General features: G+C 38.5%; 1 protein-coding gene across 5 annotated transcripts; it reads left to right on the top strand.

Annotated features, from left to right (window-relative positions):
* The first annotated feature begins 23,946 nt into the window (after positions 1-23,946).
* Positions 23,947-55,411, top strand: LOC113618367 (sterile alpha motif domain-containing protein 9-like). 5 transcript variants are annotated; one of them, XM_027102460.1, is made up of 6 exons: positions 23,977-24,133; positions 27,695-27,771; positions 29,217-29,349; positions 38,587-38,676; positions 41,001-41,232; positions 49,332-55,411. In XM_027102460.1, the coding sequence occupies exon 6, from the start codon at positions 49,340-49,342 to the stop codon at positions 54,089-54,091; it is 4,752 nt and encodes a 1,583-aa protein (XP_026958261.1). In that variant the 5' UTR covers positions 23,977-24,133; positions 27,695-27,771; positions 29,217-29,349; positions 38,587-38,676; positions 41,001-41,232; positions 49,332-49,339; the 3' UTR covers positions 54,092-55,411. The 5 variants fall into 5 exon arrangements, 4 of the variants coding, with proteins under 4 accessions (XP_026958261.1, XP_026958262.1, XP_026958263.1 ...); XM_027102461.1 differs by having other exon boundaries at positions 41,001-41,278; XR_003431987.1 differs by lacking the exons at positions 38,587-38,676; positions 41,001-41,232; positions 49,332-55,411 and adding an exon at positions 29,538-30,947 and having other exon boundaries at positions 23,947-24,133.
* The last annotated feature ends 16,678 nt before the right edge of the window (positions 55,412-72,089 follow it).

Raw genomic sequence — 72,089 nt, 5'->3', positions numbered from 1 at the left:
TTTTTCTCTTTTTTATGGTTTCCTTGCTGTGCAAAAGCTTTTAAGTTTAATTAAGTCCCATATGTTTATTTTTGTTTTTATTTCCGTTACTCTAGCAGGTGAGTCAAAAAAAGATCTTGCTGTGGCTTATGTCAAAGAATGTTTTTCCTATGTTTTCCTCTAAGAGTTTTATACTGTCTGGTCTTACAATTAGGTCCTTAATCCATTGGGAGTTTATTTTTGTGTATGGTGTTAGGTAGTGTTCTAATTTCATTCTTTTACATGTAGCTGTCCAGTTTTCCCAGTACCACTTATTGAAGAGGCTGCCTTTCTCCATTGTATGTTCTTGCCTCCTTTGTCGTAAATTAGGTGCCCATATGTGCATGGGTTTATCTCTGGGCTTTCTATCCCGTACCATTGATCTATATTTCTGTTTTTGTGCCACTACCATACTGTCTTGATTACTGTAACTTTGTGGTATACTTTGAAGTTAGGGAGCCTGATTCCTGCAACTCCGTTTTTCTTTCTCAAGTTGGGGTCTTTTGTGTTTCCATACGAATTGTAAGATTTTTTGTTCTAATTCTGTGAAGAATGCCATTGGTAGTTTGATAGGGATTGCACTGAATCTGTAGATTGCTTTGGGTTGTATATTTATTTTCACAATATTGATTCTTCTAATCCAAGAACATGGTATATTTCTCCACTGTTTATGTCATCTTTGATTTCTTTCATCAGTGTTTTACAGTTTTCTGAGTACAAGTCTTTTGCCTCCTTAGGCAGGTTTATTCCTACATATTTAATTCTTTTTGTTGCAATGGTAAATGGGAGTATTGCCTTAATTTCTGTTTCTGAATTTTCATTGTTGGTGTATAGGAATGCCAGAGATTTCTGTGCATTAATTTTGTGTCCTGCAACCTTACCAAATTCACTGATTAGCTCTAGTAGTTTTCTGGTGGCATCTTAGGATTTTCTATGTATGGTATCATGTGATTGGCAAACGGTGACAGTTTTATTTCTTCTTTTCCAATTTGGATTCCTTTTAGTTCTTTTTCTTCTCTGATTGCTGTAGCTGGGAGTTCCAAAACTATGTTGAATATCAGTGGCAAGAGTGGACATCCTTGTCTTGTTCCTGATCCTAGAGGAAATGCTTTCAGTTTTTCACCATTGAGTATGATGCTTGCTGTGGGTTTGTCATATATAGCCTTTATTATGTTGAGGTAGGTTCCCTCTATGCCCAATTTCTGGAGAGTTATTACCATAAATGGTGTTGGATTTTGTCAAAAGCTTTTTCTGCATCCACTGAGATGATCATACGGTTTTTATTCCTTAATTTGTTAATGTGGTGTATCACATTGATTGATTTGCGTATATTGAAGAATCCTTGCACTCCGTGGATATATCACACTTGATCATGGTGTATGATCCTTTTAATGTGCTGTTGGATTCTGTTTGCTAGTATTTTGTTCACAATTTTTTCATCTATGTTCATCAGTGATATTGGTCTATAATTTTCTTTTTCTGTGATCTCTTTTTCTGGTTTTGGAATCAGGGTGATGGTGGCTTTGTAGAATTAATTTGGGAGTGTTTCTTCCTCTGCAATATTTTGGAAGAGTTTGTGAAGGAACGGTGTTAGCTCTTCTCTAAATGTTTGAGAGAATTTGCCTGTGAAGCCGTCTGGTTCTGGACTTTTGTTTGTTGGAAGATTTTTAATTATGGTTTCCATTTCATTACTTGTGATAGTTCTGCTTATATTTTCTAATTCTTCCTGGTTTAGTCTTAGAAAATTGTACCTTTCCAAGAATGTGTCCATTCCTTCATGGTTGTCCTTTTTTTTTTTTTTTTTTTTCAGTACGCGGGCCTCTCACTGTTGTGGCCTCTTCCGTTGCAGAGCACAGGCTCCGGACGTGCAGGCTCAGCAGCCATGGCTCACGGGCCCAGCCGCTCCGCGGCATGTGGGATCCTCCCAGACCGGGGCACGAACCCATGTCCCCTGCATCGGCAGGCGGACTCGCAACCACTGCACCACCAGGGAAGCCCCTATGGTTGTCCATTTTATTGGCATATAGTTGTTTGTAATAGACTTTAATCCTTTGTGTTTCTGCAGTGTCAGTTGTGATTTCTCCTTTTTAATTTCTAATTTTATTGATTTGCGTCTTCTCCCTTTTTTTCTTGATGACCCTGGATAAGTATTTATCAATTTTGTTTATCTTTTCAAAGAACCAGCTTTTATTTTTTTATTTATTTATTTTTTTTGCAATACACGGGCCTCTCACTGCTGCGGCCCCTACTGCCATGGAACACAGGCCCTGGATGCACCGGCTCAGCGGCCATGGCCCACGGGCCCAGCTGCTCCACAGCATGCGGGATCCTCCGGACCGGGGCACAAACCCATGTCCCCTGCATTGGCAGGCGGACCCTCAACCACTGCACCACCAGGGAAGCCCCCAGCTTTTATTTTTATTGAACTTTGCTATTGTTTTCTTCATTTCTATTTCATTTATTTCTTCTCTGATCTTTATGATTTCTTTCCTTCTACTGACTTTGGGCTTTCTTTGCTCCTCTTTCTCTAGTTGTTTTAAGTGTAGGGTTAGATTGTTTATTTGAGATTTTTCTTGTTTCTTGAGGTGAGATTGTATTGCTATAAACTTCTCTCTTAGAACTGCTTTTGCTGCAACCCATAGGTTTTGGGTCATAGTGTTTTTGTTGTCATTTATTTCTATGTTTTTTAAATTTCTTCTTTGATTTCTTCAGTGATCTCTTGGTTATTTAGTGGTGCACTGTTTAGCCTCCATGTATTTGTGTTTTTTACATTTTTTTTCCTGTTATTGATTTCCAATCTCATTACACTGTTGTCAGAAAAGATGCTTGATACAATTTCAATTTTCTTAAATTTTCCGAGGCTTGATTTGTGACCCAAGATGTGATCTATACTGGAGAATGTTCCATGTGCACTTGAGAAGAAAGTGTATTCTGCCACTTTTGTATGGAATGTTCTATAAATATCAATTAGATCTATCAGGTCTATTGTGTCATTTAAAGCTTGTGTGTCCTTATTTATTTTCTGTTTGGATGATCTGCCCATTGGTGTAAATGGGGTGTTAAAGCTCCCTACTACTATTGTGTTATTGTTGATTTCTCCTTTCATGGTTGTTAGCATTTGCCTTATGTCTTGAAGTACTCCTATGTTGGGTGCATAAACATTTAAAATTGTTATATCTTCTTCTTGGATTGATCCTTTGATCATTATGTAGTGTCCCTCCTTATCTCTTGTAGCAGTCTTTATTTTAAAGTCTGTTCTAGGGAGGAGCTTCAAGATGGCGCAAGTGTAAGACATGGAGATCACCTTCCCCCCCATAGATACTTCAGACATACATCTACTTGTGGAACAACTCCTACAGAACACCTACTGAACGCTGGCAGAAGACCTCAGACCTCCCCAAAGGCAAGAAACTCCCCACATACCTGGGTAGGGCAAAAGAAAAAAGAAAAAACAGAGACAAAAGAATAGGGATGGGACCTGCACCAGTGGGAGGGAGCTGTGAAGGAGGAAAGGTTTCCACACACTAGAAAGCCCCTTCGTGGGCAGAGACTGCGGGTGACGGAGGGGGAAAGCTTCGGAGCCGTGGAGGAGAGCACAGCAACAGGCGTGCGGAGGGCAAAGCGGAGAGATTCCCACACAGAGGATCGGTGCCGAGCAGCACTCACCAGCCCAAGAGGCTTGTCTGCTCACCCACCGGGATGTGTGGGGGCTGGGAGCTGAGGCTCCGGCTTCAGTCGTATCCCAGGGAGAGGATGGGAGTTGGCTGCATGAACACAGCCTGAAGGGGGCTAGTGCACCACAGCTAGCCAGGAAGGAGTCCGGGAAAAGGTCTGGAACTGCCGAAGAGGCAAGAGACTTTTGCTTGCCTCTTTGTTTTCTGGTGCGCGAGGAGAGGGGATTAAGAGCGCTGCTTAAAAGAGCTCCAGAGACGGGCGCGAGCCACGGCTATCAGCGCGGACCCCAGAGACGGGCATGAGACGCTAAGTCTGCTGCTGCAGCCACTAAGAAGCCTGTGTGCAAGCACAGAGCACTATCCACACCTCCCCTCCCGGGAGCCTGTGCAGCCCGCCACTCCCAGGGTCCTGTGATCCAGGGACAGCTTCCCCAAGAGAACACATGGCGCCTCAGGCTGGTGCAACACCACACTGGCCTCTGCCGCTGCAGGCTCGCCCTGCACTCCGTACCCCTCCCTCCCCAAGCCTGAGTGAGCCAGAACCCCCGAAGCAGCTGCTCCTTTAACCCCATCCTGTCTGAGCAAAGAATGGACACCCTCAGGTGACCTACACGCAGAGGCAGGGCCAAATCCAAAGCTGAATCCCAGGAGCTGTACGAACAAAGAAGAGAAAGGGAAATCTCTGCCAGCATCTTTAGGAGCAGCAGATTAAATCTCCACAGTCAACTTGATATACCCTGCATCTGTGGAATACCTGAATAGACAACGAATCATACCAAATTGAGGAGGTGGACTTTGGGAACAATGATATATATTTTTTTCCCTTTTTCTCTTTTTGTGAGTGTGTATGCGTATGCTGCTGTGCATGATTTTGTCTGTACAGCTTTGCTTTTACCATTTGTCCTAGGGTTCTGTCTGTCCGTTTCTTTCTGGGTTTTTTTTGTTTTTTTTTTTTTTAGTATAATTTTCAGTGCTTGTTATCATTGGTGTATATCTTTTTTGGTTTGGTTGTTCTCTTCTTCCTTTCCTTTTTTTTAATTACTTAAAAATTTTTTTAATAATTATTTTTTACTTTTTATTTTAATAACTTATTTTATCTTCTTTCTTTTTTTCTCCCTTTTATTCTGAGCCATGTGGATAACAGGCTCTTGGTGCTCCAGCCAGGCGTCAGGGCTGTGCCTCTGAGGTGGAGAGCCAAGTTCAGGACACTGGTCCACAAGAGACCTCACAGCCCCATGTAATATTAAACAGCAAAAATCTCCCAGAGATCTCCATCTCAAAGCCAAGACCCAGCCCCACTCAACGACCAACAAGGTACAGTGCTGGACATCCTATGCCAAACAACTAGCAAGACAGGAACACAACCCCACCCATTAGCAGAGAGGCTGCCTAAAATCATAATAAGGTCACAGGCACCCCAAAACACACCAGCAGATGTGGACCTGCCCACCAGAAAGACAAGATCCAGCCTCATCCACCAGAACACAGGCACTAGTCCCCTCCACCAGGAAGCCTACACAACCCACTGAACCAACCTTAGCCATTGGGGACAGGCACCAAAAACAACGGGAACTACGAACCTGCAGCCTGTGAAAAGGAGACCCCAAACACAGTAAGTTAAGCAAAATGAGAAGACACGGAAACACACAGAAGATGAAGGAGCAAGGGAAAAACCCACTAGACCTAATAAATGAAGAGGAAATAGGCAGTCTAACTGAAAAAGAATTCAGAGTAATGATAGTAAAGATGATCCAAAATCTTGGAAATAGAATGTAGAAAACACAAGACATGATTAACAAGAACCTAGAAGAAATAAAGAGCAAACAAACAATCATGAACAACACAATAAATGAAATTAAAAATTCTCTAGAAGGGATCAATAGCAGAATAACTGAGGCAGAAGAATGGATAAGTGACCTGGAAGATGAAATAGTGGACATAACTACTGCAGAGCATAATAAAGATAAAAGAATGAAAAGAATTGAGGACAGTCTCAGAGGCCTCTGGGACAATATTAAACGCACCAATATTCAAATTATAGGGGTCCCAGAAGAAGAAGAGGAAAAGAAAGGGGCTGAGAAAATGTTTGAAGAGATTATAGTTGAAAACTTCCCTAATATGGGTAAGGAAATAGGTAATCAAGTCCAGAGACTCTCATACAGGATAAATCCAAGGAGAAACGTGCCAAGACACATATTAATCAAACTATCAAAAATTAAATACAAAGAAAAAATATTAAAAGCAGCAAGGGAAAAACAACAAATAACACACAAGGGAATCCCCATAAGGTTAACAGCTGATCGTTCAGCAGAAACTCTGCAAGCCAGAAGGGAGTGGCAGGACATATTTAAAGTAATGAAAGGGAAAAACCTACAACCAAGATTACTCTATGCAGCAAGGATCTCATTCAGATTTGACGGAGAAATTAAAAACTTTACAGAGAAGCAAAAGCTAAGAGAATTCAGCAAAACCAAACCAACTTTACAACAAATGCTAAAGTAACTTTTCTAGGCAGGAAGCACAAGAGAAGGAAAAGACCTACAATAACAAACCCAAAACAATTAAGAAAATGGTAATAGGAACATACATATCAATAATTACCTTAAATATAAATGGATTAAATGCTCCAACCAAAAGACATAGACTGGCTGAATAGATACAAAAACAAGACCCGTATATATGCTGTCTACAAGAGACCCACTTCAGACCTAGGGACACATACAGACTGAAAGTGAGGGGAAGGAAAAAGATATTCCATGCAAATGGAAAACAAAAGAAACCTGGAGTAGCAATTCTCATATCAGACAAAATAGACTTTAAAATAAAGACTATTAGAAGAGACAAAGAAGGACACTACATAATGATCAAGGGATCAATCCAAGAAGAAGATATAACAATTGTAAATATTTATGCACCCAACATAGGAGCACCTCAATACATAAGGCAAATACTAACAGCCATAAAATCAACAGTAACACAATCATAGTATGGGACATTAACACCCCACTTTCACCAATGGACAGATCATCCAAAATGAAAATAAATAAGGAAACACAAGCTTTAAATGATACATTAAACAAGATGGACTTAATTGACATTTATAGGACATTCCATCCATAAACAACAGAATACACTTTCTTCTAAAATGCTCATGGAACATTCTACAGGATAGATCATATCTTGGGCCACAAGTCAAGCCTTGGTAAATTTAAGAAAATTGAAATCATATCAAGTATCTTTTCTGACCACAACGCAACGAGACTAGATATCAGTTACAGGAAAAAATCTGTAAAAAATACAAACACATGGAGGCTAAACAATACATTACTTAATAAGCAAGAGATCACTGAAGAAAACAAAGAGGAATTCAAAAAATACCTAGAAAAAAATGACAATGAAAACACGATGAACCACAACTTATGGGATTCAGCAAAAGCAGTTCTAAGAGGGAAGATTATAGCAATACAATCCTACCTGAAGAAACAAGAAACATCTGAAATAAACAACCTAACCTTACACCTAAAGCAATTAGAGAAAAAAGAACAAAAAACCCCCAAAATTAGCAGAAGGAAAGAAATCATAGAGATCAGATCAGAAATAAATGAAAAAGAAATGAAGGAAACGATAGCAAAGATCAATAAAACTAAAAGCTTGTTCTTTGAGAAGATAAACAAAATAGATAAACCATTAGCCAGACTCATCAAGTAAAAAAGGGAGAAGACTCAAATCAATAGAATTAGAACTGAAAAGGGAGAAGTAACAACTGACACTGCAGAAATACAAAGGATCATGAGAGATTACTACAAGCAACTCTATGCCATAAAATGGGCAACCTGGAAGAAATGGACAAATTCTTAAAAATGCACAACCTTCCAAGACTGAACCAGGAAGAAATAGAAAATAGGAACAGACCAATCACAAGCACTGAAATTGAAACTGTGATTAAAATTTTTCCAACAAACAAAAGGCCAGGACCAGATGGCTTCACAGGTGAATTCTATCAAACATTTAGAGAAGATATAACACCTGTCATTCTCAAACTCTTCCAAAATATAGCAGAGGAAGGAACACTCCCAAACTCATTCTACGAGGCCACCATCACCCTGATACCAAAACCAGACAAGGATGTCACAAAGAAAGAAAACTACAGGCCAATATCACTGATGAACATAGATGCAAAAATCCTCAACAAAATAATAGCACACAGAATCCAACAGCACATTAAAAGGATCATACACCATGATCAAATGGAGTTTATCCCAGGAATGCAAGGATTCTTCAGTATATGCAAGTCAATCAATGTGATGAACTGTATTAACAAATTGAAGGAGAAAAACCATCTCAGTACATCTCAATAAATGCAGAAAAAGCTTTTGACAAAATTCAAAACCCATTTATGATAAAAACCCACCAGAAAGTAGGCATAGAGGAAACTTACCTCAACATAATAAAGGCCATATGTGACAAACCCACAGCCAACATCATTCTCAATGGTGAAAAACTGAAACCATTTTCTCTAAGCTCAGGAACAAGACAAGGTTGCCCACTCTCACCACTATTATTCAACATAGTTCTGGAAGTTTTAGCCACAGCAATCAGAGAAGAAAAAGAAATAAAGGAATCCAAATCGGAAAAGAAGAAGTAAAGCTGTCACTGTTTGCAGGTGACATGATACTATATATAGACAATCCTAAAGATGCTACCAGAAAACTACTAGAGCTAATCAATGAATCTGGTAAAGTAGCAGGATACAAAATTAATACACAGAAATCTCTTGCATTCCCATACACTAATGATGAAAAATCTGAAAGTGAAATTAAGAAAACACTCCTATTTACCATTGCAACAAAACGAATAAAATACCTGGGAATAAACCTACCTAAGGAGACAAAAGACCGGTATGCAGAAAATTGTAAGACACTGATGAAAGAAATTAAAGATGATACAAATAGATGGAGAGATATACCATGTCCTTGGATTGGAAGAATCAACACTGTGAAAATGACTATCCTGCCCAAAGCAATCTACAGATTCAATGCAATCCCTATCAAACTACTACTGACATTTTTCACAGAACCAGAACAAAAAATTTCACAATTTGTATGGTAACATAAAGAACCTGAATAGCCAAAGCAATCTTGAGAACGAAAAACGGAGCTGGAGGAATCAGGCTCACGGACTTCAGACAATACTGCAAAGCTACAGTAATCAAGACAGTATGGTACTGGCACAAAAACAGAAATATAGATCAATGGAACAGGATAGAAAGCCCAGAGATAAACCCATGCACATATGGTCAACTTATCTTTGATAAAGGAGGCAAGGATATACAACGGAGGAAAGACAGCCTCTTCAATAAGTGGTGCAGGGAAAACTGGACAGTACGTGTAAAAGAATGAAATTAGATCACTCCCTAACACCATACACAAAAATAAGCTCAAAATGGATTAAAGACCTAAATGTAAGGCCAGACACTATAAAACTCTTAGAGGAAAACATAGGCAGAACACTCTATGACATAAATCACAGCAAGATCCTTTTTGACCCACCTCCTAGAGAAATGGAAATAAAAACAAAACTAAACAAATGGGACCTAATGAAACTTCAAAGCTTTTGCACAACAAAGGAAACCAAAACAAGACAAAAAGACAACCCTCAGAATGGGAGAAAATATTTGCAAACGAAGCAACTGACAAAGAATTAATCTCCAAAATTTACAAGCAGCTCATGCAGCTCAATATCAGAAAAACAAACAACCCAATCCAAAAATGGGCAGAAGAACTAAATAAACATTTCTCCAAAGAAGATATACATATTGCCAACAAACACATTAAAGAATGCTCAACATCATTAATCATTAGAGAAATGCAAATCAAAACAACAATGCGATATCACCTCACACCGGTCAGAATGGCCATCATCAAAAAATCTACAATCAATAAATGATGGAGAGGATGTGGAGAAAAGGGAGTCCTCTTGCACTGTTGGTGGGAATGTAAATTGATACTATGGAGAACAGTATGGAGGTTCCTTAAAAAACTAAAAATAGGGGGCTTCCCTGGTGGCGCAGTTGTTGAGGGTCTGCCTGCCAATGCAGGGGACGTGGATTCGTGCCCCAGTCCGGGAGGATCCCCCATGCTGCGGGGTGGCTGGGCCCATGGGACATGGCCACTGAGCCAGCGCGTCCGGAGCCTGTGCGTCCAGAGCCTGTGCTCCACAACGGGAGAGGCCACGGCAGTGAGAGGCCTGCGTACCGCAAAAAATAAATAAATAAAACTAAAAATAGAACTACCATATAACCCAGCAATCCCACTACTGGGCATATACCCTGAGAAAACCATAACACAAAAAGTGTCATGTACCACAATGTTCATTGTGGCACTATTTACAATAGCCAGAACATGGATGCAACCTAAGTGTCTATCAACAGATGAATGGATAAAGAAGATGTGGCACATATGTACAATGGAATATTACTCAGCCATAAAAAGAAGTGAAATTGAGTTATTTGTAGTGTGGTAGATGGACCTAGAGTCTGTCATACAGAGTGAGGTAAGTCAGAAAGAGAAAAACAAATACCGTGTGCTAACACATACATATGGAATGAAAAAAATATATATATGGTCATGAAGAACCTAGGGGCAAGACAGGAATAAAGATGCAGACCTACTACAGAATGGACCTGAGAACACGGGAAGGGGGAAGGGTAAACTGGGACAAAGTGAGAGGGTGGTAGTTTATATATGGACATATATATACTACCAAATGTAAAATAGAGAGCTAGTGCGAAGTAGTCGCATGGCACAGGTGATCAGCTGGGTGCTTTGTGACCAGCTAGAAGGGTGGGATAGGAAGGGTGTGAGGGAGGGTGATGCAAGAGGGAAGAGATATGGGGACATATGTATATGTATAACTGATGCACTTTGTTATAAAGCAGAAACTAACACACCATTGTAAAGCAATTATACTCCAATGAAAACGTAAAATAAAATAAAGTCTATTTTATCTGATATGAGTATTGCTACTCCAGCTCTCTGTTGATTTCCATTTGCACGTAATATCTTTTTCCATCTCTTCACTTTCAGTCTGTATGTGTCCCTAGGTCTGAAGTGGGTCTCTTGTAGACAGCATATAGATGGGTCTTGTTTTTGTATCCATTCAGCCAGCCTGTGTCTTTTGGTTGGGGCACTTAATCCACTTACATTCAAGGTTATTATCGATATGTATGTTCCTATTACCATTTTCTTAATTGTTTTGGGTTTGTTTTTGTGGGCGTTTTTCTTCTCTTGTGTTTCCTGCCTAGAGAAGTCCCTTTAGCATTTGTTGTAAAGCTGGTTTTGTTGTGTTGAATTCTCTTAGCTTTTGCTTGTCTGAAAAGCTTTTGACTTCTCCAAGGAATCTGCATGAGGTCCTTGCTGGGAACAGTAATCTTGGTTGTAGGTTTTTCTCTTTCATCACTTTAAGTATATCCTGCCAGTCCCTTCTGGCCTGCAGAGTTTCCACTGAAAACTTCGCTAATAACCTATGGGGATTCCTTTGTATGTTATTTTTTGTTTTTCCCTTGCTGCTTTTAATATGTTTTCTTTGAATTTAGTTCTTGTTAGTTTGATTAATATGTGTCCTGGTGTATTTTTCCTAGGTTTTATCCTGTATGGGACTCTTTGCTTCCTGGATTTCGGTGACTATTTCCTTCCCCATGTTAGGGAAGTTTTCAACTATAATCTCTTCAAATATTTTCTCAGACCCTTTCTTTTTCTCTTCTTCTTCTAGGACCCCTATAATTCGAATGTTGGTGCATTTAGTGTTGTCCCAGAGGTCTGTGATATTGTCTTCAATTCATTTCATTCTTTTTTCTTTGTTCTGCTCCTCAGCAGTTATTTCCACCATTCTGTCTTCCGGTTCACTTATTGTGAATTGTGAAAGAGAAAATCCCACTTAGTGGGATTGTGTTCCTGTCTTACTGGTTGTTTGGCCTGAGGCTTCCAACACTGGAGTTTGTAGGCTATTGGCTAGAGCTGGGTCTTGGTGCTGAGATGAGGACCTCTGTGAGACCTCACTCCGATGAATATTCTCTGGGGTCTGAGGTTCTCTGACAGTCCAGTGGTTCAGACTTGGGGCTCCCACCACAGGAGTTTCCGCCCAACCCCGGGCTCTCAAATCAAGATCCTGCAGGCCAAGTGGGGTGGCCAAAAAAAAAAAAAGAACAATAACAAAGTAAAAAATAAAATTAGACTAGCAAACTAACAGATACGTTAGAAAGAACATAAAAATAAAAATAGAGATGAATCAACAACCAGAACGTACATCAGTACCACAATAGTAAAAAAGAGGAGGAGGGAAAAGAAAAAAAAAGGGTAGGGGGAGGGAGAGGCCTTGGCCATGGTGGGCAGGGCCTAAGCCAGGGTGAGGTTTGGACAGTGGGGGGGGGGCAATCCAATGCTTAGGAACCACAGGGCTGGAAAAGGCCCTGGGAGATGTGGGAGCTGGGGCTTAGGCTCAAGGAACAGAAGGGGCCCATGTGTGCCCCCACCCCTGGTCTCAGAGTGCAGGTGACATCACCTGGGAGCCCAGCAGGCTTCCTGGGCTAGAGTGGGTGAGGCAAATTCCTTCCTCTCCTCTCTTGCTCCTCCGGTCTGGGAGGACCCCTCCCACCTGCCTCTCCTGATCTCCCCAGCCTCCCTCCCATGCCTCCAAGGATCCACGCAACCTGGAGAGGGCTTTGGAGGGCAGGGGACCAGCCTGGGAGCTCAGCAGGCTCTGTGGGTCAGAGTGGGTGGGGCAGTAGCCCTCTCCTCCTCTCCCGCTCCTCTGGATGGCTCCTCCCACCTGCCTCTCCTGATCTCCCCAGCCTCCGTCATATGCCCCCCAGGTCCCATGCAGCCTGCACGGGGCTTTGGAGTGGGGGTACTGGCTTGGGAGTTCAGCAGACTCCCTGGACCGAGTGGGCCAGGTGATCACCCTCCTCTCCTCTCCCACTCTTCTCAGAGAGTCCCTCCTGCCTGCCTCTCCTGATCTCCCTGGCCTCAGGGGCACCGATCCTCTCTGGCTTCCACTTCCCCTCCCCTCTCAGTCCCCCATGTCCTACCAGTTCACTTTGGGGTTCCTCCCATCTTCAGTGTCAGAGTCCCCCACCAGCAGCTGGCAGGTGCCCCAGTTGTGGGGAGATGCTAACTCCACATCTTCCCATACCGCCATCTTGCGTGTGCCTCCCTTGTTGCGTTTAATGATTTTTCTTTGTCTTTAATTTTTGTCAGTTTGATTACTATGTGTCTTGGCATATTTCTCCTTGGGTTTATCCTGCCTGGGACTCTGCACTTCCTGCACTTGGGTTGCTATTCCCTTTCCCATGTTAGGGAAGTTTTTGACTATAATCTCTTCAAATGTTTTCTCAGGTCCTTTCTCTCTTCTCCTTCTGGGACCCCTGTAATGCGAATGTTGGTTCATTTAATATTGTCCCAGAGGTCTCTTAGGCTGTCTTCACTTCTTTTCATTCTTTTTTCTTTATTCTGTTCCGTGGCAATGAATTCCACTATTCTGTCTTCCAGGTCGCTTATCTGTTCTTCTGCCTCAGTTATTCTGCTATTGATTCCTTCTAGTTCATTTTTCATTTCAGTTATTGTATTGTTCATCTCTGCTTATTTGTTCTTTAATTCTTCTAGGTGTTTGCTAAACATTTCTTGCATCTTCTCGATCTTTGCCTCCATTCTTTTTCCAAGGTCCTGGATCATCTTCACTATCATTATTCTGAATTCTTTTTCTGGAAGGTTGCCTATCTCCATTTCATTTAATTGTTTTTCTGGTGTTTTATCTTGTTCCTTCTTCTAGTACATAGTCCTCTGCTTTTCATTTTGTCTATCTTTCTGTGATTATGGTTTTTGTTCCACAGTCTACAGGATTGTAGTTATTATTGCTTCTGCTGTCTGCCCTCTGGTGGATGACACTACCTAAGAGGCTTGTGCAAGCTTCCTGATGGGAGGGACTGGTGGTGAGTAGAGCTGGGTGTTACTCTGCTGGGCAAAGCTCAGTAAAACTTTAATCTGCTTGTCTGCTGATGGGTGGGGCTGGGTTCCCTCTGTTGGTTTTTTGGCCTGAGGTGACCCAGCACTGGAGGCTACAGGCTCTTTGGTGGAGCTAATGGTGGACTCCAGGAGGGCTCATGCCAAGGAGTACTTCCTAGAACTTCTACTGCCAGTGTCCTTGTCCTCGTGGTGAGCCACAGCCAGCCCCCACCTCTGCAGGAGACCCTCCAACACTAGCAGGTAGGTCTGGTTCAGTCATCTATGGGGTCACTGCTCCTTCCCCCGGGTCCTGATGAGCACACTACTTTGTGTGTGCCCTCCAAGAGTGTAGTCTCTGTTTCCCCCAGCTCTGTCAAAGTCCTGCAATCAAATCCCACTAGCCTTCAAAGTCTGATTCTCTGGGAATTCCTCCTCCTGTTGCCGGACCCCCAGGTTGGGAAGCCTGACATGGGGCTCAGAACCTTCACTCCAGTGGGTGGACTTCTCTGGTATAATTGTTCTCCAGTTTGTGAGTCATCCACCCAGCAGTTATGGGATTTGATTTTATTGTGATTGCACCCCTCTTGCCATCTCATTATGACTTCTCCTTTTTCTTTGGATATGGGGTATCTTTTTTGGTGAGTTCCAGTGTCTTCCTGTCGATGATTGTTCAACAGTTAGTTGTGATGTTAGTTCAACAGTTAGCTCTTGCAAGAGGGAGTGAGCACACGTCCTTCTACTCTGCCATCTTGAACCAATCTCCCTATCTTTTCTTATTTAACTTCTACATTTTTCATAATTTCTTGTTGTATTTGTGGATATTATCTCTTCATTTCTCTTTGATAATCCTAAACATGCTTATCAAAATTCTAATTATTTTTGTTTGGAATGTATGTATAGTTAATTTTGTTGTCCGTCTCTTTGACATTAGCTGCTTTCTGTGTTTTGGAATCTTGGTTTGTGAATTCATTTTAAGTGAACTCGTTCCCTCTCTCTCTCTCTGTCTCCCTCTATCTCTTTCTTCTCCAGCTTATCATTACCACTTTGGCAAACTTGCAGTTGCTTCCACCTGGCATCCAGAATCCCACTGTGGTGATGAAGTTGTCACTGATGGAGTCCTGGGCCAGTTGTGTTGGCTCAGTTCCTGGTTGGTTTCTGGTTATGAGACGATATCTGTGTTCTCCCAGTTCCCTGAGTAGGCTCAGCTTCACAGAGAGTCTGATCCCATTCCTGCCTTATGTGCTGTGGCTGTGCAATTACCTTGTGGCCTTTTCTTTCTGTGTGGGTGATTCTCAGTGTTAGCTAGAGAGTGGCCCATGGGATTTCCTCATAGCTCCCTGGTGGGAGTGATCTTGAAGAGTGGGCAATATAAACTGATCCCCCAACATCACCTCTTATTTATCAAGTCACCTCTTGGTGCTGGCACAGGGGAACCCTTTGCCAGCTCACTTCACAACGCTTGAAATTACAATCCCTTGGGGGCCAGAGCCTATTCCTTCCTGGCTATCAGCCCTCATGCCCTGGGCTCTACTCCTACTATCCCAGGGAGTAGGAGGGAGCTTCTCCCTGCCCTTCACTCTCTCTCCTGAGATTATCTCAGGAGATACTTTCCTCCAAACCCTTCTCTACCTTCTCCCATCCAACTCCTAGATATCCTTGATTCCAGAGAAGGGTAATTTTTTAAAAATGATTTGACCTGATGCCATCTAATTTTAAATTCTCAATAGTCTGCACTGTCCTTTGAAGCCTGACACAGGAAAATTGAACTTTTTTGAACATTGAAGCTAAAATGAGTAGTACCTTTTGGTTGCTGGGTTCTAATAGTCACCGCCCTCAACATATGCTCCAGGGAAAATAGTGATAATGGATCCCCTTTCCTCCAAAAATCATGATTTGGCTGGGAAACATCCTTGGCAAGGAAGAAAAGTACAGTAGATCATTTTATTTTTCCAGTTATTTGTTTCTACATAGCTTAGCTTGCCATTTAAATAAAACATGCACAGAAACTCACATGAAAAGTTTGATACATGCCATGTTTAAAACTGTCATGTTTTCTGAGAGGGTATTAATACATTTATTTATTACATTTAAATCATTGAGTCATCTGCAATGTAATTTAATGTAAGGAGATTTAAGTGATCTAATTTTATTTGGTCCTATATCAGGAAGCATGTTATGTAATGGACACCATATGGAAGGGGTACTATTAGTATAATTCTCTTAATCAAGTTAAGCCCAGAAACATTGATTCCAAGAGAGACCATCCCCATCTACCCTTAGATAGATTCCATAGTTATTGTATTTCAAGTATATATACATATTTTTTTTCAGAGTATTAGGTCACCTTTAAAGTACCTTTTTTTTCACTTGACTCTTCATCAACTGTTCTCATTCTCTTCATAGACAAAGAGAGAAAAAGAGGTGAAACCTATAGATTATAATTACTGATCTGAACTGTGTGTGAAAAGATAGACTTAACAGAAGCTCTCCGTGTACCATGCTTTCCAGTGTGTAATGCCCTCCATGGATCTTACCTATTACTTTCCTTTTTCGGCTTTCATTGCTAGAGATATTTCACTGAAGTAAAAATCTGATTTTTCTGCCATCTCTTTACTCTCTGGTTAGGGTAAGGATGAAGACATTGAGATGATAGGAAAGGGCTTTTTCTGCATCATTCCTCTTGGTTGCCTGCTGACCTATTTGGTTCTCCATAGGCTAATAAAATTTTCCAGATTTATTATACTCATTCTTCCCTCATTTTGAATTTTAAAAGCAGATGCCACATGTAAATTCTTTTATTATTATCTCTTTCTCTTCATGATTAACACTTTAAGTTTATGGAATAAGCTTGTACCATTTCCTTTGTCTGTATGTGGTTAGAGATTTTTCCTCTGATTTTTATTTTCTCTTACTCATTTTATTAAGCTTTGAAAAAGGAAAATTCTTTAATTTGGTTTAAAACTTCTATACACAAAATTTTAAAAGTCCAAAATAGCCAAGACAATTAAAAAAACACACACAAGCTAACAGGACTTTCCTTACCTGCCATCAACACATAAAGTTGTCATAATAAAGTCAGTATGATTTTCATGCAGTGGTAGTCAATATACAATTGAACAAACTATGAAGCCTGGAGATAGGCCCACAAATATTTCGATACTTGAAATATGGTATGATTTTGCAGGTCAGTAGGAAAGGGATGGATTTTTAAAGATATGGTGCTGGGAAATTTTGTTAGCCACGTGGAAGTGAACCCCTTACTTCATGCCCAGTAGAAGGCAAAACTAGAAAGCATTTACAAAATAACATGGGAAAATATTTTATGACCTCAAAGTAGGGAAAATGTTCTAAATAAGACACAAAAAGCATAAGCCACAGGAAAAGACTCATAAATTTAACCACATTGCAATTAAGAACTTCTGTTTATCATCACAAAGTAAGTGAAAAGAGAAACTAAAAGCTAGAATTAAAATTGCAACACATATAGTGAATAAAGGATTAGGATTTAAAACATCTGAAAACAAAACAAAACAAAACAAAATATGACCAAACTGATTTAAAAATGTGCAAAGAACAGGAATTAAGAGGAAGCATAAATAGCCCCAAACATATGAAAAGATTTTCAGCCTATTAGTAATGAGGGAAATGGAAATTAAAATCACAGCAAGATGCAGTTTCACACCCACTTGAATGACAAAAGTTAGAAAGTCTCATAATACCAAGAATTATCAAGGACGTAGAGTAAAGAGAACTCTTAATCCACTACTAATAGGAATGTAAACTGGTACAACTTTGAGAAACACTTGAGTATTATTTAGGAATGTTGATTGCGTGCATCAACCAGGATTCCCCTCCAGGCAATATTTTCTAGAATAGCTCTTGTTCATGTGCATCAGAAGACATGCACAAGAATGTTCAAAACTACATTATTCCACCTTAATATTCATCAACAGAAGCATAGATATGTCAATATGACAAAGTCAAACAATAGAATATTAAATAGCAATGAAAAAAATTAACTACAGTTACATCAATGTGGATGAATCTCAGAAGAAATGCATGAATACAGACAATCCAGTTCCAGTAGACAAAACTAAGCAGTGTATTGTATGTGGATATTTTTATGGGTGGTAAAATCTCCAAAGAAAATCCAGGAATTCTAAACCTCAACCTATTTGCATACTGATGGGAAAGATGCCATTTAAAGTGAGAAATTTTAATTTGGAGTTAAGTCCCTGAGAGTGAAGGAGAGAATGAACTTCAGTTTACTTCTTTCTTTTATTGGGGATTATGAGTGTTATTATACAGGTGATAATTGTATGATTCCTTTTTTATTTTTAATAATCACCAACTTGTAACCCACCAATCAAAAACTTATAGATTGATAGGAAATGCAAGGACAAAACTTTTTAATGAACAGTTGAGTAAGATATTGAATCACTCTCCAGTATTTCAGTGTGTATTTCAACAAACAAGGAAATTCTAGCCACAGTATAAGGAAAGCTAATCACAACACAACCATCCAAATCAAGATGGTTAACTTAAGATGGACACTTTTATTTTTTTTTTGTTTGGTTATATTTTATTTCTTAAAAGAAAAATCTGAAGCAAATAATGCAAAATGTGCAGATTTAACAAAGCTGGATTGTATTCGCTGTTGGTTATATAATTTCTGAACACTTGACACATTTATTTTCTTTTGAATGCATTCCTTTTATTTTTTTATTTTATTTAATTTATTTATTTTTTATACAGCAGGTTCTTTTTTTTTTTTTTTTTTTTGTGGTACGCGGGCCTCTCACCGCTGTGGCCTCTCCCGTTGTGGAGCACAGGCTCTGGACGCGCAGGCCCAGCAGCCATGGCCCACGGGCCCAGCCACTCCGCGGCACGTGGGATCCTCCCGGACCGGGGCACGAACCCGTACCCCCTGCATCAGCAGGCGGACTCTCAACCACTGCGCCACCAGGGAAGCCCAATACAGCAGGTTCTTATTAGTCATCCATTTTATACACATCAGTGTATACATGTCAATCCCAATCTCCCAATTCATCCCACCACCACCACCACTGCCGCCCTCCCCACTTTCCCACCTTGATGTCCATACATTTGTCCCCTACATCTGTGTCTCTATTTCTGCCTTGCAAACTGGTTCATCTGTACCATTTTTCTAGATTCCACATATATGCGTTAATACACGATATTTTTTTTTCTCTTTCTGACTTACTTCACTCTGTATGACAGTCTCTAGATCGATCCACAACTCTACAAATGACCCAACTTTGTTCTTTTTTAATGGCTGAGTAATATTCCATTGTATATTAACTTAGATATTAATGTTGCTTGTGTTCATCTAATCCTCACACTTCACTCAGGTTTCACCAATTGTCTCAACAATGTCTTTTATAACAAAAAGACCCAGTTTGGAAGCACATGTTGCACTTAATCTCCTCCAGTCTGGAACATTTCCTTAACCTTTCCATGATATTTATGACCTTGACACTTTTTAAGATGACAGGCCAGTTATTTTGCAGAATATCCCTCAATTTAGGTTTGTATGATATTCCAAGATTCTTAGATTTAAGCTATGCATCTTGGCAGGAATATCACAGGAGTGATGCTATGTACTCATTGCATCCCATTAGGTGGTACATTATTCTCATTTGTCCCATATTGATGTTGTTTACCTCAGTGACTTGAAAATACCACTGAAAAAAGAGCATACAGGCCAGACTTCTCCACTGTAAAGTTGTCTTTCCCCATTTGTCATTGGTGGAGAGGTAATTTGAAACTTTGTAAATACACTATTTCTTACCAAATTTTCCATCTATTCATTTCCTTATCTGTATGGACTTGTGGTTTTCCATTTCATTCAGTGAATTATCTGATTATTCAGTGGATAATCTGTTACTATACTATTTATTTTGATGCTCCAATTGTCCTAGATTTGACTAGTAGGAGCTTATACAAGTTGACTAGACCTTTTAATGTTGTCCGTATCTTTCTTTGACTTCTTCCTTGCTTTCTGAACAAAAGATGTTCCAAGCTTATCTAATACTTTCTCTGTCCCATCTCTGGAATCAGCTGTCTTTCCAAGGGGCCCTGGTTCTTCATAGAGAAAAATGGCATTTAGAAGACACCATCTGAATTCTAGTTGTGTTCATTGCTATTGTGGTGTCCCTACTCCCTCTCAATCAGCAAGCCTAGACAATATATTCACAGCTATATTTATTTCTGTACATAAATATATTAAAAAACCATGAGTTCACACAGATATCTCCAATTGTAGTTCCATACTGCAAGTTACTCTCTCCTCATATTTGTAAGCCACTTCTCCAACAGTGAGAAATATGGCTTTCATTTCCTTATATATTTCTTTATTTGAGCAGTCCCTCTGTGTAATCTTCTATCTCAATGCCCAGCAATCCCTTGCCCATCACAAGTGTGTTCCTCTCTCAACTCAGATCTGACTCTTGACCAAAGTGGCCTTTAACAATCCCCTAAGCTTTACTAAACTTTGGACAGGCATCTTCTAGATTATAGGTCCCTGACTAAAGGCCTCCCTTTCCTTAGAGCATTTACTTTAGAAAATTTGTAATTGCAAATTTTTTCTCTGTCCCTTTAAAATGTACATAAATCTCGGGACTTCCCTTGTGGTCCAGTGGCTAAGACTCCACACTCCCAATGCAGAGGGCCCAATTCAATCCCTGGTCAGTGAACTAGATCCCACATGCCGCAACTAAAGATCCCACATGCTGCAACTAAAAAATATCCCGTGTGCCAAACTAAAACCTGGTGCAGCTAAATAAATAAATAAATATAAATTTTTTTTTAATATTAAAATGAATGTAAATCTTCTCCCACCCTGTTGCCAGTTTTATAACCCAGGATTGTCTTTCTCAAGCACCAGGGAACCAGGTATTTGAAATGTAAACATCAAAGAAGATAGCACCCCTGTCTCCCAGTATCAGTAGGAGGGTGGAAACCTGACTTGGATGCACATCAACTAGCAAACCCAGGTGGCCTAATCACAGAGAAAAACGTTTGCAAACTGAGGAGCAATCCATGCACTTGACACACCCCACTGACCAACCTACCTGATAGTACTCCAGTTCTTTTTCACTAGTTCATTCCAGGGCTTAAAATCCTTCCCGGGCTTTCCTGGTGGTGCAGTAGTTGAGAGTCCGCCTGCCGATGCAGGGGAGACGGGTTCATGCCCCGGTCCGGGAAGATCCCATACACCGTGTAGCGGCTGGGCCCGTGAGCCATGGCCGCTGAGCCTGCACGTCCGGAGCCTGTCTCCTCAACGGGAGAGGTCACAACAGTGACAGGCCCGCATACCGCAAAAAAAAAAAAAAAAAAAAAACCTTCCCATGTTTTACTTCAGCTGAGTTGAGTTCTGTCTATCTCCCCTCTATCACCATAGTCTTGAATAAAGTTTTCCTTGCCTGTTTAACTTTGCTCAGTGCAATTTTTGACATTCTTCATTTTAGGGTCTTCTCCCAGAAGAACATTGTCTTTTCTGCTTGAGCTCTGATATCCCACACCAGGCCAACTCTCCATTTAGACACTTTGCTCACTGTGCTTGGGCTCTGACACCCACACCAGGCTGCCCCTGTACACCCTCCACGCCTCCTTCAGGCTCTTATTCCCAGCACTGGCTCACTCTTGCAGATGGATACTCCCTTCACACTGTCCAGGTTCTGACTCCTCACCCCAGGTCACCTCTCTGAAGGGCCACCTTCCTGGGCCCTGACTTCCCCACTCTCCCACCACAGACACCTGCCTTTCTCTGCATATGTAATGATTTTAGGACATAATTGTTTGAAAATGGAAGAGAAATAAAAAGGTAAGGGGAAGAGGAAGAGTTCATTTTATTCCAGACATTCTTGCCCTGTCTACATATTAGAACTGCTTAGGAAGCTTTTAAAAATTTATTGATATTTGGCCCTATCCCTAGAGATATGATTGCCCAATAGCAGTCCTGGGCATCATCTGCCTTTTTTTTTAAAGTGTTTCTTTTTTTTTTTTTTTGGTTGCGCCAGGTCTTAGTTGCAGCTGGCGGGCTCCTTAGTTGCGGCAGGAAGGCTCCTTAGTTATGGCATGTGAACTCTTAGTTTTGGCATGCATGTGGGATTTAGTTCCCTGACCGGGGATGGAACCCAGGCCCCCTGCACTGGGAGTGCAGAGTCTTAACCACTGTGCCACCAGGGAAGTCCCATCATCTGCTTTTTTTGAAAACTCCCCAGATGGTGTTATTGTGGAGTCTGAGTTGAGAACTGCTCTATTAGGTACAGAGAGGAGAGGAATGTAGGGGTGCACGTGGGTTTAGGGATCTGGAGAATGGAGCATGTGAGAAAGCCCACCTGATACCTTCAATTTTGTTCGTTAGGTAGGAAGAGTTGTCATCAGGTGAGAGTGATGGAGGTCAAAATTTTCGGGGGTGGGAAGTGGAGAATCTAGGAAACTATGCTTATTGAGAGAGGGAGACAAACTGAAATAAGAACGAAAGACTCTGAAAATAATGAATTTGACAAAAACTGTAGCAAGAGTCTTACTGGGGTGAATTGTTCATCTTTAGAATGTTGTAGTACACAGGGGCATACACATTCTGAAGACCCACGCCTCACTTGGCTTTTGAAACAGCCAGCCAGTTTGGTAAAACAACTGGGAGTATCAGTAGACATTACAGCACCTCTAACAGCTATAAAAATTATCTTCATTTAATAATGAAAAAATGTTCAAAACATTCTTAGAGAATTTTGTTTCTTAACAAGCTAACCAAGATTGTGTGTGTGTGTGTGTGTGTGATTCAGATTTTATTGCTTATTAATTATATCATTCCATACAATTTTAAGTAAACAGACTGAGAAAATATACTGGGAGTATTAAACAGCTGATGGCAATATTGATGAGAATGTTCAAGTGTTTTACATAAGGTAGTAAGAGGCACCACTGCCACTATCACTCCCCCAAAATTTGTGCATTTCATATAAATGAGTAAAAATAATTCTTTGGCATTTAACTAGCATTATTCTTCGTAATCTATGAACCATGATACACCTGAACAATTTCAGAACTTCAAAGCAGAACAAAGCATTTTCTTCCACTAGCAGAATTAGCAGTTTGTTTCTTTAAAAAAAAAATTAACAAAAACTGTACACACAACCCCAAAACAAAAGTTAGCATATTCCAGTGGTCCTGAATTTTGATGTTCATATCATATTAATTCAAGAAATAAAATGTAATTCAGCTTTTAGCAGGCACTGTTCACTACCTATTTGAAGTTATATGTTTCAAGGTTTGGTAAAATTTCCCAAATATTAAATTTATATATTTTTTAATGTATGAATAGAAAAAAATATAGTGGAAGATCGAGATTGCATTTGGATAATATGGTTCTCCCCGCTTCTTTCCATATTCTGTATTTCTTAAGTTTGAAAATGAATTTTAGTCATGTTCATAATGAAAAAACTAATGCTTTAATTTTCAAAAAATAATGAAATTAATGACGACCCAGCACACAGAAGTATTAGTTCGCTGGAGCTGCCATAATAAAGTACCACAGACTAGGTGGCTGAAAAATCAGAAATTTATTTGCTCACAGAGGCTAGAAGTCCAAGATCAAGGATTTGGCAGAGTTGGTTTCTTTTGAGGCCTTTTCCTTGATTTATAGATGGCTGTCTTCTCCCTGTGTCTTCACCCAGTCTTGTGTGTGTGTGTGTGTGTGTGTGTGTGTGTGTGTGTGTGTGTGTGTGTGTGAGAGAGAGAGAGAGAGAGAGAGAGAGAGAGCATGCAAGCACCAATCTCTTCTTACAAGGAAACTAGTCATATCTGGATTAGGGTCCACCCTAGTGACCTCATTTTAACTTAATTAACTCTTTAAAGACATTATCTCCAAATACAGCCACATTCTGAGATACCAAGGGTTAGGGCTTCAACATGTGAATTTGGGGGCGGGGCGCAATTCAGTCCATAACAGGCACTTGGATCACACTGAGTTTTTAATATTTTCCCAGTGTTTTTTTCTATAGGTGTTTTTTCACCTTGATTTCTTAACTCTTATAACTTGAAACTCTGGTGAATAGTTTCTCAGCAATGGTTCAACTTTATTGGTAATTTTTTGTGATGTTAATCTTTTAATATTTTATAACCATTAAAATATATTTACATATATTATAAATATATTTAATATTTTATAAACCTAGATAAATACATTCTGAAGCAAAACTGAAACTTCGCATTTCTACTTCCTCATTCTGCATCAGCACAGGGGCAGGGCCTCAGGAGACCAGAAAACTTCACAACTTAAAGGCTTATTTTTTAAAAAGCATCCTTACAATCATACATCTTCTACCCATTAGAAGAGGAATAAGAAAGCAAAGATTAAAAACCAACTATTTCAAGTTTCCGACATAAGAAGAGGAAGTTTTCAGAAAAATCCGGGTAAGTTTCTGAATCATTACACTTTTATTTTTTATGCTTGTGAGGAGACAGCTATTTTCATAAACTCCAGCTGTACTTCTTTTTATAATAAAACGTGTTTGTGCATAAGCCAATTACTTGTAAAACTAATGAAAGTAATTAGAAATTTCAATGGGTTAAATACATATCAGTATATCTAATTGAAGCTAACTTTGTAAATGCTCTTCTACAAAGAAATGGATCATTAAGTATATACATAAGGTGGCGGGAGTGTTTCTGGTCATGTAGGGCAGTGGGAAAAACGATACAGAAACAATGCAAAGAAGTTCAGGAAGTTAAGCATAAAAGATTGTAAAGGAACCTGTGGTTGTGTGCAATTATGCAAAATTCTGTCTTCCAGAACTTGAGATGTTACTAGAAGTTTTACATGTAATCAAAGATAACGTCCTCCAGAGGCTATTTTTCAATGTAAGTGCTTCCTTAACATCCATGTCATACAGCAATCTGGTTTAAAAATTAAAACAAAAACTTATCCTCAGGAAAATAAAACCTAACTTGGCTTATGTGTGGTTTCAGTTCATCAGACCATCAGAGGAGTGTGTGTGTAGCCTTCCTGGGCAAGAGCCAGGATTCTGAATTGTCTCTCCCCACTATCAGCTCTAAGTCCTGTGGAGCAGAACAACTCCTCAGGGCATGGATATCCGGGGTGCTACTGAGGACGCCCCTGAGATGAGGGTGGGTGGACTTACCCCTAAGAGTACTTGTCCCTAAGAGCTCTGCTGATTTGTTACTTCTTGTTTAATACCTCAAGAGAGAAAACTGGAGGAGTCACTTGAGAATGGCATCCTATAGCTCCTTTGCCAATAATTAGTTACTACTAATAAGAAGATTTGTGTTCGTGATTATTTCAAAACAGGAAGATGAGGGCCCTTAGGAAGCCAAGAGTTATATCAAGGCATTCTCAAAATTTGTCCAACCCAGTCATTTTAATCTTTATTTATCTCCAATAATATATATACATATGCTCTTAAAATTAATAAAGTATAAACTAGTTTAAAGGCATTCCTGATAGGACTTCCCTGGCAGTGCAGTGGTTAAGAACCTTCCTGCCAATTCAGGGGACATGAGTTCGATCCCTGGTCTGGGAAGATCCCACATGCCATGGAGCAACTAAGCCCATGCGCCACAACTACTGAGCCTGTGCTCTAGAGCCCGCGAGCCACAACTACTGAGCCCACGTGCCACACCTACTGAAGCCCGTGCACCAAGAGCCCGTGCTCCACAACAAGAGAAGCCACTGCAATGAGAAGCCCACGCACAGCAGCAAAGACCCAACACGGTCAAAAATAAATAAATAAATAAATAAATATATTTAAAAAAGCATTACTGATAGAATAGGTTCAAATCTTTATATGTTCGCAACAGCTATCATGTGGGGAGAGGGAAGTTGAGCAACTTTTGACATTATAATCAGTCCAAGGATATTATTGAAGTTTAGTATATAATATTGAGACCAGGTATTCCTGATGTTTCCATTTAACAGAAGAAAAGACTCCATACTTGAGGAATAAATGTCAGTGACCTTATTTGAAAAGAATATTTCTATTTCCCTGGTATCTATTGGCAGAATCAGAACAAAAGGAAGTAACAGAAAACTGTCACCTGTCAGATGGCACAAAGTGCCCTTTGCAACATCCCCTATGTTAGACACAGCACACAGTCACTGGTGGTATGAGGCCAAAGAGCTGTAAGAATAAGGGGCAGACTGCAGAGGGAAATTCTTGATGCGCTGCTTCATTTCCAGAAGGTTGGACCCTATTGGAATTTTGTAGTCACTGGTTAAACCAAAAGAGAATATCTGGAGTCTGTCCTCTCAGTCTTTAGGATGTGCAGAGAGAGGGGAATGGTTAAATTACTGAAAGAAGACTCTGGCTAAGAGAAGGTATTGCATCAGACCTAAACAGAGTGTGTCAGTGGAAAGGGGCAGGCCCCTCACCTGGAGATCAGCTTCCCAGAGCAGAGGCAGGAGATTAAAACAGCAGAGGTGCTGAGGACCCAGAGGAAAAAGGAACCCATGCCGGGGAAAACCTGGTATGACAAATGGCTTCATTTGGGGACTGAGAATGACACAGCAGAAAACTGATATGGGCTATTATGGAACTGGGGTACCTAGAAGGACTGGGGGAGGAAATATATTCATTTTCTTTTCCTTTTGATAAAAACTTATTTTTCCTTTTTTTTATATCTTTATTGGAGTATATTTGCTTTACAATGTTGTGTTAGTTTTTGTTGTACAACAAAGTGAATCAGCTATAAGTATACATATATCCCCATATCCCCTCCCTCTTGAGCCTTCCTCCCATCCTCCCTAATCCACCCCTGTAGGTCGTCACAAAGCACGGAGCTGATCTCCCTGTGCTATGCGGCTGCTTCCCACTAGCAATCCATTTTGCATTTGGTAGTGTATATATGTCAATGCCACTCTCTCGTTTCATCCCAGCTTCCCCTTCCCCCCGTGTCCTCAAGTCCATTCAATAAGCCTGCATCTTTATTCCTGCCCTGCCACTGGGTTCATCCGTACCGTTTTTATAGATTCCATATATGTGCGTTAGCATACGGTATTTGTTTTTCTCTTTCTGACTTACTTCACTCTGTATGACAAACTCTAGGTCCAACCACCTCATTAAAAATAACTCAATTTCATTCCTTTTTATGGCTGAGTAATATTCCTTTGTATATATGTGCCACATCTTCTTTATCCATTCATCTGTTGATGGACACTTAGGTTGCTTCCACATCCTGGCTATTGTAAATAGTGCTGCAATGAACATTGTGGTACATGTCTCTTTTTGAATTATGGTTTTCTCAGGGTATATGCCCAGGAGTGGGGTTGCTGGGTCATACAATGGTTTTATTTTTAGTTTTTTAAGGAACTTCCATACTGTTCTCCATAGTGGCTGTATCAATTTACATTCCTACCAACAGTGCAGGAGGGTTCCCTTATCTCCTCACCCTCTCCAGCATTTATTGTTTGTATGTTTCTTGATGATAGCCATTCGGACCAGTATGAGGTGATACCTCACTGTGGTTTTGATTTGCATTTCTCTAATGATCAGCAATGTTCAGCATCTTTTTTCATGTGTTTGTTGGCCATCTGTATGTCTTCTTTGGAGAAATGTGTATTTAGGTCTTCCACCTATTTTTGGACTGGGTTGTTTTCTTCATACTGAGCTGCATGTGCTGCTTGTATATTTTGGAGATTAATCCTTTGTCAGTTGCTTCGTTTGCAAATATTTTCTCCCATTCTGAGGGTTGTCTTTCTGTCTTTTTTATGATTTCCTTTGCTGTGCAAAAGCTTTTAAGTTTCATTAGGTTCCATTTGTTATTTTTGATTTTTATTTCCATTACTCTAGGAGGTGGGTCAAGAAAGATCTTGCTGTGATTTATGTCACAGAGTGTTCTGCCTATGTTTTCCTCTAAGAGTTTTATAGTGTCTAGACTTACATTTAAGCCTTTAATCAATTTTGAGTATTTTTGTGTATGGTATTAGGAAGTGTTCTAATTTCATTCTTTTACGTGTAGCTGTCCAGTTTTCCCAGCTCCACTTATCGAAGAAGCTGTCTTTTCTCCATTGCATATTCTTGCCTTCTTTGTCAAAGGTAAGGTGACCATATGTGTGTGGGTTTATCTCTGGGCTTTCTATCCTGTTCCATTGATCTATATTTGTGTTTTGGGGCCAGTACCATACAGTCTTGATTACTGTAGCTTTGTTTCAATCTTTTGTGACTAGATGATTGAAGCTAGAGTTAGTTCTGGCCTAACAGGCAGCAAAGAAAAGAAAGTTCCCCAGATTTCAGTCTGGGATTCAAGCCACATAAAATAATTGACCTAGTGAAATGAGCAAAATCCCTTGACCCACAGACACTGCTAACTCAAGGGTTTTCAAAAATTCATTATTCTTTACTACTCTAAGAAAAATATGTTATTTATTTGACAAATTTTTGTTAAGAAGCTACTATGTGTTAAGCACTGTAAAATAAGTGAACAAAACACACAAAAATGTTTGTCCTCATGAATCACACAGAATAATGGGTGGGGCAGAAAATAAACAAGGCAAATACGTTAAAATATATGGAATGGAATAGTTGATTGTGGTAAGTCTTAACTAGATTTTTTTAAAAGCCAGATGAGGGATAGGAGACCTTGGGAGATGGGATAGTTTTCAGTAGGCTGGCAGAGCAGTGCCTCCGTGAGAAGGTGGCACTTGATAAAAGACCCGAAGGAAGTGAAGGAGTGAGCCCTGCAGGTGTCTAAGGACATTCCAGGGATAGGAAGCAAGTATAGTGCTGGAAGCAGGAGCAGGTGCCACATGTGAGGAGCAACAAGGCAGCCAGGGAGCTGTACCAGATTTACAGAGAGGAAAAATAAAACTAAGATTTTATATCAGAGGGGTAACAGGGTGCCAGGTCATATGAGGCCTTGTAGTTCCTAATAAGGAGCTCAGCTTTCACTCCAAGTCAAACGGAAAGCCACTGGAAGGAGTGAACCGAATATTGGTATGTTATTTACATTTGAAAGGATCACTCTAGCTGCTATTTTGAGAAGCTCCCAAAGGGATCAATAACAGCAAGAGGGAAACTTGTGAGACAGCCACTCCTATAATTCAGGAGAGAGACATGGGGACTTGGACCAGCTGGTGGGAAGTGGTAGCTGGTAATCAGATGCTTGTTTTGAAGCAACCTATAGGATTTTCTCCACACTGAATGTAGAATGTGGAAGAAGAGAAAGAGAAAGTATGCCTGCAACATGTTTTGAATGTTTATTTTTTTTATTAAAAGTATCAGTATTTAGGAATATAGGAAGAGATGCCATCTAGCTGAAGGATGTTCTTTTAAATCTTCTATGTTCGAAAATTTTTATAGTAGAAAGTTAAGGGGAAAATCTGTGCTGTAAACAATTTCTAAGCAACAGTCCAATCAACTACATTTTAATTTTGCTGTGATATCTTTTTTTTTTTTAATGTAGTAGATTCTCAACAAATATACCCTCAGGTAAACTAGGAAATGACCAGGTCTATTCTTCTCACATATCTACTTCCTCATAGATGCTTTCCGGGATGTGACTCCTGAAAATTCACAAGAAAATGCAACTCATCTAACTGCTGGAGATTAAAGAACCTCTTGAAGAACTATTTCAAGTTGCTGATATGAAAAGTAGAAGTTTTCAGAAAAGCTCTGGTAAGTTTCTAATCATTAAATATATCTGTTTCATCAACTTTCTTTGAAAGCTATCTTTAAAATCTAATTCTAAAAACTAAAGCAGAACTTTGGAAATGAATATACTTCCAAGTGTACATAAGCCATTTCTAGCAAAATGGTTCTAAAAGGAATGAGAAATCTCAGTGCTTTCATATACATATCGCCAGATGCCACTTGTGCTGACTGCAGAGTTTTTCAAAAAAAGAAATCTTCCAGCAAGCAAGGTGCAGAATGTTTGATGGTGGAAGGCTCTGGAGATGAAGCTAGAAGACCTAAGTAAAATGTAGTTCAGAAGATCAGGAATTCAAGCATATGAAACTGTGTAGAAAATTGTGACCACATGCAGCTATGCAAAATTCTGTCCTATGTAACTCAAGATGATATCAAAAGTTTACATCTAGTTAAAGATGAAACCCTCCAAAGTTTAATCAACATTTTATTTAAGGCTTTCCTTCACAATTAGCTTGTACAGAGACTATGAGAAGAATTACATAATTTTAATGTAGTTAAATATAGTTCCAGAAAATGAAAGTAGCTAGGTTTGTAGTTTCAGTCCGGAAGAACATTAGAGCAGGGCATGAGCCTGCTGAGCTCCAGCCAGGACTTCGAGCATCCTTCTCTGGAGGTATGACTACCTGCATGCTGCCAAGGCCCAGCCTCCTAAAGATGGGGGTGGGCACTGGTTCTCACCCTGAAAGCTGCTAGTTTGATCCTTCCTTCTCACCCCCCAAATGGAGAAAGTACAAGTCCTTAGGGAATGGATCCTGAAAGTAAGTACTCATAAGGAGACCTCTAGGGTTCAAAATTTTCCCAGAACAGAATAAAGAAGGTAAAGTGTAATTCTTCCCCCAGTTCCAACCAGAGCAGTTCCACCTTTACCCATTTAGACACAGAAGTTTCATGTGCATTTCTTTTGAAGAAACAAAACAAACAACGAACAGCACTGGTTCTGGTCCAATTCCCCTATACGCACAATGAATGGGAAAACAGGTTGGCTGAGAGGACACATAATTTAATTATGACATAGTTTTCCTGATCACAACTCCTCCCCCTTTACTTACACTATGCAGCTTCTTGCCAAACATAAAGGTCCCTCATGTTAAAAAATATGCCAACACTCCAGAACATAAATCTGATCAGATAATGTTCATGAAAGGACTTGGTAAGCCTCAGAACAGTGAACTATATTAAAGTTCTATATAAATATTAACAAACCATCACTGAAAAAAAGGTTGAAGACACTGATGTGCCAAGGAGTTATGTCAAAGCATTATAACCTTTTTGCTCAAATCATTCTCACCTTGAATTAAATACATAGCTCCAAACCAAACATAGATCAGAGACCACATAAGTTGCTCATGTAATTGACAGAGTACAAAATTCATCTGAAGGGGTTACCAAATGTATAGTAGCTTCAGATCATTATATATCTTCTCAGCTCCCATCATAGGAGTGGCAGCTGAGAAATTTTTTAATGTTATAAAGGGTCTTCATCTTTGAATAATGGGGGAACCTTTGAGATAAGGTAGAGATAAAAAGACAGGCTTGGGCTTCCCTGGTGGCGCAGTGGTTGAGACTCCGCCTGCCGATGTAGGGGACACGGGTTCGTGCCCCGGCTCGGGAAGATCCCACATGCTGCGGAGCGGCTGGGCCCATGAGCCACGGCCGCTGAGCCTGCACGTCCGGAGCCTGTGCTCCGCAACGGGAGAGGCCACAACAGTGAGAGGCCTGCATACCGCAAAAAAAAAAGATAGGCTTGCGGAGAACAGATGTCAGTCACCCTATTCCATCTCCCTGGATAGAATTCCTCGGAGAATTGAAACAATAAAGGAGAAAGCAAGAAGGAACCTGTTCCCCTGTGAGGTGGCGCAAAGACAAGCCCTCCCACCATCTCCATGTTACACACGGGCACATGCGCGTGCCCGTGGGCGCGTGCGCGTACGCACGTACAATGTCTCTGGGCAAGTATAATAATAGCCAGTAAGCCGGAAGTCCTTCATATGCTGTTTTTTGTAGAATGCTGAGCTCGGGGGCAATTGCTGCAATCACTGGCTCAAACAGGAGAGAAAACCTAGAGCTTCTCTTTACAGTCTTTGGGGCGCCCATTGGAGCCGATGGGTAGCTTACTGAGAGAAGACTCTGGCTAAGAGAAGATAGTGCCTCGGACCTGGGCAGAGCAAGTCTGTGGAGAATGATAAGAGCATGTCCAGAGGAAAGTCCGTTTGCCTAGGACAACCAGAGCAGTTCAAACGGCAGAGGATAACGCAGAGACCCTGTGAGTCGAGCTCACTGAGGACCTGGAATATAGAACTCTGAAACAGGGTGAACCAAGACAGCCAGTGGAAGAAGCTTATACTTAGAAAATAGGCTTACAATGCAAGCCCACCTGTGCCAGTCATCCATAAAGTGAGCGTACACAGGTTAAGTTAGAACCCTGTTTTCTCATTTGTCAAATGATAATAAACTTCGTTTGCAGGCGTCTGATGAGGATTAAATTGGGTAGCATAAGTTACATATCTGGCACTTGGTAGGTTCTTATTAGGAGGCAAATTTATTGAGATAATTCACATACCATAAAGTTATACAATTCAGTGGTTTTTGGTGTATCCACAGAGTTGTGCACAATCAATCTTAGAACACTCTCATCACCCCAGAAGAATTCCTGTACCCATTAGCCGTCAATCACCATTTACCCCATCCTCCAGCCCCTGGCAACCACTAATCTACTCTCTTTCTCTATGGAGTTGCTTATTTTGGACACTTCATATAAATGGAATCACACAATATGTGTTTATTTGTAAATGGCTTCTTTCACTTTGCATAATGTTTTCAAGGTTCACCCATGTTGTATTATCATGATTTCATTTCTTTTTACTGTCAAACAAATTCCATTATATGGATATACCACATTTTGTTTATTCAGTCATGAAAGGCAATTTATTTTTATGAAGCACTAAATGAATATTGCTTTATTGATCTAAGATGGGTGTGTTTTACCAAGTTTGCTGAGGCCTTCTTGAATTTAAATAATAGCTGTCCTTGTCACTCCATTTCAGTCTTTGGTTAAAGAAAGTTATTCACTGACACTCTAGTTCAAGCCCTTTCCCCTAAACATACAACCTTAGTTTTCTCAAACTGTATTGTTTACCCCTTTTCCAATACTCATCTTCACATGTAGATATGTTGCAGTACATCAGTTTATATGATTTTAAATAAAAACAATATTTTCCAAGTAGTTGGAAAACTAATTATCACATTGGAAACAGGGAAATGAACAACTGGATGAAAAAACAAAAAACAAACCCATAGGGTTTTTTTAGTTCATTACTCATACCTAAATTAAGTATAAAATGAAAAAACAAATATACCCCAGAATGTTTCTTCAAACCATTTAAATTTTTTATTTTTTCATTTTTATTTGAGAAAATAAATATCATTCCTGAATATCAAATATGCATGAGTTATCTAAGAGCCAGAATATCTTTAAACATGGTTGGCTTCTACTGAGCACTGTGAAGCCATGTTACAACACTTCCTGAAGGATGGATAAATACAGGCCCTTCGGATCAGCAAATCCTTTAGGGAACAATCATTCTATTTTCCAATATTAACAACACTTCCAATGTTTCTGCAAAACACATGACTAGATAAACAAAGAGACTGGATTAGAGAAAAACTTACAGTAAGCTTGGTATCACTCTGAAGGGTTAACTGGTATATTAGTTTGGAAATACCTATAATAAGAAGTGCACGCCCAATGTGGAATTTTAAATCATGTAAATAGTATTTTAAGTTACCAAAAAGACTCTTAGCAAAGAGATATGTAACAAGAGGCAGGAAAAAAATTTTTTTTGGCTGCACCACACGGCTTGCGGGATCTTAGTTCCCTGACCAGAGATGGAACCCAGGTCCCGGCAGTGAAAGCACCGAGTCTTAACCACTGGACCTCCAGGGAATTTCCAGGAAGAAATTTTTTAACAGACATCAAAGATCAAAGGTCTCTGCTTAAAGCTGAGTAACCTTTGGTAAATAAAGCATACCTATATGCTCTGAGTTTAACCAATTTTTTTTTTAACATTTTGTGGAATAGAGACTCTGTTGTCCAAACATGCCTAGTCCCTGTGGGAAAATTGGGCCTTCCAGGTGGACAGGTGGCAATGCATTATCTATTGCTCATAGGATATAAGCCAGTTCCTGAATGGAGTCAGCTCTTCAAGAAGCTTCATGTGTCCAAAAGACTGAAGATGTGTATTGGGTATAAATAGCCACAGGAAGATTCAATTTGTTCTTACAGTCTTAGAAAAGTGGAAAGTAGCATTCAAATGAGTCATGGCATACAATTTATAAGTCCATCCAGAAAGAAAAAATTAGTAATAGTTAGAGAGTTAATAGGAAATATCCACGTGGTCTGCGGTTATTTAAAAGATACCCATTGTGTGCAAAGGAGCAAGAACTGCCTAGTAGGATACAATATCCATATGTGACCCTTATAATGTCACTTTACTTTGTTCTTTCAACCAATTGTATTAAATTTCCATCTGCCTGCTCAATATGTATAAAGCAGATTCGCTTTGCTGGCTTATCTTGGAAGTCCTGAAATGATGTTCATTACAGCTATTGTAAAAATATAAACATTGACTAATGAGTGCCACATCTGACCACTCCTAAGATGGTGAGAACATATTAGACAGTTCTAACATCAGGCCAGATATTATGGGTACCAATTAAACTAAACCCCTTGTACTCACAGGTGTCGTGGGGTAAAATTGTGATGTCTGGCAACCTTAGACTTTTGATACGGATGTGCCAAGTATCATTATTTCTTTATTCCTAAATTTGCCAGGTGAGATTACACCAGTTCCTTATTTCAGTTTGACTGATAGAGTCGCCTGATACAAAGACTCACCATGCCTTAAAGAGTATTGCTTCTGGTACCAGTTTGGACAAAGGCTTAACAGTTTTTCATAAAGTTAAACACGCACCTATTTGATCCAGCAATTCCTTGCCAAGGTTATTTACCTAAGAGAAATGAAGATATATGTCTGCACAAGACTTGTACAGAAATAGTCATAACAGCTTTCTGTGTGATTGCCAAAAATGGAAATAACTCAAATGTCTCTTTAAGGACATTAGATAAGTGTGGTATGTTAATAAAACAGAATACTATTCAGCAATAAAAAGAAACAAACTATGGATACATGCAACATTTAGACCAATCTCAATGACATTATGTTGAATAAAAGAAGCCAGTCACAGAAGAGTATATTCTATATGATTCCAGTATATCAACACTTGGATCAGGTAAAGCTAATCTATGTGAAAAAAAAAAAAAAATCAGCAGAGTGGTTTCCTCTGGAGGGGGTTAGGAGTAACTGAGAAGGGACATGGGGTAACAGAAATGTCCTATATCTAGATTGGGGTGGTTTGTCAAAATTTTACATTTAATATATGTGCACTCCAGTTTTACCTCAAGAGTAGCAGAATGTAAAAAAGAGAGAATGGCAGAAAGCTAATAGCTTTGAAGCTGAGTGATGACTACATGGGGATTCATTATGCTGTCCTGTTTACTTTGTTTGTCTTTAAAATTTTCCAAAGAAATTATGCCATAAAAGTCTATTTCATGATGTGGGGAAACAGAAGCCATATTTTGCTAAGTAGAAGAGCAAAACATTATAAGGCATATACTTCTACTATTGGGCAAATATTTATCTGAGAGATTATCTATAAAGGACCGAGAGATTGTATACGAAAAATGTTCATAACAATGAATGGGGGATGGGATTCAGGTAGAGCTTGTTTTTCTTCTTTTTTCTAGTTGTTTCTGATGTTTTTAATTGAACACATATTAGCTTTTTAACTAGAAAAATATACTGTAAATATTACTTTCTTAAAAATGAACAATAATAACAACCAAAAAAAAAAAAAAGACTCAGTCCTAATTACTCTGAATCAATAACAACAAGGGAAATGTGCTCCGGACACTTGCAAAAATCCTGTCTCATGGACTAAGAGGCTTCTTGGTATTATAATGTGGCAATACTTCCTTCATCTGAGAGAAAGAGGAACATGATCGAATGTAAAATTTTTGCTGGTTCTGTTCCTAAGAGAAATTTTATAAAAAAGAAGGAGAATGGAATGAAAGCATGAGATATTCTACAGAGTGTTTCTAGATCATGACACATTTTTCTGTGCTTGCTACATTATAATAATTTTATTAGAGCATAAGGACCCCAAATGAGTTAAAAGAGAAACATTGATCAGATAGTATCCAGGGAGCTTAACTTTGAACACTCTTCTCTTAAGAAAGGGATCCTCACTCTTTGGATTATTGAAATAATTTAAATAAAAGAGTTTAAAAGAAGGCCTGGAAAAGAGAAGGAACTTCCCCTGATCTTCACCAGAGAATTCCTCTCAAATATAGGACGTGTCCTCTAGTGAGACAGCCCACATCCCAGGATTATTCAGAGGCTTACTTGAAGGAGAGGACTGATGGGTGAAGAACCAGACTGAGATCCTAGAGCACAGGAGGAGAGGGGGAGCTAGGCAACATCAGAATTCACCAGCAGAATCCATCCCCTCAGGTGGAAAGGCATAACTGGTTTCCCCTTTTCATAGGACCATTTCAGGAAACAGTTGGCCCAAGAAGTTCGTATGCAATAGCAGGACTGAACCAACATGGTGGGTGAAGTAATGAGGAATCCAGGCAAACAATATATGCAAGTCTAGATCATGCATTCTCACCTGGGACACTATCACCTCCAAGGGAGTAAAAATTTGTTCTTGGAAGCAAAAAAAACCACAAAAAACCTTTCTTTAAAATAGACTTTATTTTTTTAGAGCAGTTTTAAGTTCATAGCAAAATTGAGAGGAAGGTACAGAGATTTCCCATATACCCTCTGGGGGAGAGGGTATATATTTTCAGAGTGTTCAAAGTTAATCTCCCTCACTATCAACATCCCTCACCAGAGTAGCACATTTGTTACAATTGATGAACCTACACTAACACATCATCACCCAAACTCCATAGTTCAAATTATAGTTCACCCTTGGTGTTGTATCTTCTATGGGTTTTGGCAAATACATATATAATGGCATAAATCCACCATTATAGTGTCATATAGAATAACTTCATTGTCTTAAAAATCTTCTATGCCCCACCAGTTCATTCTTACCTCCTCCCTAACTCCTGGCAACCACTGATCCTTTTGCTATCTCCAAAGTTTTGCCTTTCCCAGAATATCATATAGTTGGAATCATATAGTATGTAGCCTTTTCAGATTGACTTCTTTCACTAAGCAATATGCATTTAATATTCCTCCACATCTTTTTATGGCTTGACAGCTCAATTCTTTTCGGCAGTGAATAAAGATTCCATTGTCTGGATATACCAGTTTATTTATCCATTCACCTACTGAAGGACATCTTAGTTGCTTCCAAGCTTTGGCATTTATGAATAAAGCTGCTATAAGCTGTGTGTGCAGGTTTTTGGTGTGGACATAAATTTTCAACTCCTTTGGGTAAATACCAAGGAGTGTGATTGCCAGATCATACGGTAAGAGTAGGTTTAGTTTTTTAAGAAACCACCAAACTGTCTTCGAAAGTGGCTGTACCATTTTGCATTTCCCCCCAGCAATAAATGAGAGTTTCTGTTGCTCCATATCCTCACCAGCCCTTGGTGGAGTCAGTGTTCTGGATTTTGGCCATTCTGATGGGTGTGTATTGGTATCTCATTGTTTTTTTGCGGTACGCGGGCCTCTCACTGCTGTGACCTCTCCCGTTGCGGAGCACAGGCTCCGGACGCGCAGGCTTAGCGGCCATGGTTCACGGGCCCAGCCGCTCCGCAGCATGTGGGATCTTCCCGGACCGGGGCACGAACCCGTGTCCCCTGAATCGGCAGGCGGACTCTCAACCACTGTGCCACCAGGGAAGCCCAGTATCTCATTGTTTTAAGTTGCAATTCCCTAATGGCATATGATGATCTTTTTTATGTATAAAGCACAGATATACATAAACAGATATACAGCATATCTGTAGTATTACAGTTTCAAGGGAGGGGACAACTAGGTTAAAATTCCCCTCCTTAAGGGGGAAATAGTCTAATAAAGAAATGGAAAAGCACTGTCTGGGTGGTCAGAGAGGCAGCGTGAGGAGGGCGACACAGGATAGAAGAGAAAGGTTGCTCATGCTGAAGATCTGGAACCTGGCCTCACACAGGGAATGTGAGCAATGAGATAAGCTAGGGGAATAAGACTGCTCTGAGACAGCAGAGAAGTTAATTTTTATAACCTGTTTGTATTAGAGTTCTCCAGAGAAACAGAACCAGTAGTACATATTGGAGAAAGAGAAGGAGGGAGGTGGGGGGAGAGAGAGAGGTTATTTAACGTCTCTGCACCTCAGTTTCTTTAGCTGTAAAATGGAAATAATAATAGCATCTACCTCAGAGGATTGTTGTGAAGAGTAAATAAATTAATATAAAGCACTTGGAACAGTGCCTGGTACATAGTATGTGCCCAATAAATGTTCATAAAACATATGAAGCCAGTGTGAATCAACAGTGGAATGTGGAAACCAAATGCTAACTGAGCACACACAATAAATTTTAACACTTGATATCAATTTTTTAAATGCTCACTATTTTCTTCACTCTCACTCAGGCTGTTCTGTGCCTGTCCCTGAGGCTGACATTAGAAAAGAAAATCCCTGCAATGTGGCCACTAGGGGTCCCACCCTGGTCTGCCCTGCAGAACTAACCCAGAGGAATTTAGCATTTATAGGGAGCTCCAAAAAGTCCCCGAAAGCCATTCCTTTACATTATCTTTAGGAAAACAGAGATGGATGGACAGTCCACCCAGGAAGGCCAGTGAAATGCCAACATAAGCTCTTCCCTACCCAAGTTCTGGGCTCTCTGCAGCCCTCAAAACTCTCAAGCAAAGAACAGATTTTAAACCTTTGGCTTCTAACCAATCACACCAGAAGGTGGAAGAATAATGGCTTACCAAAAAAAAAAAAAATCATTTCAGAGAGAAAAGTCATATCTAGGAAAGCGAAACTGAAATCAATTCTGCAGGCTTCTTCCTCCCCCACCTTCCAGTTTCGGCACACCCATTACTGAGAAACACTGCCCTTTCTGAGCCGATTAGAGTTCAGATTGAAGTGGAAGCAGAGGAGAAACTGTCATAAAAACTGGAGTGAAAAAAGTATTTTTATCTAACACAGTAGGAAGAAGAACACAGACGTTTGTTTCCTGCACCGAAATACATGGTTTTTCCCTCATTTATGTAGAAGAACTTGGCAAGAAAAATCTGGGTAAGTACAATATCTGTTATTTATAGTATTATTACTCTCTATAGCAGCATTTTATTGACTAGGAAGGAATCTACTTCTTAATTAGAAAATTGAAATATACTCCAAAAATAATATTTTAAACCTAAAAATATTTTAAGCCTAGACTGTTCATTGCTGTGACAGAGTCTGCTTTATATTAGTTGAGGAAGGAGTCATAACATTCCATAAAAGATGCATGCAGTGGAAAACTAGAGGCACTTTTATTGATGAAATCCCCCAAGGCGTTAGGAGCATCTTCAGAAAGAACATATAATGAAAATTTAAAGATGTACTTTACATTAATCAAAGATCCCTTCCACCATCTACTCTAAGGAGTTGCCAGAAAATAAAATTCCCTGATAACTTCTCAGATATTAGTGTCAAATTATATGTATAATAGACAGACAGATAGACAGACAGAGACAGAGACAGTGACAGAGATGAAGACAGACTACTACAGGAAGTACTTGAAATTATGACAGCTTTCTTATTTCTTCCTAAAAATCCTGGGTTTACATCTGATTTCCCCCAATGTAAGGAACAAGGTAATACAAAGAGTTGGGGAAATACAGTTTAGATTAAAGGCCTGCTCCTCAACTTCCTTTAGTAAAGCTAAAAAGCCCTACAGTTAACCCTACAGTTCATAAATATATGTAGGTTTGACCAATCATGTAACAAATTATGTTTCCATTTTTTATGGGGTTGCTAAGAAGCTCAGAATGAAATTTTCAGGCCAATTCTAGTCAAGTATATAGAATTGAAAAGTTATTTTAGGCACTGACTTTACTCCATGGCTTCACCTTCTTTCCTCTTCTACCCATATTTAGCCTTCTCCCTGATTATTTTTCTGACTTTTTAATTTCTTTCTTCCAGTTTATTAAGATATAACTGACATATCTTATATGTCATATAAGTTTAAGGTATACAGCGTAATGATTTGACTTACATGCATCATGAAATGATGAGCACAATGAGTTTAGTGACATCCATCATCTCATGTAGATACAAAATAAAAGAAAAAGAAAACAATATTTTTTCCTTGTGATGAAAACTCTCAGGATTTACTCTCTAAACATCTTTCATACATAACATACAACAATGTTAATTATATTAATCATGTTGTAAATCACATCCCTAGTACTTATTTATCTCATAACTGGAAGTTTGTACCTTTTGACCACCTTCAAGCCACTTTACCCATCTCCTCTGGTAACCAGAAATCTTATCTCTTTTTCTATTAGTTTGTTTTTGAAGTATAATTAGTTCCTGGTACACAACATAGTGATTCAATATTTCTATACATTATGAAATGATCACCACTGTAAATCTAGTCAGCAAAGATATTACTATTGATATTATTATTGACTATATTCCCCGCACTATGCGTTTCATGCCCAACACATTTATTTTGTAACTGGAAGTTTGTACCTCTTAATCTTCCTAACCTATTTCACTCATCCTCCCACCCCTCTCCCATATGGCAACACCAATTTGTTCTCTGTATATATGACTCTGTTTCTGTTTTCTTAGTTTTCTGGATCTATTGGGATGATCATATGATTTTTATCCTTCATTCTTTTAATGTGGTATATCACATTTATTGATTTGCATATATCAAACAATCCTTGCATCCCAGAGATAAATCACATTTAATTATGGTATAAGATCTTTATAATCCTTATAATGTTCTGTTGAACTTGGTTTGCTAGTATTTTGTTGAGGATTCTTGCACTTATGTTCATCAGTGATATTGGTCTGTAACTTTCTTTTTGTTGTACTGTCCTTATCTGGCCTTAGTATTTATGCTGGCCTCATAAAATGTGCTTATAAGTGTTCCCTTCTCTTCTATTTTTTGGAAGAGTTTGAGAAGTATTCACATTAATTCTTCTTTAAATATTTGGCAGAATTCACTGGTGAAGTCATGAAGTCCGAGGCTTTTCCATCTTGGGAGGTTTCAGTTACTGATTCAGCCTCCTTACTCATTATTGGTCTGTTCAGATTCTTTATTCATGATTCAGTCTTGGTAGTTTGTATATTTCTAGGAATTTATTTATTTCTTCTAGACTGTCCAGTTTGGGGGCATATAAATATTCATAGTACTATCTTATAATCCTTTGCATTTCTGTGGTATCAGTTGTAACATCTCTCTTTCATTTATAATTTTATTTATTTGAGTCTCTGCTCTTTGTTTCTTAATCTAGCTAAAGGTTCATTAATTTTGTTTACTTTACAAAAAACGCTCTTAGTGGTAAGAGAAGATGGATGCCTTGGTCATTAATTTGGCTGGTCTCCTTTTCTTTCTGCAGTGTTATTTCCTTCATGCCCAGCTGCTCTGAGATACAACTATTTTTAAGAAACTTGGTATCAATGGGAAGGTCTTCTCTTGAAGAAGGTGGAGTAGAAGGACCCTAAGCTCATCTCGTCTCAAGAGGACACCCAAATCACAACAATCCGCAGAACAACCATCATTGAAAAAGATCGAAACCTACCAGAAAAGATCCTCTACGACTAAAGACATAAAGAACCACAGTGAGACTGGTAGGAGGGGAGGACTAGTGATATAATCAAACCCCATCCCCCCCAGGTAGGAGACCCACAGACTGGAGAATAATTATATTACAGAGGTTCTCCCACAGGAGTGAGAATTCTGAGCCCCATGTCAGGCCCCGCAGCCTGGGGGGTCCGGCACCAGGAAGAGGTGACATTTTCTATTGTTTTCTAGTTTCTATTTAATTTATTTCTGCTCTGATTTTATTATTTCATTCCTTCTGTGAACTTTAGGTTGAGTTTGTTCTTGAGGTGTAACATTAGGTTGCTTATTTGAGATCTTTCTTTTTTCTTAAAGTAGACATTTATCACTATTAACTTCTGTCTTAGAACTGTTCTGCATTTCTTAAATTATGGTATGTTGTGTTTCCATTTTTAAAAGTCTCAAGATACTTTTTGATACCTCTTTTGATTTTTTCTTTGACCTGTTGGTTTGTCAGAAGTGTGTCATTTAACTTCCACATATTTATGAATTTTCCAATTTTCCTTCTATTATTGATTTCTCATTTTATATCATTGTGGTCAGAAAAGACATTTGATATGATTTCAACCTTCTTAAATTTGTTAAGAGTTCTTTTGTGGGCTAATATATGATGTATCCTGGACAATGTTCCATGTGCACTTTGAAAGAATGTGTACTCTGTTGCTATTGGATGGACTGTACTGAATGTGTCTGCTAGGTCTATTTGATCTATGGTGTTGTTTAGGTCTGCTGTTTCCTTATTGAATTTCTGTGTGAATGACCTATCCATTGTTAAAACTGGGATATTGAAGTCACCTACTCTTATTGTATATGTCTGTTTCTCCCATTAGTTCTGCTAGTATCTGCTATATTTTTAGGTACACTGAAGTATCTAAGTTTGGGTGCATTATATATTTACAATTGTATATCATCTTGATGAATTGACCCCTTTATCATTATGTAGTAACCTTCTTTGTCACTTTTGACAATTTTTGACTTGAAGTCTATCTTGTCTAATTATAATCACTCCTGCTGTCTTTTGGTTACCATTTGCATGGAATATGTTTTTCCATCCCTTCACTTTCAGTGCATGTGTGTCCTTAAATCTAAAATGAGTCTCTTGTAGGCAGCATATTACTGTTGGATCTGATTTTTTTAATCCATTCAGCCACATTGTATCTTTTGATTGGATAATTTAATCCTTTTACATTTAAAGTAATTATTGATAGGTAAGGATTTAATATTGCCATATTGTTCATTATTTTCTGGCTGCTTTATAATTCCTTCATTTTCCTTTCTTCCTTTCTTGCTGTCTTCCTTTGTGATTTGATGACCTTTTGTAGTGATATGCTTTGATTCCTTTCTCTTTATTGTTTGTATATCTGCTACAGGTTTTTTATTTGTGGTTACCATGAAGTTTACATTATTCATCTTATAGATATAACAGTCTGTTTTACATTTATAACAACTTAAATTCAACCACGTACAAAACCTCCACACTTTAACTTAACTTCTTTCACATTTTATGTTATTAATGTCACAGTTTACATCTTTTATATATGTTGTATCCATTAACACATTATTTTATTTTACCTATAGTTATTTTTAATACTTTTGTCTTTTACTTTTTTTAAAAAAGATTTTTTTTAATGTGGACCATTTTTAAAGTCTTTATTGAATTTGTTACAATATTGCTTCCGTTTTATGTTTTGGTTTTTTGGCCACAAGGCATGTGGAATCTTAGCTCCCCAACCAGAGATTGAACCCACACCCTCTGCATTGGAAGGTGAAGTCTTTAACCACTGGACCACCAGGGAAGTCCCTATCTTTTACTCTTATACCAGAGTTAAGAGTGATTTATCTACCACCATTACAGTATTAGAGTGTTCTGAGTTTGACTATATTCTCACCTTCACTATGTTTCATACTTTCATATTCTTTTCATGCTGTCAGCATACTTTTGTTACAACTCAAAGACACCCCTTTAGCATTTCTTGTAAGACAGGTCTAGTGGTGAAGAACTCTACAACTTTTTTGTTTGTTTGTTTGTTTGTTTTGGTCTTGGAAAGTCCTTATCTCTCCTTCATTTCTGAAAGACAACTTGTAAGGTTCTTAAGTATTCACGGTTGACAGTTTCAGCACTTTGAATATATCATCCCACTCTCTACTGGCCTATAAGGTTTCTGCTGAGGAATCTGTTGATAGTCTTATGGAGGTTCCTTTGTATGTGGGAATTTTTTTCTCTTGCTGCATTTAAAATTCTTTGTCTTTGATTTTAGGTAGTTTTATTATTATGTGTCTTAGAGAAGATCTTTTTGTGTCGAAACTTTTGGGGCACCTATGAGCTTCAGGAACTTGGATGTCCAAATCTCTCCCCACATTTGGGAAATTGACAGCCATGATATCTATAAATAAGCCTTCTGCCCTTTTCTTCCTCTATTCTCCTTGAACTCCAACAATAGTAGATTTTACTGTCAATGGTATCCCATAATTCACATAGGCTTTCTTCACTCTTTTTCATTCTTTTTTCTTTCTTTGCTCCTCTGAATGGAGAATTTCAAATGTACTGTCATCAAGTTCACTGATTCTTTTGCTTGGATGAGTCTGCTTTTGAAGCTTTCTGTTGAATTCATCAATTCATTCACTGTGTTCTGCAATGCTAGGATTTCTGTTTGTTCATTTATATGTTTTTAATGGTTTCTGTTTCTTTGCTGAACCTCTCATTTTGTTCATGCATTGTTTTACTAATTTTGTTTAATTGTATATCTGTGTTTTCTTGTAGTTCACAGACTTTCTTTATGAAGATTATTCTGAATAATTTGTCAGGTAGTTCATAGATCTTCATTTCTTTAGGGTCATTTATTGGAGCTTTATTAGTTTCCTTTGATGGTGTCATGTTTCATTGATTATTGGTAATTCTTCTGGCCTTGCATGTTTCATTGATTATTCATAATTCTTCTGGCCTTGCATTATTGTCTGCACATTTGAAGAAGTAGTCACCTCTTTCAGTCTTTACAGACTGGGCTTAGGCCAGAAAAGCCCTTCACCAGTCAGCTTGTCCAGAGATTGTGGGTGAATTGTCTGGTAGATTCTGAGGATGAGCTTGATCCTCAGGTGGGAAGGTCTGCTGCCTGGGTCAGTGTCTGGGCTGGACTAGTGCTTGGGTCTACAGAGGTAGGCTGGCATTTGGGTCCATGGGATGGACCTGGCCCCTGAAGTGCTGGTGGTGGGCCTGGATTCTGATGCCCACAGGAGTTGGCCTATAGCCTTGGGGTACAGGTGCTGTCCTGAAGGTTGGGTCCATGAGGTGTAGCCTGACAGTGGGGCTGGCCATGTGCCTGGGTCCTCGGGAGCCAACCTGGAGGCTGGGGCAAGCCAGGAGCCTGAGTCTATAGGAACCAATCTGGAGTCTGTGTCCTTGGAACCCAACCCAGCACCAGGGCAGGCAAAGAGCCTGGTTCTATGGGAGCTGGCCTTGCACTGGAGTGAGGCAGGAGCCTGGATCTGCAGGAGACTGCTTTGAGCCTGGGGCTTCAGGGACTGGCTTGGCACTGGGGCGAGGCAGGAGTCTTGGTCCATGGGAGCTCACCTGAAGGCTGGGTTTGCAGAGGCTTTGCTAGTAGGGTAATACGAGCTTCATAAAATGAATTGGGAAGTATTCCGTCTTTTACTGTGTTCTAGAAGAGATTATATAAAATCAGCATTAATTCTTTAAATGTTTGGTAGAATTCTTCAGTGAATCTGTCTGGGCCTGGAAATTTTTCCTTGTAGGGAGATCTTTAAAATTAAAAATCCAGTTTTCTTTAAAGTATGGGACTATTCAGATCATCTGTTTCATACTGAATGGACTGTGGAAGTTTGTTTTTTGAGGAATTGTTCTATTTCATTTGAGTTGTTAAATTTGTGTGTGTGAAGTTATTCATACTACTCCCTTGTTCCCTTTTGATGTCTATGCAGTTCAAAATTATATCCACTGTTTCACTTCTAATATTGGTAAGTTGTGTCTTCTCTTTTTTATTCTTTGCCAGTTTTGCTAGAGTTTTGTCAATTTTACTGATCTTTCAGGGAAGCAGATTTTGTTTCATTGATTTTCTCCATTGTTTTCTGTTTTCAGTTTAATTGATTTCTGCTCTTATCTTTATTATTTCTTTCCTTCTGCTTGCTTTGGGTTATTTTACTTTTCTTTTTCAAGGTTTTCTAAGTTTTTGAAGTAAGATCTTAGATTATTAATTTGAGACGTTTCTTCTCTAACGTATGCATTTATTGCAACAATTTTTTCAATACTGCTTTAACCACGTACCACAAATTTTGGTATGTTGTATTTTCATTTTCATTCACTGCAATGTATTTTTTTAATTTCACTTGAGACTTTTCTTTGGCCCATGAATTATTTAGGAGTGTAGTTTTAGTGTTTAGTGAGTTTCCTCTTATCTTTCTGTTATCAGTTCCTAATAAGATTCCATTGTGGTTGGCAAACATATTCTGTATGATTTCAATTATTTTAAATTTGTTGAAGCTTGTTTTATCATTTAGGTTATGGTCTATTTTGGGCACTTAAAAAGAAAGATTTTCTGCTGTTGTTGAATGGAGTGTTCTATAAATGTGGTTTGGTACCTGTTGGTTGATGGTGTTGAGTTCTTCTGTAACCTCACTAACATTCTGTCTAATTTTTCTTTCAATTATAGAGAGAAAGGTGTCAAAATATCCAGCTATAAATGTGGATTTGTCTAAAACTGAAAAGTTCTGTATTTGTTTCAAACATTTTGAAACTTTCTTGTTTGGCACATACACTTTTAGGATTGTTATGTCATCTTATTGAATTGAACTTTTTTTTTTTTTTTTGCGTTATGTGGGCCTCTCACTGTCGTGGCCTCTCTCGTTGCGGAGCACAGGCTCCGGACATGCTGGCTCAGCGGCCATGGCTTATGGGCCTAGCCGCTCTGCGGCATGTGGGATCTTCCTGGACCAGGGCACGAACCCGTGTCCCCTGCATCGGCAGGTGGACTCTCAACCACTGCGCCACCAGGGAAGCCCGAATTGAACATTTTATCATTATGTAATATGCCTTTGTCTCTGGTAATTTTCTTTTCTCTGAAGTCTACTTTATCTGACATTAACATAACCATTCCTGTCTTTATTGATTAATATTTGTATTATATGTATTTATCCATACTTTTCTTTTCAACCTATTTATATAATTTTATTTCAAGTGAGCATCTTACAGGCAGAATATAATTGGGTCATGTTCTTAATCCACTTTACCAATTCTGTCTTTTAACTTCTGTATTTAGGCCATTTATATTTAATGTAATTAATTATTTATATGTTAGGACTTATGTTTTTCAATTTTCTTTCTTATTTTCCTGATGTCCTGAGGGTTACTTGAAAGTTTTTTTACAATTCCACTTTTATCTAGTGGAATTGAGTATATCACTTTTGAGTATATCACTTTGAGTGTATCACTTCGTATGGCTTTTTTATTGATTGCTCTAGATGTTTCATTATACATACATAACTTATGACAGTCCAATAGTGTTTTTTTTACCAGTTTGAGTGAAGCATAGAAATCCTACTTCCCTTCATATCCCTTTACCCTATCCACATATAATGGTCTTAAATATTTTCACTACATACATTTAGAACAATATCAGCCAGTGCTTCAAAAATCAAACGTAATTTTGAAAACCAAAGAGGAGAAGTCTATTATATTTACCAATATTTTTGCTTACTGTGTTCTTTTTTCTTCCTAATGTACCAGGGTTCCTTCTTTTATTATTTTCTTTCTGTTTAGAAAACTTCCTTTAACCATTCTCTTAAGGTAGGTTGTGTAGGTTGCATCATTTTACATTCCCACCAGTAGTGCACAAGGGTTCCTCCAATTTCTCCACATCATCTTCGCTAGTGCTTGTTATTTTCTGGGGTTTCTTAAAATAGTAGTCATCACAGTAGATGTGAAATGATATATCACTGTGTTTTAGGTTTGTATTTCTCTAATGATTAGTGATATTGAACATCTTTTTATATGTTTGTTGGTCATTCGTATATCATCTTTGGAGAAATGTCTAAATCCTTTGCTCACTTTTAATCAGGTTATTTGTCTTGTCATTGAGTTGCAGGAGTTTTCTAAAATATATTTTAGATATTAACCCCTTATCATATCTATGATTTGAAAATATTGCAAATATTTTCTCCCATTCCATAAGTTGCCTTTTCATTCTGTTCATTGTGTCCTTCAATGCATAGTTTCTAAGTTTGATATAGTCCCACACAAGGGGCTTACTTTAAAAAGTAGTACACTTAAAGCAATTTCCCACCTCCACTCTTTTCTCTCTCCCCAGCTTATTTTAAATTTGAGCTTCTTAATCTCTATAGGCCAAATAACTGAAAGAAATTTCACCTAGTTCACTTTTTTTAGAAAGCATTAAATCTCCATGGTTTCTGATTGTCATAGTATTGTAATAGAGTAAAATTTCCATCAGTTGTGCATATCTTTGCCTATTTTTGTTTTAATGTAGCTGTAAGGTATATCTTTTATTCACTTAATATGAATGCAGGAGTTACTAACCAAAAAATAATAGCTTTAACATTGGACAATTGCTCTGGCAGCTTTATGTCTGGACGGGAAGGTAAATCCTAACCTTGATCTTTTATGTACCACTGGTAGGTAATATTCCTGTGTATTATTTCATGGAAGTGTGCCTATATAGTCTATTTTCCACTATTCTCCAGGCTTATCTTCTCTGTTGATTTGATTTCTCCCATGGTGATTTTATAGGAATGGCTCACATTATTTGAGCCATTTTTGGATTGTACTTAAAACTGACTATTATTATCTGGATTCTATTGTGTTTTTTTCTAACCATTGCTGTATTTCTGCAACCCAGATTGCCAATAATTTTTCCAAATAGTAGTCTTTCAATCTGAATACCAAATAGTAATGCCATTTGTTACTGCCCAGGAATTAGCTATTACCAAATATTATGTGAAAATTTACATGGATATAATAGTAGCCCCCAAGTTCACTACCCAGCAAGCTATCCCAGAAGTCATGGAACAGAATGGCTCACAGATCAATTTAAGGTATTTGAGGCACATCTTTATTAAATCAATTAAAATACACAACAAAAAGCAGGGGGAAAGAGATGGGTAACACATTTTGGATAAGGTACAAGAGGGGTGGAAGGATCTCATTACCTGAGTTATACAAGTTCATATATCCTCTCTCTCCCTCTCTGCAGTATCAGCATTCTCCACTGATTGTGTGATTTTGAGAACCAGAGTTGAGGTCTGTCCAAGAGGAATCAACAGATACAAGACACCTGTGTCAGTGGCATACACTTGCTCCAATCAGAGAGATGCAGAGGGGCATATGTGCCTGACCACAGCTCTAACTCATCAGTTAGCCTGATAAGCTACTCTGGATTTTATTTATGTCTTTTAATTAGAATATACAAAGGATCAGAATGGGTGTCAACAGTAGGTGGCCCAATTAAGATGTCAAAAATATAAAGTGCTTCAAGTGTGCTGCATGAATATTTAATATCTATTTGGCCCTTCTTTCTCTTCCTAACTATGTTTAACGCTCATATGCTCTATTTACTTTATCTATGTCTATCATAACATGTTTCACAAACTACTTGCTTCTATACCTTGTTTCATGTATCCTCCTCATATCATAATCCTTCTCTCTTTAGTTTCATATAGCCTCCTTTGGTTTTCTTATTTTCTATAGCAGAATTGAATATTTATAAACAATAGAGCTAACACACATTATAGAAAACAACCATTAAGAAGGATGAAACATCTCTCTCTATATATATATTGACTGGAAGCATCCCCAAGATACAGTTAGTGAATAAAGCAAGCAAAGAGAATTGAGTATTGTATGTTGCCATTTGAATGGAAAAAAGTGTTTATGCTTTTGTATTTGGTAGTATTTCTCTGAAAGGATATAGAAGAAACTGATAATGGTAATTTCCTCTCAGGAGGGTAATTAGATGGAATGTATATCCTTTTGAGCTTTTTCAGTTTTATAAGACATGTACATATTGTCTATTGAAAAATTAACTGACTATTTTTAAAATTTACTTATAAAAATACTAAATAATTTTTCTTTTTCTATACATAGGTATCAGAATGGCAGCACAACTTAACTTACCAGATAATACAGATGAATGGACAAAAGAGGATGTAAATCGGTGGTTAGAAAGTCAAAAAATTGACCAAAAACACAGGGAAATTTTGACTGCACAAGACGTGAATGGCGCAAACTTGAAGTACTTAACTAAAGAACACCTTGTTGCTATGGGCATAACATTTGGACCAGCTATCCAAATAGAACATCTCTTCAAAGAGTTGCTGGAAACATCCTCTGGAGATCCTTTTCAGACAAGTAAGAGGGGGAAAAGCAGTAAAAATGTTCCTAAAAAACAGGAGAAAAATGGAGAAACTTCAAAGCAAAAACAAAAGGAGAAAGAGAAATCAGACATGGTTAATGACTCTACAATGAGTACAGTTACTAAAGGTTCTAAGTCACTGAAACATGAGTTCATGAACGATGAAATAGATGACACAGAGGAAGAGCAGCCATCCATAGAACCAACATGTGTATCATACCCTTTTGATGAATTCAGTGATCCATATCGTTACAAATTAAATTTTAATCTACAGCCTGAAACAGGACCACTCAATCTCATTGATCCAATACATGAATTCAAATGCTTCACGAATACAGGAACAGCCACAGAAGAGGATGTTAAGATGAAATTTAGCAATGAGGTTTTCCGGTTTGCTTCAGCTTGTATGAATTCACGTACCAATGGCACTATTCATTTTGGAGTCAAGGACAAACCCCATGGAAAAATTGTTGGCGTGGAAGTCACCACTGTCACCAAGGAAGCCCTCATTGACCACTTCAATCTGATGATCCACAAATATTTTGAAGACCATCAGGTCCAAAAAGCAAAGAATTGCATTCGAGAGCCAAGATTTGTAGAAGTTTTAATGCCAAATAGTACTCCATCTGACAGATTTGTTATTGAAGTGGATGTTGTTCCAAAATATTCTGAATGTGAACATGATTATTTCCAGATTAAAATGCAAAATTGCAGCAAGAAGACATGGACACAAAGTCCAAAATTCTCAGTCTTTGTGCGCGATGGGGCCAGTACTAAGGACATCATGAAAAATAATGCATATTTCACATCATTTAAATTAGATTTAAAAAGACTGGCAGAATGTAGGAAAGAAGCAGAAGAAAAATGCAGAGTAAAAACAAATAAAAAAGAGAGTGAGGGACCAAAGCTTGTTAAACTGTTGACAGGAAATCAGGATTTGTTAGATAATTCCTACTATGAATGGTACATTCTTGTAATAAATAAATGCCATCCAACTCAAATAAAACACTTAGATTTCCTAAAGGAAATTAAATGGTTTGCTGTGTTGGAGTTTGATCCTGAATCTGTGAGCAAGGGTGTGGTCAAAGCTTACAAAGAAACCCGAGTAGCAAACCTTCACTTCCCAAGTTTATATGTGGAAGGGAAAACTACAAATGAGAAGATTACTAGTCTGAATCTTTATCAACAACTCAGCTGGATTTTCTGCAATGGCAGGTTAGACCTTGACAGTGAAAAATATAAACCCTTAGATCCAAGTTCCTGGCAAAGAGAAAAAGCGTCTGAAGTCAGGAAACTGATTTCATTTCTTACACATGAAGACATAATGCCAAGAGGGAAGTTTTTGGTGGTATTTCTATTACTCTCCTCTGTGGATGACCCAAGAGACCCCCTCATTGAGACCTTCTGTGCTTTCTACCAAGATCTCAAAGGAATGGAAAATATATTGTGTATTTGCACACATTCACGCATATGTCAGGGATGGAAAGATCTACTTGAAGCAAGATTAACGAAACAGCAAGATGAATTATCAAGCCAATGTGTTTCTGCTTTAAGTCTTGAAGAGATAAATGGAACTATTCTTAAGCTAAAATCTGTGACTCAATCTTCAAAGAGATTTTTACCATCTATTGGTTCATCTACTGTCCTTCTGAAAAAAGAAGAAGATATCATGACTGCTCTGGAAATTCTCTGTGAAAATGAATGTGAAGGTACACTCTTAGAGAAGGACAAAAAAAAATTACTTGAATTCAAAGCATCAAAAGAGGAAGACTTCTATCGAGGTGGCAAAGTATCATGGTGGAACTTCTACTTTTCTTCTGAAAACTATTCTTCCCCTTTTGTCAAAAGGGATAAATATGAAATACTTGAAGAAATTATTCAAAACTGGGCAAATTCTTCAAAGCCAATATGTGTCAAAATTATTCATCTGTTTCATCATCCAGGCTGTGGTGGGACTACCTTGGCCATGCATATTCTCTGGGAACTAAGGAAGAAATTCAGATGTGCTGTGCTGAAAAACAAGACAGTGGATTTTTCTGAAATTGGAGAACAAGTGACTAATTTAATAACCTATGGGACAACAAATAATCAGGAATACTTACCTGTACTACTGCTTGTTGATGATTTTGAAGAACAAGATAATGTCTATCTTCTGCAGGCCTCTATTCAGACAGCTGTAGCTAATAGGTATATTCGATATGAGAGGCCTCTAGTGATCATCCTAAATTGCAGGAGATCACAGAATCCTGAAAAAAGTGCAAAGATCTCAGACAGTATTGCCCTAATACAAAAACTATCTCCCAAAGAACAGAGAGCTTTTGAGCTTAAACTGAAAGAAATTGAAGAGCAACATAAAAACTTTAAAGATTTTTATTCCTTCATGATTATGAAAACCAACTTTAATAAAACGTACATAGAAAATGTGGTCAGGAATATTCTGAAAGGACAAAATACTTCCACCAAGGAAGCAAAGCTCTTTTCTTTTCTGGCTCTTCTTAATTCATATGTGCCTGATACCACCATTTCACTATCACAGTGTGAAAAGTTCTTAGGAATCACAAACAAGAAAGCTTTCTGGGGAACAGAAAAGCTTGAAGACAAGATGGGCACCTACTCTACAATTCTAATAAAAACAGAGGTGGTAGAATGTGGGAACTACTGTGGAGTACGCATTATTCACCCTTTGATTGCCATTCGCTCATTGGAAGAATTGAAGATAAGCTATGACTTAGATAAAAGTCAAATTATGCTGGATATGCTAACAGAAAATGTGTTCTATGATACTGGTATAGGAAAAAGCAAATTTTTAGAAGATGTGCATACACTGCTGCTCACAAGACAGCGCAACGAACATGAAGGTGAAACAGGAACTTGGTTTTCCCCATTCATTGAAGCATTACATAGAGATGAAGGGAATGTGGCAGTTAAAAATGTATTACTTGAAGGTATTCGTCGGTTCAACCCAAATGCATTCATTTGCCAAGCCTTGTCAAGACATTTCTACATTAAAGAGAAGGACTTTAACAGTGCTCTATGTTGGGCAAATAAAGCAAAAAAGATAGAACCTGCCAATTCTTATATCTCAGACACACTGGGTCAAGTGTACAAAAGTAAAATTAGATGGTGGTTAGAGGATAATGGAAGAAACAGGAACATTTCAGTTGATGATCTATCTGATCTTTTGGATTTAGCAGTGCATGCCTCAAATGCATTCAAAGAATCTCAACAGCAAAGTGAGGATAGAGAGTATGAAGCAAAGGAAAGATTTTATCAGAAGTCGAAAAGGCGGTATGATACTTACAATATAGCTGGGTATCAAGGGGAGATAGAAGTTGGGCTCTACACAATCCAGATTCTCCAGCTCATTCCTTTTTTTGACAATAAAAATGAACTATCTAAAAGAGATATGATCAATTTTATATCAGGAAATAATGATATTCCTGGAGATCCGAGCAATGAATTTAAAGTAGTCCTCAAGAACTTTATTCCTTATCTAACCAATTTGAAATTTTCTTTGAAAAAGTCTTTTGATTTTTTTGATGATTACTTTGTCCTTCTAAAACCCAGGAACAATACTAAGCAAAATGAAGAGGCCAAAACTCGGAAAAGGGTGGCTGGATGTTTTAAGAAGTATGCAGATATATTCGGTCCCTCAGAGGAATCACAGAACGAAGATCTTGGACCAAAGCTTAGTTTGCCACTTCAAGTAGAGCTGTATCGGAGAAGCCTAGAAGTTCTAAAAGCAGACAAGTTTTCTGGGCTCTTGGAATATCTTATCAAAACTCAAGAATATGCTATACGCACCATGGAAGATATAATTAACAAATATACTTTTCTCTTTGAGCAGTGCACTGTCAGAATCCTGCCAAGGGAAAAGCAAAATTTCATCTTGGCCAACATCATTCTCTACTGTATTAAACCTACCTCCAAATTAGTGAAGCCAATTAAAAAACTGAAAGATCAGCTTCAAGAAGTCTTGCAACAAGTAGGAATGAATTATCGATTTTCAGAACCTTATTTCCTAGCCTCCCTGTTATTCTGGCCAGGAAACCAACAACTAGATCAAGATTCTAAACAAATGGAAAAGTATGCTCGGTCACTGGAAAATTCTTTCAGGGGGCAATATAAGCATATGTATCGTACAAAGCAACCAATTGCATATTTCTTTCTTGGGAAGGGTAACAATATGAACAGACTTGTTCACAAAGGAAAAATCGACCAATGTTTTAGAAAGACAGCTGATATTAATTCCTTGTGGCACAGTGGAGATGTATGGAAGGAGGAAAAAGTCCGCGAACTTTTGCTTCGGTTAAAGGGAAGAGCTGAAAATAATTGTTTATACATAGAATATGGAATAAATGAAAAAGTCACAATACCCATCACACCTGCTTTTCTTGGTCAACTTAGAAGTGGTAGAAGCATAGAAAAAGTATCTTTTTACCTGGGGTTTTCCCTTGGAGGCCCACTTGCTTATGACATTGAGGTTATTTAAGAGTTTGATCTTCTCCCTCCAGGAATGTGGACGCAAAAGCACTTAATTTTTTTAGACCCAAGATCTATACTTTAAATTGGCAAATTTATAGATACAGCCTCTGACTTTTCAGCCCTGTACAGACAATATTTATATTTCCTCTTAAGCATGTTGTGAGTCTCAAATAGACTGTGTTGGAAAAGGAAGGAATGAGAGATGTGGAAACTATCAAATATCTACCTTGGCTTGGACAACACCATCAAGGGCAAAATAAGGAGCTATGGATGGAATTAGGAGCGGTGAATGTAATCATTCAGCCACAGAGAATCCCACCACCTCCCTCAATTAACCAACCAAGGCATGGATTGAGGAAGACTGTCTACTTTCTTCTTAAATGTGAAATTTTTTCAGAATTGAAAAACAATAGTTACGGTACCAAGACATTACAATATCTGGGAAACCGTTTCACAAAAACAGATGAAAACTCTCAATATAAACATTTATTCCTACCAGGCAGACCAGAAAGGTACCATGTACTTGGCACTGAAGGGTCTTTCAAAGGAGAGGACCAACCAGTTCTCTGAAGGTCATACCCATAGAGGTCTGCAGATCTTACCAAAGTAAGTAGGCTGGAGAATTAGGCTTCCTTTTCATGCAGTAGCAGGCAGTTGAGCAAAAATGAATTTTGTTTCTACAGCTGACAAACTCATAGACCTCCAAACAAACAAAAATACACCAAAATTCCAAAGCTAATGAATAAAAAGGACTCTTGTGAAAAGACTAATGAGTCTCCAATCCAGGGGATCCCAGTGTTCTAGCATGTATACATATAGCCTATGCACAACCAGTGAGAGGTAATCAAAATGTAATTTTTCCTAATAAAATTATGGATATGGGAAATCATCCGTGGTTGCTAAAACTGATAAAAAGCTGATAAAGAACTATAACAGATGAATCAAACTGTCCTAAATCCTGATCAATATTAACATTGCTGAGAGAGAACCGGACATCATGGGCCTGGAAGTCCTGTAGGAGTGCATACAACACCTGTGAGACAGTCTCGCCAAATAATTGAAACTGAATCTGATCAAGCCTCTGGATCCTACTTCCAAGTTAAAGGAAATACAGACATTGGATATGCTTCAAAGTAATTCTGTGTATGGGGTATGGGGATGGTGAAAGGAGAGTAGGTGGGCAGTATAGTTGCAACAAGATTCGACAGGAGTTAATAATTGTTGCATTATGAGGACATGGGAGTTCATCAGACTCTTCTCTCTTCTTTGGACTGTGCTTTTGAAGTTTTCTGTTATAAAATACTTATAAAACAAAACAAACAAGAAATGCTGTTTTGTCTTTACAATCCCATTCAAATTTTTTCACTGGAGGAGGTTTTTCCTTTGCTCCTGCATGAAATTTCAGCTTCATAACTTACCAATTCACTCTTGGCATAAAAAAATCCTCTGCTCAAACACAGTCTCAATTTAGAGATGAGAATGTCCAGTTGCATTTTTTTCTCTGGGGCCACTTCCCACTCTGCTCCAGGTTTCGTTCTACTCTAAAGAGGATGGTCTCTGTTGGAGTCCTCTTACCTTCCCAGGTGATCCTTTTGAACTCAAATTAAACCAGCTTAGGCAGATGCTCTCTCCCCCATGATCTACCTGGGGTGCATGAGAAACACTCATGGATGTTTGTTCTCCCATTGGTAGGGAGTGCAGCTAACGTCCAGTCTTGGGAACAACGTGCCCCATAGAGTCAAGAGGATGCATCAAGCACTCCACGTGGTCCTCTTGTAGCCCCCCTCTCTAGGCTCAGGATGAGGTTCTCGTGGTGGATGGGAGAACTTTCACCAAAAGAACCTCTTCATAAACCCTCTCTTCCTCAGTGCCAGCAGTGGGCAAACTACAGCTCGTAGACCAAATGCAGCCTGTCTTTTACTTTTAAATACAGTTTTATTGGAACACAGCCACACTCATTTTTGTAAGTATTGGCTTTGGCTGCTTTTGCATTGCAACAGAGTTGAGTAGTTGCAACAGAGACCATACAGCCCACAAACCTAAAATATTTACCATCTGGCTCTTTACAGAAAAAGGTTGCCAACCCCTGCTCTATGCTATCAATGCTTTTATGTCTTTATTGTAGGTCAATTGTTTCTTGGACATTTACTTTGAAAGTACACATTTTGGTGTATCACCTAACTTTGGTATTTCTATCATTTTAGGGCCAAAGTTAAAATTTAACAACATTTTGTCTCACTGAATCTGTTTTTCACAGATAAATCTGATTATTCTTCAGGCAGGGGCTCTGTCTGTATGCTTTACTTGTCCACCCTCAGAAAGTCAGAGCCCCAGGCCAGCCCCATGCTACTGTCTCTCCCTGTTTTGGAATTGGGAGGTGGCCCTGCCAGTGCATCTCTCCCTTGCAAGAAACTGTAGATCATCTCTGGAGAGCAAATGGCTATGATGGGGTGGGGTGGGGTGGGGTGGGGGCTTGTAATGATGTGCCAACACATCCACTTTTTAGGCTGCTATTTACTGAGGTGGCTTTGATGGACCCTCCCTTGCAGCTGCAGTAACTCATGGGTCCTTATCGAGGTGGTGGTCTTGGGGTAGAATCCCTCTTTTATTTTACCACTTGATATAAAACATTTATTTTTGACTAGGCCTGTGGCTTCCATTAGCAATATGTTTCCTTCCCCTAATATGCAGATACTGGCTTTATTTGCTCAGTTTTGTGAGTGCTTTGGAAGTTAGATGATTGTATAACTCAAGAAGATCACGATCACTTTTTTATCTTGCTCAAAATAATAATGATGATAATCATCGTCATCATCATCATCCAAGCCCACTTTACCAAGGAACAGCAGAGTGATAAGTGTGTCAGTTTTTCTTTTGCAAATAAAGCATAGCTGAACCATGCTGGATAAATTTGCCAAGCATATTGATTTATCATAATTCTCTTTATTTAGCTTTATATTTTCCTTAGGTCCATGAAATTTGGTCTTGAAAAATAGAAATTTGGAATGTAAGATTTAAATATTAATAATTTACTATTCATAAGCCAGCAGTTCTCAGCTGAACAGAATTCCCCGAGAGGTCTTTCCAAATTGCCTATTCTGTCTCCCAATTCAGATAGAGCCTACCTAGAGTGAGAAGGCATCAGATATTTTTTTAATTTGAGAATCATTGATTAGGTCATTGTAATACAAAAGTTTCACAACTCAGTGTTCAAAAGGAAATGTTAATCAACACTCTCAAAACAAATGGTGACCAGAACAAATGAGCTTTGGAAACTGCATGGGATTCTGCTTCTGGCTGTTTGGAATGTAGATTAGCAAAGAAAACTCTCAGAAAGTAATCCCAAAGGGAAGTTCACTTATTGTATAGACTAAGTTATTTCTCTTAAAAAATTTTATTTTCTCTTTTTTTTTTTTTGTGGTACGCGGCCTCTCACTGTTGTGGCCTCTCCCGTTGCAGAGCACAGGCTCCGGACGCGCAGGCTCAGCGGCCATGGCTCACGGGCCCAGCCGCTCCGCGGCATGCGGGATCTTCCCGGACCGGGGCACGAACCCGTGTCCCCTGCATCTGCAGGCAGACTCTCAACCACTGCACCACCAGGGAAGCACCTCACTTATTTTTATATTTCTTGCTCCTCCAAAGGTCTTCCTGCTGCACAACTTAAAACATACTAGAAAAGAGTTCATATGCACTGAAATATTTATAGATTTTCCACCTTCTCTACTGTCAAGAAGCCCAGCTCTAATTAAAGTATGTGTACTATAATTCTCTGTTCTTTTCTGTATTTTTAAAACTTAAATATGTATGTATACCATCATCATAACGTTGTATACGAGTTTCCAATTCCAAGGCAGGCTTTATAGCCTGAGAGTCCTATGTCACCACTGAATACATTCCAAGTAAGTAAAAACTTGCATCTTCTTTCATTAGTGGAAGGAGACAATTGTTCAGTTTGAAATCCAGAAATTTACCCTTTAGGGAAATGCTATCATCATCTCATCCTTGTTGCTGAAAATATAGTTTAAGCCCATATTTTAGTGATTTACTTAAGACGTGTGTCAGTTGGCTAGGGCAAGGTACCCAGATATTTGGTCACCCACATATTATATCAAACAGCCATCTAGATGTTGCTGTGAAGGTAATTTTTTTAAATAAATTTATTTATTTACTTATTTATTTATTTATTTTGGCTGCCTTGGGTCTTTGTTGCTGCGCGCAGGCTTTCTCTAGTTGCGGCGAGCAGGGGCCACTCTTCATTGCGGTGTGTGGGCTTCTCACTGCGGTGGCTTCTCTTGTTGCGGAGCACGGGCTCTAGGCACGCAGGCCTCAGTAGCTGTGGCACATGGGCTCAGTAGTTGTGGCACACAGGCTTAGTTGCTCTGCAGCATGTGGGATCTCCCCCGGACCAGGGATTGAACCCGTGTCCCCTGCATTGGCAGGCAGATTCTTAACCACTGCGCCATCAGGGAAGTCCAAAGGTTTTTTTTTTTTTTAAGATAATGTTAACATTTAAATCAGTAGACTTTGAGTAAAGCAGCTTGCCCTCCATGATGTGGGTGAGCCTCATCCGATAAGTTGAAGGTCTTAAGAGAGAAAAGACTGAAGTCTTCCAAGGAAGAAGAAATTCTAGAGAGGCTGCCTTCAGACTCCAGCTGCAACATACACACACACACACACACACACACACAATATGTGAGTGTGGAGTGTGTGTGTATACATCTCTCTCTATAAATATATATACATCCTATTCTGTTTCTCTGGAGAACTGACTATCACAGTCCTTAAACCAAAAATCAGCCATCAGGAGTCTCAGATATCCCAGAAACCAGCCTTCCTTAGTATTCTTGCTTTGATAAATCATTGGCTGCAAGAAGCCCATGGAATTTGCCTTGGTTCAAATGTAGGAATGGATTTCAAAGCCCAGCAGCAAAGGCCCTTGGTCAGTTAAGCTCCCTATGGTTAGAGATCTGCAAAGTGCATTCCCATGGCTATCACAAACACCAAACTCAAATAAAACAAAATTAAAGCAGTTCCAAGTCCTAGATAAAAACAGATCCCATTTACTAAACTAAGACAATCTGATTTCTGAATGTCTACAAAAAGAGATGTTTCCAAATATAAATATCTGTAGAGAAAGCTCCAAGTGAGCTAAGTGTTTAAAAATAATTTAGCATTAATTCAAAATCATGATACAGAAAAAAAAAAAAACATTATAGCTAGTTTATTGGATAAGAAAGAAGTTGATCTGCACATAGTTCAGATTCACTGGCTCATGGTAATGACTAGGTATAGGATGAGAGTGATCATATAAAACAAGGAAAATTAGCCATTCACAGAAATGGGCTGTTTACTTCATTCTGTTAGTGTGTTTCATTCAGCATTATATTCTGCGATCTGAAGTAGGGCTTTAGGATTTCATTGGTTCTTTGAACAAATCCAAACACAGGATCAGCAAAAGAAAAATGATAAACAAAAAGGTAGCAATAATGTTCTTTTAATTTATTTTAGCCTACATTAAATATGGCATCAATAGTTCAGGTATCTTTAGAGTTAGTGAGAAAATCTGTTGCAGTTCACGTTCTTCTGAAAGCAGACTCAGACACATTTTACTGATGTGACCAGTCCCCGAGTCTTCAGAGTGTTTATCTCCCATCCTCTGGGGCACTTGTTTCTTACCAAACCTTCTAATGTGCTGGCCAGCTTGTGCTCATCTGACTTGATTAGCATGATGTTGTCAACATAAGGGATCACAGTGATGTTCAGCAGGATGTCCAGATATGTGCAACTGGTATCATGACAGACGGACCAAGAATTTATGTAGTCCTTGGGCAAAACTATTGACTGTATACTCCTGTCCATTTCTGATCCTTTTTTCTGATAGGGTTAGAATATAAGGCATTGGTTAAAACAGTGCCCTCATACCATGTGCCTGAGATCATTCTAATTTTCTCTAGGAAAGATACCACAACTGTCAATGAAATTGCAATTAGGGCTACTAGTTGGTTGAGTTTCTGGTAATTTATTGTCTAGAGAGGAGGTCTTATCAACTTCAAACAATAAGCATAAGCGATGCACATTCTTGGACTATAATGCAAGGAAGTCTGAAGTGGATAATAAAAATAACTAAATAGAAACACCCTTATATATTTGGAAATTTAAAATCAAACCAAAAAACTTATACACTAAAAAAAGAGGAAATTTTAAAGCACTTATAACTGAATAAAAATTAAAACATTACATTTCAAAACTTGTGAGATGAGGCAAAAGTGTTGCATGGAGAGAAATGTATGGCCTTAATTGCTTATTCCAGACAATAAAACATAACGAAAATCAATTAGGTATAAACTTAGGAAATTAAAAAAATAGAATATCTCAAAGAAAAATTTTAAATATGTTACAATAAAGATAAAAGCAGAAATTAATGTTATAAAAAAGAAGAGGGCTTCCCTGGTGGCGCAGTGGTTGAGAGTCCGCCTGCCGATGCAGGGGACATGGGTTCGTGCCCCGGTCTGGGAAGATCCCACATGCCGCGGAGCGGCTGGGCCCGTGAGCCATGGCCGCTGAGCCTGCGCGTCCGAAGCCTGTGTGCGCGTCCGAAGCCTGTGCTCCGCAACGGTAGAGGCCACAACAGTGAGAGGCCCGCGTACCACAAAAAAAAAAAAAAAAGAAGAAAACAGAAGAGCTCAATAAACCAAAAACTGGCTTTTTGAAACAAACTAACAAAATACACAAACTTCTGGTATGATTGATCATAAAATAATTAAAGAAAAAGAAACATAATTACAGATAAAGCTAAAAATACAGATTTCAGCTTTTATGAAGATGGGTAGGTACATTTTCCCCTATTCTTTTCACTAAGTACAAAAGATGTCAAAAGATGGCTTTTAAAAGTAGAGAATGGAAGGTAAAGTAGCTAGGGACCTAGAGATCAAAAGAAACAACAAGATGCAGGGTGTTATCAGCACCAAATGGGAAACCGGAACTCTCACCCTTATTCAGTAGTAATGCCCCACTCAGGTGTTAATGGAAATCAAGTGGGAAAGCTGGATTTTTATCCCCAACTGGGAGGAGCAAGGCAAAGGGCACCGCCATTTTCCCTGACAGAGTGATGTCACAAAAGCCAATTAAAACAGAAGCTTTAAATAAGATTTAGATCCTCATAACAGAGTACCCAAAACGTACAGGTTTCAATAAAAAAAAAGCCACTCATCATACCAAGAACCAAAATTTAAAAAACCTCAGAATGAATGAAAAAATACAATTGATTGATGCCAACACCAAGATGCCAGAGAGATTCGAATTCTCTAACAAAGACTTTAAAACATAGTAAAAGTGCTTCAGTGAGGAACTGTGAAGGCACTTGAAACAAATGAAAAAAGAGTTTCAGCAAACAAATAGATTCAGCAAACAAATAGAAGATGTAAAGAAGAATTATATGGAAATTTTAGAACTAAAAGCACAATAATTAAAATAGGCAACACAAAGGATTGACTCAACAGAGTTCAGGGGACAGAGGAAAGAATTAGTGAACTTGAAGATAGAATAATAGAGATCACCAGTCTGGGGCTTCCCTGGTGGCACAGTGGTTAAGAATCTGCCTGCCAATGCTAGAGGACACGGGTTCAAGCCCCGTTCCGGGAAGATCCCACATGCCGCAGAGCAACTAAGCCCATGTGCCACAACTACTGAGCCCGAGTGCCACAACTACTGAAGCCCACACGCCTAGAGCCCATGCTCTGCAACAAGAGAAGCCACCCAATGAGAAGCCCGCGCACCACAACGAAGAGTAGCCCTCGCTCGCTGCAACTAGAGAAAAGCCCCTGCACAGCAACAAAGACCCAACGCAGCCAGAAATAAATATAAATAAATAAATTTTAAAAAAAAGAAATCACCAGTCTGAAAAATTGCAGAGAGATTCAGGAACTGTGAGACCATAAAAAAAAAAATCTATTATTCATTTAACAGTAATTGTAAGAGTGGAGAAAGAGGGTGGGACTGAAAAATTACTGGAAGAAATAATGGCTACAAACTTCCCAAAGTTGGCAAAATATATAAATGTACAGATTCAAAAAGCTGAGCAAAGGAAACCTCACTTGAATAAACCCAAAGAAAGCCACACCAACACATACTAGAGTCAAAGATAAGAGCAGAATTCAGTGAAATTGAAATCAGAATAGAGAAAATCACCTTTTAAAAAGCTACTAATTAGAAAAGGTCAATAAAATTGACAAACCTCTAGCAAGACTGACAAAGAAAAAAAAGAAAATTACCAATATCAAGAATGAAACAGGGATATCATTATAGACTCTTAAACCATTAAAAGGATAATAAGGGAATACTATGAACATCTCTACACAAATAAATTTTACAACTTAGATAAAGTTGACCAATTCTCAGAGAAGTACAAACTACTATATCTTATCCAGTGTAAATTAGATCATTTGAATAACTTTATAACCCCTAAGGAAATTGAATATATAATTTTTAATTTCCCAAAAATGAAGTCCCCAGGCCCAGATACTTTCACTGGAGAACTCTACCAAACAAGTAAAGAAAAATTAATGCCAATTATATACAGTCTCTTCCAGAAAATAGAAGAACCATTCCTAATTGATTTTATAAATCTAGAATTACCCTGATGCCAAAATCAGACAAAGAGAGTGCCTCACCCAAAGAAAAGACCAATATCCCTCATGAACATAAACACAAAAGATCCTTAACAAAACATAAGCAAACGGAATTCATCAATATATAAAAGAATTATATACCATGGCAAGTGGAGTATATACCAAAATACAAGGGTGATTCAATATTCAAAAATTAATCAACTACCATATTAACAGGCTAAAGTAGAAAGTTACATAACATGCCAACTTATAGAGAAAAATCTTGTGACAGTATTCAGCATCCATTTGTGATAAAATCTCATTGAAAACTAGGAATAGAGGAGGACCTCCTCAACTTAATAAAGAGCATCTACAAAAAACCATACAGTTAACATCATACTTAATGGTAAAAGACTGATTGTTTATACCCCAAGAATGAGAACAAGGCTAAGATGTGTGCTCTTACCACTTTTATTCAACATTGTACTGGAAGTTCAAGTTAATGCAATAAAGCAAGAAAGGAAATAAAAACATACAGATCAGAAAGGAAGAAATAAAAACTGAAAATTATGTGATTTTCTACATACAAAATCCTATGGAATCTACCAAAACAACCCACCTAGAACTTATAATCAAGTTCAGCAAGGTCACAGTATACAAAATTAACATACAAAAATAAATAGTCTTTCTGTATATGAGCAATAAACACATGGACACTAAAATAAAATATCAATATCTTTGATAATCACTCAAAAAAGTGAAATAGTTCAATTTAAGTCTAACAAAACATGTGCAAAACTCTTTTTTTTTTCTTTTTTTAACATCCTTATTGGAGTATAATTGCTTTACAATGGTGTGTTAGTTTCTGCTTTATAAAAAAGTGAATCAGCTATACATATACATATATCCGCATATCTCCTCCCTCTTGCATCTCCCTCCCACCCTCCCTATCACTCTTAAATTGAAAACTACAACATGCTGATGAAAGAAATCAAAGATTGACTAAATGGAGAGACATACTATGTTAAAGGATTAAAAGACTCAACATAATAAATGTATCCATTCTCCCCAAATTTTACATTTTTAGTGAAATTTCTATTAAAATTCCAGCAAGTTTCTTTGTATAGACAAAATTGTTGTAAAATTTATATGGAAAGGCAAAAAAAGTAGAATAGCTAAAAGAAATTTTTAAAGAATTGAGAGGAGTCGACTTACCTGATTTCACGTCTTATAAAATGGTCAAGGCTGTGTGACAGAAAAAGAGACACATAGGTCAATGGGACAGAATAGAAGGCTTATAAATGCTCAACTGATTTTTGACAAAGCTGTAAAAGTAGTTCAATGGAGGAAGGATAGTCTTTTCAACAAATGGTGCTGAAGCAATTGATCATCCACAGGTTTTAAAATGAACTTAAACCTAAACCTCACACTTAATGCAAAAATTAACTCAAAATGGATCACAGGTTTAGATTTAATTATAAGTTTTTAAAATTTTATAAAATTATAAGACTTTTACGAAAAAACACAGGAGAAAGTATTTGCTATCTAAGGCTAGGCAAAGACTTCTTAGACTTGACACCAAAAGCACCATAAAAGAAAAGTTAATAAATTGGACTTAATCAAAATCAAAAATTTTGTTCTGTGAAGATCCTTTTATGAGGATGAAAAGACAGATACAGAATGGAAGAAAATATTTTCAAACCACATATTTAACAAAGAATTATTATCCTGAATATATAAAGAACCCTAAAATATCACCTGTTAAAAACAAAAACACCCAATCCAATCAGAAATGGACAAGGGACATGAAAAATCATTGAGACATTTAATTAAAGAGGATATATAGATGGCAAATAAGCACATGAAAAGATGCTCAACATCATTAGCCATTAGGGAAATGCAGGCTCAAGAGAGAGGGAATATGGGGATATATGTATACATATAGCTGATTCACTTTGTTGTACAGCAGAAATTAACACAACATTGTAAAGCAATTATTCTCCAGTAAAGATATTTCTAAAAAATCAAAATGTGTTATCACTTAAATGCTTATCAGAATGGCTAACATAAAAAAGTAGTGCCAACACTATATTTTGGAAGGAAGCAGAGAAACACATGTATTGTAGATGGGTTATAAAATGATATAGCCAATCTGGAAGATGGTTTGGCAGTTTCTTTCTTTTTTTAATTTAAAAATATTTATTTATTTAAAACTAACAAAGTAAACCCATTGCATATTAACATGTTTTTATGAAAAAAATTATATTTTCCAAAATAAAGTAGGGAGAAGCATGGTATTATTTTACGTTTTTGCAAATCTGTTTGATGTTAGTTTTATGAGAATCCAGATGGGTTTTTGGGTTTGTTCTGGCTTTTTTGTTTGTTTGTTTTTTTAATAGATCTTTATTGGAGTATAATTGCTTCACAAGACCATGTTAGTTTCTGTTGCACAACAAAGTGAATCAGCCATATGCATACATATGTCCCCATATTCCCTCCCTCCTGAGCCTCCCTCCCATCCTCCCAATCCCATCCCTCTAGGTCATTGCAAAACGTCGAGCTGACCTCCCTGTGCTATGCTGCTGCTTCCCACCAGCCAACTATTTTACATCCGGTAGTGTGTATATGTCAATGCTATTCTCACTTTGCCCTCCCATCCATGTCATCAAGTCCATTCTCTATGCCTGCCTCTTTATTCCTGCCCTGCAACTAGGTTCATCAGTACCATTTTTTTAATATACATTCCATATATATGTGTTACCACACGGTATTTGTTTTTCTCTTTCTGACTTACTTCACTCTGTATGACAGACTCTAGGTCCACCCACCTCACTATAAATAACTCAATTTCATTTCTTTTTATGGCTGAGTAATATTCCATAGTATATATGTGCCACATCTTCTTTATCCATTCATCTGTCGATGGACATTTAGGTTGCTTCCATGTCCTGGCTATTGTAAATAGTGCTGCAGTGAACATTGTGGTTCATGTCTCTTTTTGAATTATGGTTTTCTCAGGGTATATGCCTAGTAGTGGGATTGCTGGGTCGTATGGTAGTTCTATTTTTAGTTTTTTAAGGAACCTCCATACTGTTCTCCATAGTGGTTGTATCAATTTACATTCCCACCAACAGTGTAGGAGGGTTCCCTTTTCACCACACCCTTTCCAGCATTTATTGTTTCTAGCTTTATTGAAAATGGCCATTCTGACTGGTGTGAGATGATACTCATTGTAGTTTTTATGTGCATTTCTCTAATAATTAGTGATGTAGAGCATCTTTACATGGGCCTCTTGGCCATCTATATGTCTTCCTTGGTGAAATGTCTATTTAGGTCTTCCACCCATTTTTTAACTGGATTGTTTGTTTTTTGATATTGAGCTCCATGAGCTGTTTGTACATTTTGGAGATTAATCCTTTATCTGTTGTTTCAATTGCAAATATTTTCTCCCATTCTGAGTGTTGTCTTTTTGTCTTTTTTAAGGTGTCCTTTGCTGTGCAAAAGCTTTTAAGTTTAATTAAGTCCCATTTGTTTATTTTTGTTTTTATTTCTGTTACTCTAGGAGGTGGGTCAAAAAAGATCTTGCTATGGTTTATGGCAAACAGTGTTTTTCCTATGTTTTCCTCTAAAAGTTTTATAGTGTCTCATCTTACATTTAAGTCTTTAATCCATTTGGAGTTTGTTTTTGTGTATGGAGTTAGGTAGTGTTCTAATTTCATTTTTTTTACATGTAGCTGTCCAGTTTTCCCAGCGCCACTTATTGAAGAGGCCGTCTTTTCTCTGTTGTATGTTCTGCCTCCTTTGTCATAAATTAGGTGCCCATATGTGCATGGGTTTATCTCTGGGCATTCTATCTTGTACCATTGATCTATATTTCTGTTTTTGTGCCATACTGTCTTGACTACTGTAGCTTTGTGGTATAGTTTGAAGACAGGGAGCATGATTCCTCCAACTCCGTTTTCCTTTCTCAAGATTGCTTTGGCTATTCAGGATCTTTTGTGTTTCCATACGAATTGTAAGATTTTTTGTTCTAATTCTGTGAAGAATGCCACTGGTAGTTTGATAGAGATTGCATTGAATCTGTTGATTGCTTTGGGAAGTATAGTCATTTTCACAATATTGATTCTTCCAATCCAAGAACATGGTATATTTCTCCGCTGTTTATGTCATCTTTGATTTCTTTCATCAGTGTTCTGAGTACAAGTCTTTTGCCTCCTTAGGCAGGTTTATTCCTAGGTATTTTATTCTTTTTGTTGCAATGTTAAATGGGAGTGTTTCCTTAATTCCTCTTTCTGATTTTTCATTGTTGGGGCATAGGAATGCCAGAGATATCTGTGCATTAATTTTGTATCCTCCAACCTGACCAAATTCATTGATTAGTTCCAGTAGTTTTCTGGTGGCATCATAGGATTTTCTATGTATAATATCATGTCATCAGCAAACAGTGACAGTTTTATTTCTTCTTTTCCAATTTGGATTCTTTTTTTTCTTCTCTGATTGCTATAGCTAGGACTTCCAAAACTATGTTGAATATGAGTGGCAAGAGTGGACATCCTTGTCTTGTTCCTGATCCTAGTAGAAATGCTTTCATTTTTTTGCCATTGAGTATGATGCTTGCTGTGGGTTTGTCATATATGGCCTTTATTATGTTGAGGTAGGTTCCCTCTATGCCCATTTTCTGGAGATTTTTTATCATAAATGGGTGTTGAATTTTGTCAAAAGCTTTTTCTGCCTCTATTGAGATGATTATATGGTTTTTATTCCTTAATTTGTTAATGTGGTGTATCACATTGATTGATTTGCGTGTATTGAAAAATCCTTGCATCCCTTGGATAAGTCTCACTTGATCATGATGTATGATCCTTTTAATGTGCTGTTGGATTCTGTTTGCTAGTATTTTGTTCACAATTTTTGCGTCTATGTTCATCAGTGATATTGGTCTATAATTTTCTTTTTTTATGATATCTTTTTCTGGTTTTGGTATCAGGGTGATGGTGGCTTTGCAGAATGAATTTGGGAGTTTTTCTCCCTCTGCAATTTTTTTGGAAGAATTTGAGAAGGAACAGTATTAGCTCTTCTCTAACTGTTTGATAGAATTCGCCTGTGAAGCCGTCTGGTCCTGGACTTTTTTTTGTTGGAAGATTTTAAATTATGGTTTCAATTTCATTACTTGTGATAGGTCTGTTTATATTTTCTAATTCTTCCTGGTTCAGTCTTGGAAAATTGTACCTTTCCAAGAATGTGTCCATTTCTTCATGGCTTTCCATTTTATTGACAAATAGTTGTTTGTAGTAGTCTCTTATAATCCTTTGTATTTCTGCAGTGTCTGTTGTGATTTCTCCTTTTTCATTTCTAATTTTGTTGATTTGCATCCTCTCCCTTTTTTTTCTTGATGAGTCTGGCTAATGGTTTACCAGTTTTGGTTATCTTATCAAAGAACCAACTTTTAGTTTTACTGATCTTTGCTATTGTTTTCTTCATTTCTATTTCATTTATTTCTGTTCTGATCTTTATGATTTGTTTCCTTCTGCTGACTTTGGGTTATCCTTGTTCTTCTTTCTCTAGTTGTTTTAAGAGTAGGGTTAGATTGTTTATTTGAGATTTTTCTTGTTTCTTGAGGTGAGATTGAATTGCTAAAAACTTCTGTCTTAGAACTGCTTTTGCTGCATCCCACAAGTTTTGGGTCATTGTGTTTACATTGTCATTTGTTTCTATGTATTTTTTAATTTCTTCTTTGATTTCTTCAGTGATCTCTTGGTTATTTAGTAGCACACTGTTTAACCTCCATGTATTTGTGTTTTTTACAGTTTTTTTCCTGTTTTTGATTTCCAATCTCATAGCGTTGTGGTCAGAAAAGATGCTTGATACGATTTCAATTTTCTTAAATTTCTGAGGCTTGATTTGTGACCCAAGATGTGATCTATCCTGGAGAATGTTCCATGTGCACTTGAGAAGAAAGTGTATTCTACCACTTTGGGGTGGAATTTTCTATAAATATCAATTAGATCTATCTGGTCTATTGTGTCATTAAAGCTTGTGTTTCCTGATTTATTTTCTGTTTGGATGCTCTGCCCATTGGTGTAAGTGGAGTGTTAAAGTTCCCTACTATTATCGTGTTACTGTCAATTTCTCATTTCATCGTTGTTAGCATTTACCTTAGGTATTGAGTTACTCCTATGCTGGGTGCATAAACATTTATAATTTTTATATCTTCTTCTTGGATTGATCCTTTGATCATTATGTAGTGTCCCTCCTTACCTCTTGTAACAGTCTTTATTTTTAAGTCTATTTTAGGGACTTCCCTGGTGGCGCAGTGGTTAAGAATCTACCTGCCAGTGCAGGGACACAGATTTGATCCCTTGTCCCAGAAGATCCAACATATCACAGAGCAACTAAGCCTGTGTGCCACAACTAGTGAGCCTGTTCTCCAGAGCCCACGTGCCACAACTACTGAAGCCTGTGAGCCTAGAGCCCATGCTCCTCAACAAGAGAAGCCACTGCAATGAGAAGCCCGTGCACCACCACAAAGAGTAGCCCCTGCTCCTGCAACTAGAGAAAGCCCGCGCACAACAACGAAGACACAACACAGCCAAAAATAAATAAAATAAAAAGTAAAATAAAGTCTATTTTATCTGATATGAGTATTGCAACTCCAGCTTTCTTTTGATTTCCATTTGCATGGAATATCTTTTTCCATCCCTTCACTTTCGGTCTGTATGTGTCCCTAGGTCTGAAGTGGGTCTCTTATAGACAGCGTATATATGGGTCTTGTTTTTGTATTCATTCAGCCAGCCTGTGTCTTTTGGTTGGGGCATTTAATCCATTTACATTCAAGGTTATTATCAATATGTATGTTCCTATTACCATTTTCTTAATTGTTTTGGATTTGGTTTTGTGGGTCTTTTTCTTCTCTTGTGTTTCCCGCTTAGAGAAGTTTCTTTAGCATTTGTTGTAAAGCTAGTTTGGTGGTGCTGAATTCTATTAGCTTTTGTTTGGCTGAAAAGCTTTTGACTTCTCCATGGAATCTGAATGAGATCCTTGATGGGTAGAGTAATCTTGGTTGTAGGTTTTTCTCTTTCATCACTTTAAGTATATCCTGCCACTCCTTTCTGGCCTGCAGAGTTTCCAATGACAAATCAGCTGATAACCTTATGGGGATTCCTTTGTATGTTGTTTTTTGTTTTTCCCTTGCTGCTTTTCATGTTTTCTTTGAATTTAATTTTTGTTAGTTTGATTAATATGTGTCTTGGTGTGTTTTTCCTAGGGTTATCCTGTATGGGACTTTCTGTGCTTCCTGGACTTGGGTGACTATTTCCTTTCCCATGTTAGGGAAGTTTTCCACTATAATCTCTTCAAATATTTTCTCAGACCCTTTCTTTTTCTCTTCTTCTTCTGGGACCCCTATGATTCGAATATTGGTGCATTTAGTGTTTTCCCAGAGGTCTCTGATATTGTCTTCCATTCTTTTTTCTTTATTCTGCTCCTTGGCAGTTATTTCCACCATTTTGTCTTCCAGGTCACTTATTCGTTCTTCTGCCTCCATTATTCTGTTACTGATTCCTTCTAGTGTATTTTTCATTTCAGTCATTGTGTTGTTCATCTTTGTTTGTTTGTTCTTTAGTTCTTCCAGATCTTTGTTAAACATTTCTTGTATTTTCTCAGTCTGTGCTTCCATTCTATTTCCGAGCTTCCAGATCATCTTTTCTATCATTACTCTGAATTATTTTTCAGGTAGATTGCCTATTGCCTCTTCACTTATTTGGTCTTGTAGGTTTTTACCTTGCTCTTTCATCTGTGACATATTTTTTTGCCATCTCATTTTTTTTTTCTTTAATGAGTGGGATTGTGCTCCTCTCTTACTGGTCGTTTGACCTGAGGCTTGCAACACTGGAGTTTATAGGCTATTGGCTAGAGCTGTGTCTTGGTGCTGAGATGAGGACCTCTGTGTGACCTCACTCCGATGAATATGAATATTCCCTGGGGTCTGAGATTCTCTGAGAGTCCAGTGGTTTGGTCTTGGAGCTCCCACAGCAGGAGCTTCCACCCGACCCCAGACTCTCATATGAAAATCCTGCAACCTGAGTGGGGTAGCAAAAAAAAAAAAAAAAGAACAATAACAAAGTAAAAAATAAAATTAGACTAGGAAACTAACAGATATGTTAGAAAGAATGTAAAAATAAAAATATAGATGAATCAACAACCAGAAGGTACATCAGTACCACAATAGTAAAAAGAGTAGGAGGGAAAAGAAAAAAAAAAAAATGGGGGTGGAAGGCCTTGGCTGTGGAGAGCAGGGCCTAAGCAAGGGCAAGGGTTGGGCAGTGGGTAGGGCCAATGCTTAGGACCCACAGGGCTGGAAAAGGCCCGGGGGGTTCTAGGGGGTAGGGCTTAGGCTCAAAGAACAGAAGGGGTCCAGGTGTGCCCCCCACCCCTGGTCTCAGAGGGCAGGGGACCTCCCCTGGGAGCCCAGCAGGCTTCCTGTGCTCAAGTGGGTGGAGCAAACGCCTTCCGCTCCTCTACTGCTCCTCCTGTCTGTGGTCTGGGAGGACCCCTCCCACCTGCCACTCCTGATCTCCCCAGCCTCCCTCCTATGCCCCCAGGACCCATGCTGCCTGGATGGGGCTTTGGAGTGGGGGGAACCAGCTTGGAAGCTCAGCAGGCTCCCGGCCCAAGTGGGCCAGGTGATCACCCTCTGCTCCTCTCCAGCTCTTCCCAGAAGAGTCCCTCCCACCTGCCTCTCCTGATCTCCCCAGCCTTAGGGGGGCTGATCTTGTCTGGCCTCCACTTCTCCTCCTGCCTCAGTCCCCCTACATCCTATTGGTTCACTCTGGATTTCCTCCCATCTCCTTGGGGATCAGAGCCCCCCACCAGTGGCCGGCAGGCACCCTAGTTGTGGGGAGATGCTAACTCTACGTCTTCCCACACTGCCATCTTGATTCCCCCTACCCCCGCAGTTTCTTTAAAATCTAACTGTACATCTATTATACGATCCAGTAGTTGCACTCTTGAGCATTTATCCCAGGGAAACGAAAAGTTATGTTTACACAAAGTCTTGTACAGAAATATTTAAAATAACTTTACTCATAATATCCCAAAACTGGAAACAACCCAGGTGTCCTTATGGTAAATAGGTAAACAAACTATAAAATGCCTATGCAATAAAATATTACTTAGCAATAAAATGAATAAACTATTGATACACTCAACAACTTGGAATTTGCTGTAAAAAAATCCAATCCCACAAGTTTACATACTGAGTGATTCCATTCATATAACATTCTTAAAATGACGAAATTATAAAAATGGAGAATAGATTATTGGTTGCCAGGAGTCTGGGGAAGTAGGGTGAAAAATGGGTACGGCTACAAAAGGGCAATAGACGTGATCCTTGTAGGGATG

The sequence above is a fragment of the Aethalodelphis obliquidens genome, unplaced genomic scaffold, assembly GCF_003676395.1.
Source record: "Aethalodelphis obliquidens isolate GAN/ISIS:26980383/991018 unplaced genomic scaffold, ASM367639v1 scaffold5, whole genome shotgun sequence".
NCBI classification, from domain to species: Eukaryota; Metazoa; Chordata; class Mammalia; order Artiodactyla; family Delphinidae; genus Aethalodelphis; species Aethalodelphis obliquidens.
The sequence above is the reverse complement of the archived record's forward strand: the minus strand, read 5'-3'. Positions and strand labels throughout refer to the sequence as shown.

Bases quoted from the DNA above. Each gene is read 5' to 3' on its own strand.
- LOC113618367 (XM_027102460.1), top strand. From the start codon at position 49,340: ATGGCAGCACAACTTAACTTACCAGATAATACAGATGAATGGACAAAA.